Source organism: Glycine soja, chromosome 9 (genome assembly GCF_004193775.1).
Source record: "Glycine soja cultivar W05 chromosome 9, ASM419377v2, whole genome shotgun sequence".
Classification (NCBI taxonomy): Eukaryota; Viridiplantae; Streptophyta; class Magnoliopsida; order Fabales; family Fabaceae; genus Glycine; species Glycine soja.
The window spans coordinates 36274481-36344383 of record NC_041010.1 but is presented as its reverse complement, the minus strand read 5'-3'; the positions used below and the strand labels follow the sequence as shown (position 1 = coordinate 36344383).

The 69903-nt window shown below is 31.9% G+C and overlaps 6 protein-coding genes across 8 annotated transcripts in view; 4 read left to right on the top strand and 2 right to left on the bottom strand.

Annotated features, from left to right (window-relative positions):
* Positions 1-7727, top strand: part of LOC114368638 (CLP protease regulatory subunit CLPX1, mitochondrial-like) — a 9743-nt gene extending 2016 nt beyond the window's left edge. The window contains exons 3-16 of one of the 3 annotated variants that reach the window (XM_028325854.1): positions 96-193; positions 331-410; positions 724-774; positions 1710-1784; positions 1865-1942; positions 3070-3126; positions 3562-3632; positions 3750-3849; positions 4090-4194; positions 5144-5206; positions 5781-5903; positions 6021-6173; positions 6396-6495; positions 7406-7727. In XM_028325854.1, coding sequence (XP_028181655.1) covers positions 96-193; positions 331-410; positions 724-774; positions 1710-1784; positions 1865-1942; positions 3070-3126; positions 3562-3632; positions 3750-3849; positions 4090-4194; positions 5144-5206; positions 5781-5903; positions 6021-6173; positions 6396-6470 — 1129 coding nt within the window. In that variant the 3' untranslated portion in view covers positions 6471-6495; positions 7406-7727. Of the gene's footprint in view, positions 1-95; positions 194-330; positions 411-723; positions 775-1709; positions 1785-1864; positions 1943-3069; positions 3127-3561; positions 3633-3749; positions 3850-4089; positions 4195-5143; positions 5207-5780; positions 5904-6020; positions 6174-6395; positions 6824-7384 lie in introns of those variants that run through there. The other 2 variants (XM_028325855.1, XM_028325853.1) reach the window with 2 other exon arrangements.
* A 9144-nt stretch (positions 7728-16871) lies between these two features.
* Positions 16872-19469, bottom strand: LOC114368643. The gene is made up of 2 exons (XM_028325859.1): positions 19241-19469; positions 16872-17270 (listed from the first exon to the last, which is right to left on the bottom strand). Exons 1-2 carry the CDS (start codon positions 19423-19425, stop codon positions 17063-17065), a joined length of 393 nt encoding a protein of 130 aa, XP_028181660.1. The 5' UTR covers positions 19426-19469; the 3' UTR covers positions 16872-17062.
* Positions 19470-22300: 2831 nt separating this feature from the next.
* On the bottom strand, positions 22301-26440 carry LOC114368640 (APO protein 1, chloroplastic-like). Its single transcript, XM_028325856.1, has 5 exons — positions 26314-26440; positions 25332-25409; positions 25134-25204; positions 23581-23942; positions 22301-23471 (listed from the first exon to the last, which is right to left on the bottom strand). Exons 2-5 carry the CDS (start codon positions 25378-25380, stop codon positions 22637-22639), a joined length of 1317 nt encoding a protein of 438 aa, XP_028181657.1. The 5' UTR covers positions 25381-25409; positions 26314-26440; the 3' UTR covers positions 22301-22636.
* A 9993-nt stretch (positions 26441-36433) lies between these two features.
* Positions 36434-43985, top strand: LOC114368642 (keratin, type II cuticular Hb4-like). Its single transcript, XM_028325858.1, has 3 exons — positions 36434-36663; positions 42538-42712; positions 43714-43985. The coding sequence occupies exons 1-3, from the start codon at positions 36531-36533 to the stop codon at positions 43805-43807; spliced, it is 402 nt and encodes a 133-aa protein (XP_028181659.1). The 5' UTR covers positions 36434-36530; the 3' UTR covers positions 43808-43985.
* Positions 43986-44803: 818 nt separating this feature from the next.
* LOC114368641 (chlorophyll a-b binding protein CP26, chloroplastic-like) lies at positions 44804-47577 on the top strand. Its single transcript, XM_028325857.1, has 6 exons — positions 44804-45087; positions 45633-45717; positions 45845-45895; positions 45992-46112; positions 46539-46673; positions 47224-47577. Exons 1-6 carry the CDS (start codon positions 44865-44867, stop codon positions 47482-47484), a joined length of 876 nt encoding a protein of 291 aa, XP_028181658.1. The 5' UTR covers positions 44804-44864; the 3' UTR covers positions 47485-47577.
* A 15709-nt stretch (positions 47578-63286) lies between these two features.
* LOC114368637 (somatic embryogenesis receptor kinase 4-like) lies at positions 63287-67229 on the top strand. Its single transcript, XM_028325852.1, has 4 exons — positions 63287-63953; positions 64800-65060; positions 65197-66069; positions 66516-67229. Exons 1-4 carry the CDS (start codon positions 63518-63520, stop codon positions 66995-66997), a joined length of 2052 nt encoding a protein of 683 aa, XP_028181653.1. The 5' UTR covers positions 63287-63517; the 3' UTR covers positions 66998-67229.
* The last annotated feature ends 2674 nt before the right edge of the window (positions 67230-69903 follow it).

Below are 69903 nucleotides of genomic sequence, written 5' to 3'. Positions count from 1 at the left end.
TAAATATATGGGGTATTTACCCAAGTGTCAAAATCATAGTTTGTTCTTTCACATTATCTATTTGCTATGATTGAATTGGTGGATTTCAATACTAGGTCAGCCGCAGATTCAGGAGCTTCAGAAGTATTAGATGATGACGATAATGTGGAACTAGAAAAGAGTAATGTTCTCTTGATGGGTCCAACAGGGTCAGGTATGACATTCATTAAAACTAATTTATTTCCTTTTTTCTTATAAAAGAATTAGTTGCATCCACATTGCTTGCTCTTTTCATTTCAGTATCTGAAATTACAGCGTGCCTGTTATTCTAATCTAAATTTTATCGAATAGGGAAGACATTACTTGCTAAAACACTAGCTCGATTTGTGAATGTGCCGTTTGTCATTGCTGATGCAACAACCTTAACACAGGCAAGTATGAATTCATTGATGAGGTAATGTTAGAATTTGGAAAACAAAGAGTACAGCATAAAAAAGTTAAATGATGCAGATTTGTCCATTTTTCCATTGCCAAAGATTTGAATTTTTTTCTTATTTTAGAGATAAGAATGTATATGGTATGTTTGCTGGATGCAATCAACTTTTACTTTCAACTGAAAATTTGGGTATACAGTAGTAGTAACTAGTAAGTAGTAAATGTTTCTGGTTTGGTTTCATAGTTGGCTCACTTGTCCTTAGACAAAATTTTGTTGTTATTGACCTAAAAGAGGATTCTACTTTGCAGGCTGGTTATGTTGGAGAAGATGTCGAATCAATACTGTATAAACTACTTGTGGTATGTGTACTGTTCTGCACCATTCTGATGTTTGATTAAACTATCAATCCTTTCTCTTCTAGGAATGACCTTATTTATCAATTTTCAGTATCCTAGCAATTCTTTTCTTAGGTTTTTTGTTTTGTTATGCTCACTTATATTATACAGTTGATAATGAATGGAATTTCTCACAATAGAGAGTTTGTTACATTCAGGGAAGCTTCCTTGCTTTAGAAACTTAATTGAAAATGATAAAGGTCCGCCCAAATTCCTTAACAATTTATATTAGCTGTAGACAAGAAAAAATTAGATTAACCCCTCATTATTTTGTCTATATCTTTTTGACCCACACAATAACCACTAACTATTTACTTGTGTTGCCTAGTTAGAAAATTTCTAAATGGTTATATCCTCAGACATGATATAGGTTGTTATCTAGTGAGGTGCTTGTTATGGTGGATTTATTCCCTTGTGGGTGCTGTGGTAGAGTAGCATTCTGTCCTTCAATTTGAGCCACAATGAAAACAACGAGATATTAAAGTGAATTAGTTTAACTTGTTCATTTTTTATTTTACAAATTGCTCTCACGAAGATGTGTTGTCTAGTCTGTGTACAGTCCTAGAGTTAGTCATTTAAAAAAAAAATTAAGAATATATTTGTTAATATTTAAACTAATAAATAAAGGTTTGCAACATGTGCTGCTTTTATGGAGTCATAACATTTACTAAAACTACTAAAATTTCATGTAATCACAGAATACAATTATAAAAAAACAGTTAAAAAATTATTTAAACAAATAGAAAGGGTTCCTGACACGCATTGATGCATGTCAGTGAGGCAAGCCAGCGTTTGAATCTCCTCACCTACTGTTCTGTGCAAAGATTGTTCTTTTTATCTTGTTTGTAGTTGCACCTTCCTTCCATCTCATTGCTATACTGGTTATTTTTGCTATACAGGCAGCAGATTTCAATGTTGCAGCAGCTCAACAAGGAATAATTTACATTGATGAAGTTGACAAAATAACTAAGAAGGTTTCTTTTCCAATCTAATTGGATAAGTACATGCTTTCTTATCGACTATAGATTTTAATGTTATTGTTACATAATAACAGGCCGAGAGCTTAAATATCAGTCGGGATGTTTCTGGTGAGGGTGTTCAGCAGGCATTATTGAAAATGCTGGAAGGAACTGTAAGTAAAGGATCTAGAATGCAGTTGTTGCTAACTAGTTTATTGTATCTCATTTATACTGCAACTGTAATCTGTAATTTGACAAGCAATTGTAATTATATGTGCAAAGGGTATTTAAATGGTGATTGACTGATAGCAAATAACATTGATGCATTAGTGGTAATTTCAATTAGATTAAGAAAGTATAATATATTCTTTTGCATGTTGGGATCTGATTTTGAGGTTTCAAAGACAAACTTCTATTTATTCAGTCCGATGAAGCTGATATGCGGTATAATTCTCAGGCATTGAGGACTGAATAGTTGAAACCTGAAACATGAGGCATGATTTGAATTGACGAAATGTGATGGTCATAGGGTTTAGTAAGAGCAGACATGATTCCTTGGAGTGCAATATTCTTTTCTCTTACCATAAATTATGTGCTCACAATTTCTTCTTCCTAAGTAAAACAAATTAACAGTAATATAGCTCCTTTGTGCTGCTTCTAATTAATTGTATGCCAAAGATTGTGTTTTGGACTGTTGTTGAGGCAAAACAAAAGACCTGGTATTTCTAGACCAATTTCCAAGGAAAATGTGTATTTTTCACCAAGTAGTCCCTTTTTGAAGCTCAAGTGGAAAATGCCCATTTTATTTAAATCACCATCAAAGCTTCTTCTGCAGTATTAAACAAACATCAAATTATCATAGTATCCTTTTTGCGTGAGAACTCCATGGTTAAAGTAAAAGATATTAATAAATGAAAGGAAAAAGAATTCTGAAATTTGAATTATTTGAGTTTAGACCAAATTAGCTCCCTGAGCTTATGGTGAATTTTATTTGGTTCCATGATTCTAAATTCTGGAATGTATTTTCTGAAGCCTTCTTTAGCCACTGTTTTAAAGATTCACTTTAACATTAGATTTATTTATACTTCTTATTTGCAATATAAGATATAAGTTCTCTCATAATCCAGATTCCAGATCCTATAATTTTTTTTGCATCATCACCTTTCTGTGTTGTGGAATGTTTTCATACTTTTACTTATGCATTGATTATTTGTGTTGAATATTTTGAAGAGATAGGGGTTAAATTGGTTATCGTCATTCATACAGTATCCTAAACTTGGAATGATTTCTTATTGTCTAGATAGTAAATGTTCCTGAGAAAGGAGCTAGGAAGAATCCACGGGGGGATAACATTCAGGTATGTTGTTTTGGAAGAATAACATCTCGCCATTCCTTTTCATTTTGTTCATATGTGTACCAGTCAGACATTTTTTCTCATCATGTTTTTGTTTTCTATTGTCATGAACCCTGAAATACTTGTTTAGAATTTAGAAACACGTTTCTATCATTATGATTAATGTATATTTTTTTCTCATTAAAAAAGAATGAAAAAATGAGAATGGTGCACACCTTTGCACTAAAACCAACATAGATAGCTGGAGGAAATTACAAAGGAGAAAATGCCAAATGGAGAATTTTTTAAGAACTTTTGTATCCTCCTACCAAGTATTTTTCAATATCTGTCAATGTAGGCCAGCTTCAGTCACCTAGTGGCTACTACAGTTTAAATATAACTCTAGCAACACTTGTAATTTTTTCAATAATCTTCCATTTATTTATTTTTCTTATGCAGATGGACACAAAAAATATTCTTTTTATATGTGGTGGAGCATTTATTGATCTTGAAAAAACCATTTCGGAGAGGTAAAATGTTGGCCTTCGGCTTGCAAAAATATTTGCTCATAAATCACAGTTGGTTTACATATGTCTTGGTTTCTGTCGGAGTATTCACTAACTTGTACTATTTATCAAATAAACCAGACGACAAGATTCTTCTATTGGTTTTGGAGCCCCAGTTCGTGCAAATATGAGAGCTGTTGGAATAACAGATTCTGCAGTAACATCATCTTTACTTGAGTCAGTGAGTGTTGGCTCTTATTATCTGAAATATTAATCTCCTTTTTTATAATTGTAAGGCCAGATAGATAGATAGATGGATACTGTAAGCAATTGAAGATTGTAAATAATGCATTTAAGCTACCATGGTGGTGTGTGCTTTCTCAAATCTTCCAGCACCACATAAAGATACACTAGTGAGATAATGAATTGTTGCTGACAACTATCATAATTAGTCTAAAGAGTTGTGCTCAATACTTTTCAGGTGGAAAGCGCTGATCTTATTGCATATGGCCTCATACCAGAGTTTATTGGACGATTCCCCATTTTAGTCAGCTTGTCAGCTTTAACTGAAGACCAACTTACGATGGTATTCCTACCTCGTTTATTTTTGTCTTCAATCATATCATAATTTTTTCATGCTCTAAACAATTTAGTGTTCCAAGGACTGATTCTGCTTGCCTACTGCTTCTGATGATGATTGATTTTTGTACTGTCATTTCTAATGCTTTATACTTATAAAGACTGGAATCCATAAGTTTAGACTCCTAAAAGCTTTAAATCTTTGTTGTTCTCTCACCATATCAAGATTTTGTTATATATTTATTATTTATATATTTTTAATAATTTACTTCAATATTTTTATAAAGATAATAATCAAATTGATAAAGAAAAAGAAAATATAGTCATTTGGTCTTGCAAGTCATGGGTCATATATCAGGAAAAATAAATTGGAAATTTTATTGATTTTTTATGACTAGAATAGAAACCTATGATGTGGGTATAAAGTGTAATAAGAAAAGTTAACACACACACACATAATTTATATATATATTTCTTAAAAATGTATGCAAACTGGTTTTATTGTGTAATTGTAACGAAGATTGGAAGGTCATTAAAAGTAGGGTGTATCCCTGTTTTTGTTGACACTTCAATCTTCTCTTTTCAGTTATAGTAAAGAATGAAAATTGGAACATTTTTGGAAAGTAGAAAAGAGTATAAAAGAGAGGAATCACTTTTCTATTTAGTATATGTTACTTCATATGTAGAGTTTGAGTTTTTTTTTTTTTTTGCTTAGTGGACCCATAATTTGTTTAACATCAATTACTTTTAACAACTCAAGTGTAATTGGCATCAGTAATATCATCTGAAAATTTTCCCTTGTGCTGTTTGTAGCATGCTATATATGTTGGTTTAGATTTTAGACTTGCTGTCATGTGGAATACTTAATTTTGGCTGTTCGAAGAATAGTTATAGTTTTTACTTAATTTAGATCCTGAACAGATATATAGTCATATAACTGTTGTTGGTTTTTGCAGGTCCTCACTGAACCAAAAAATGCTCTTGGCAAGCAGTACAAGAAATTATTTAGCATGAACAATGTAAGCATCAGTGTGTGTGATAGAGTGCCTCACTCTGTATGTATGAATGTATGAGGTGTGAAAACCTGAACTCACGTGGCCACCATCGCAAACCAAACAAAATTTAGGCAAACCAAGATGCCAACTTCAAATTGGTTAAAGTGTGACTGATTTAATGATTGTTCATGGCAGACTATTCTAATAATGACTCACCAAATGTATCTTTTTAATCAGTTACTGTCTCCCTCTTCCTATTTTTTCAAGACTTCAAAGTATTCCTTAATCTCTTTTTTTTTTTCATCATTTGGTGTTGACTGTAGCCTGTCTCAGCCATTTTTGCCTTTCTACATTGGAACATGACATGGAAGCCTAATCAATTGCATGATTTCTGGGCCATTTGTTGTTGGTCTTTGCCAGGTCAAACTGGTCAACTTGTTCATGCCTTTTGCACAAATCATTCAAATTGTCCTGTGTGTGCATGCATGCGCGTGTATTCATTTGTTTAGTCTTTCTTTCAGTTAAGACTGCAAGTGAGTAGCTAGTAGGGTGGACAAAGTGAAGTCTATTTATCTCAAACTTTACCCTTACACTTCAGGTTAAGTTACACTTCACAGAGAATGCTCTAAGGCTGATAGCAAAAAAAGCGATGGCCAAAAATACTGGTGCCAGGGGTTTAAGAGCCCTACTGGAAAGCATTTTAACCGAAGCCATGTTTGAGGTATTGAACAGTTTGTTTATTCTTAAAATATCTAATTATCTATATCTATCTTCAAGTATCACAAACTATCACTCTCCTATTTTTTTTACTAACACATACCATGCTTATTTGCACCAGATTCCTGATATTAAGACAGGAAGTGACCGAGTTGATGCAGTTGTAATCGATGAAGAGTCAGTAGGATCACTAACTGCCCCTGGATGTGGAGGGAAAATTCTTCATGGAGATGGTGCTTTAAAGCAGTACCTCGCTAAGATGAAGGATTCAGCGGTATGATCTTACATTTGAACCTGTGCTGACTAATGCATTAGATTTATGTTTGAGGGTTAATTATTATTATATAGAAACTATCTACTTTTTAAGGTACCTAGTTGTAGCCCCTGCTAATATAATAGCATGCTTCATACAGGATATGTTTTTATCCATTTGCAGCATTATGAGCTATGAGGATATTGTATTGAGTTTTGGCTAATTTTGCTTAATCTTTTGCAGGTGAATGTAGACGTAGGTGAATCAGATTTACAAGAGGGGGATTTGGAGCTTTCATCAAGAGCCATTAGCTTGTGATATTACTACATCTACCATATTCGGGGTATAATTTATCATTGTCATTGTTATTTGTAAAAATCACATAAAAATTGCTGTAATTATCCCTTTGTATAACAGCATAGCTACTGGTCTAAGTTCACTGGATAGGAAAGAAATAATAGAAGATAAAGAAAGGAGTAGTGTAGCATTGCTAATTTAGGCAGCACATCATACAAAATTTCAATTATTTTTTAGGAAGTCTCACTGAAGACATTTTTTCCTTTGTACTAGATATTACTAGATTTCCACTGAGCAATTTACATATTATGGATTTATTGTAAGCAGTCTTATGCTGATTTCATCGACTTATATATTTTAACTCTTTCTTGTTTGATTGTGTTGAAAGTAAAAGAAAAAATGGCTTTAATGGAGCAAGCTAATTGAAATAATGATAGATGTAAACGTAATACTAAAGTGCATGAGAATACTACTTTGAGAGGTAAAAATACTGGTCTGACAATCTTTAAATAGATCCTTGGACTATTTTTTAACTTGGATTTCTAAATTTGTATTTGTTTTCTTACTTATGTCCCACCATTGACCTAATTAAGAAACAAACAAATTGGGGATCCATTAAATAAAATTGGAGACTTATTTATAAATTGTCAAATAATTAAGTACATGCAAGTTAATTTAACATTTTTTTTCTGACCTAAATTAATTTAACCTACATTCAATATAGGACTGATACTGAAATTCTGTTCATTGTCCGTCAATGAATATTAAATTAAAATAAAAATATATTTTTCATTCTCATAAAATATTTAAATTTATTTTTTATTCTTACAAAATATATATATATATATATATATATATATATATATATATATATATTTATTTATTTATTTTCCTACTCGTAATATTAAAATGTGTAATTTTTGAGTTGGTGTTAGACTTGTTTTAATCAAACCTAGATGGCTGGATTGTGCAACACGTGTGAAGATATCATCCCTCAGAATCCAACGTACCTTTCTCTCTCTGCCGCTTTCATTTTCCTTCTACTGCGCACTCCTCCGCCCTTCACCACGACGCCGCCGGGTCAGCTTAGGGACTTCTTCTCATCGCCATTGTCGAGGTTTTCATACTCTCTTTTTTTCTCTTCTTCCATCTCCCTTGAAAATCCTTTCTCATTTCCTCGAGAAACTTTCCAGATCCAAATGTAACCCGTAGTTAATCAATATCAGTGTCACTGACCACAAATGCGGTGTTGATCTGAAGCTTAGACAATTAATTTTTAATTCACTTTACTTTCTTATGATTATTTTGTCTCATTCATTCAATTTATGAATATTCGTTGATGCTGCAATTTTTTCCTCACAAATGATGGTTTGGATTTGGAACCCTGCATAACATTACGATGAAAAAATTGTTGGTTTGCAATTATTAACTTATGCATTTTTTTTATAATTTGTGACGGTTTAAACCCTTGAGATCAATCGTATTCTGTTTTTGTTTTTTTATGTAATTTGTGGAGCTTTTTTATATCAAAAGTTATATTTTAAAATTTATATTAAAAAAATATCACGTAATTTAGATTTAAAAAGTCACACATTTTAACTTTTAATTTTGAGAGTGAAAAAAAAAATGGACTGAATAAACTTTGAGTATTTTAGCCTTAAATTAACTTATTTTGAGCTACATTCTTGTTTGAAATTTCATTATTCAACAGCTAACATCATCCTACAGTTCATTGCAATGTGAAGTGCAACAAATATTTCATGTGCATGCTTATGATAAGGTGTAACCTTAAAAATCATCTTAACAAAAATGATTACTTTAACTAGGAACACGGTCAATGTTTCAATGCAATGACTTCGAGGGCTTTTTAATAAGATTACAGGAACAACTATAGTATCACTGGTAAAATCATTTTATCTTTATACCCAACACGTACCTAATACATGGCTTATTTAAGTCAGAGCATTGTTTAGATGAGCTTAACCTATGTATATTAATAATAATACAACAATAACAAAATCTTATATAAAAAAAAGGCTAATAAGGAAAACTTGACTACATTGTTTACATGCTGTTGATCGGATGGGCTAAAAATCAAAATTTTAGAGATGTTATTAACAATAATATATTATATTAATAATAATTTTATCGGTATGAAATATTAAAATATTTTCTCTCTCTCTATATATATTGAAAAATATTTTCATTATAATTTAAACTGACTAAAATAAAATGTCTTTTAATCTATTTTGTCTTTAGAGATAAAATCTGTCTACTATCTTTTTCTTATCTTTTCATTCCTATCTTTTGGGAAGATATTCTTTTACTATGTCAATATATTTTAACGGTTTTTATAGATAGTTTTAATGTTGTTGGCTTTTGCAAGTTGGAGAGTTTAGTTTTATTTTTATCCTTTGTAAGTTGTTGTAGCAAGTTGGAGACTTGGTCAATTTCGGTTCCATATCTTAACGTGATTGCTGCACTTTGAGGTTTTTTGCCTGTATATTTCTCTCTCTTCCATGAGCAATAGAACACACTTATAGAAAAATATCATTTTTCTATCTTTTTTTATAAAATTATATTATATTATTATAAATATATGTTTTGGAACATGATATTTTTTTGGTTTGAGATCTTTTCACTGCATTCGAGTGGATCAATGGATTGTCCTATATTAGGATAGAGTGCATGCATGCATTAATTCATCTTATCAGTGTAATGAAGATACTTTCTTTCTAAGGATAATGGTTGTGTGTTTTAACTCAAGTTTTTTTAAACTTTATAATTATTAAATTTTATGCTTTGTATTAATTTATTATTATAAACTACGTGTTATAATTCTATATGAGCTCATTCCACTATTATACTTATTGTTTATGACTTCCTAATTTAGTTATTTAACAATCGAGAGAAAATCTTATATTTTACTATAACGTGTATATTATTACTTTGGTTAAAAGATATATATATATATATATATATATATATATATATATATATATATATATATATATATATATATATATATATATATATGCGCGTTGAAAAATTTACTTGAGACTTGTAATTTCTTTAGACTTATAATTTTTTTGTTTGCATCTGTCATATTGAGGTATTATTATTTGATATATTACTGTTAGCATTTTTTCTTGTAGTATATATGCAATATCAAAGTTCTTTTTTATCACTCGGTTTCTATCATCAATATGGTGTTACAAAATTCTATCAATATATATTCTTTGAACACTTCAAAATATTATAATTTTTAAAAAAATGTGTGACTATTGCTCGATTTGATCAAAGGTTTTTAATAGTGAGGGCATGAATATTTATGTTCGTAGTTTTTGTGCAAGTTAGAATTAAACTTTCATACCTTTGTCATAATGAATTCCTCTTCCCTTGTGTTTCGTTATCTTATATGTGGTTTTCCTTATGCGATGCTACTGTAAGTTGATTTGAAATTGATTGAAGTTAAGTCTGAGTGTTGTATGACATACAATTATGCTACTTTAAGTTTTGAACATGTGTGCTAGTATCCTTGCAATGCACTTGCACATTAAATTAAGTTATTTTCATATTACTTAGGTGTATGTTTCTGTTAAACTCTCCCAGTGTTGGATATGGTCAGAATAGATTCTTTGCCTATGTTGAGCAACATAATGCTCTGAATGTCCTTCCAATTTGAAAATTTTGTTCTCCGTATCTATATTGATTAGTTATATTGTTATCAATCTCTAATTTTATAATGTATTGTTGTTTTATGTAGTAATGTGTTAAGTTACACTTCTAAAATATTGAACATCTTTATCATTCTAGAAAGAATTTGAAATATGGACGCATGTTTTCTTTACAAGAACAAATTGATCACAAGGTTGATTTTGTCACTGAGCATTTGCAAAATATTTAGATTTTTATATTATTGCCATATCTGTAGAATGGAAAACCATATTCATGGTTTCAATTGCAAAGGCTGACTGAGTATGTGTGGTTCAATATGTGATAAATTTAATAAATCTCTCGGATCCATCACTTACAAAAGAACAAACAACAGAAACTTATTTTCTTGTGATTGGTGATCACAAGAATGAACGGATAACAACAAAGTTGTTTGTCGATTAAAATATACCAAAATTATTATTTTTGTGGAATGATTCCGATTCTTATTCCTATAGTGAGGTATCCTATAAAATGTGACAATTATAAAAATGAGATATACATTTAATTTACTAAAAAAAGCTCATATATAATTTTAAATACCTTTTAATAAACCCAACAACAGTTGATTTTGGGGTTGGTAATCCATTAAAAATGTTTTTATTATATTATTTTATATTTTAAATTAATGGGGAATGGTTGGAAAATATTTTCATTATAATTTAAAATGAAAATAAAAAATAAAAGTCTTTTAATCCGTTTTATCTTAAGAGATAAAATCTGCCCAATATGTTTTCTTTATCTTTTCATTCCTATCTTTTAGGAAGATTACCTTTTATTGAGTCAATATATCTTAAGTGTTTTTATAAAGATTTTATGGTTATGTTTTAACGTTGCCAGCTTTTGTAAGTTGGATAGTTTAGTTTTATTTTTATCCATTGGAAGTTGTTGCAGCACGTTGGAGACTTGGTCAATTCCGGTTTCATATCTTATCTTAATGTGGCTATTGCACGTTGAGGTTTTTTCCTATATTTATCTCGATCTCTTCCATGAGCAATAGCATGAGATAGAAACAACAACATGTTCAACACACAAAATATCATTTGTTTATTTCTCCTTTGTTATAAAATTATATTATATTATTATAACTATATATTTTGGAGTATAGTGTTTTTTGTTCGAGATCCTTTTGCTATACTCAATTGGATAAACGGATTGTCATGTTTTGAGAGAGGGAGTCAAACCACTTATTTTCACTCACTTCATATTTGTTAACAAATGAAGTTCAACTTGACTCAAATTTATCTGGAGTTAAGGAGTCATAAACTACATTTGTCAATATATGTTTACTATTTTTATACTCTAAACACCCTTTTAACTTTTTAGAAATCTTCTTCATGATTTGCTACCACCTATGATGTGCAAAAGACTACTTCTATGACATTTTTCATCGCCCTGCACTGATTAGTCACAACAATCATCACTGGAACAACCATATGAAAAAATCTGTCTTTGGCAAATAACAAACCACATCCTAGTAGAATGAACCGTCCATGGTGATTAATCCCAACAAAAAGGGCAAAAGGCATGTCATGTTTATTAGTAAGGTAAGTTGTGTCAAATGAAACAATGTCCCCAAAATACTCACATGCAGCCATACTTCGTGCATCAGTCCAAAAAACATTTTTTACACAAAAGTCATCATCCATGTCAATGTCATAAAAGAAATCATTACTACATGCCTTCTTACATGCAAAGTATGTCAACGTTGCTTTTTTATCACCTTCTTTTCCTAATGAACATCTTTGTCTAGTCACAAAGTTTCTTACATCTCTCTCCACAAATGATAGATTGTCATAATCAATTGCATTACAGGCAAGAAAGCGAAAATTTTTGTTCAACCTTACATCGACTTCATCATTAATCTGAAATTTTCTTTGTGCGTGCATCTTAATGTTTTTATTACCCCGAAACAATTGAGATTTAGTAGGACTAAGGACATGAGAATGCTCATCAATAACAGATATAGTATACCACATGACTAAGGACATTGAATCTTTTGAGTTGGTTTTGACTTGACTCGGAAAATTTTGATGGAACAAAGTTTCCTTCGCGTGCACATGACTAAATAATGTATCTTATTTTTTCATTGGATTCTTTCTTTGAGTTATGTGTCTTTATACCAAACCCTTTACTAATACCATATTTCTTGTACGATGACTTAATGACTTCTGTTGTTTGAAAAGACATGCCAACAACAAGATAAATTTGATCAAACTATTTGGACAATGTGTCTCCCATATCAATTAAGATCTGATCTTGTTGGCGCAATCCTTATTCCTTTCCACTAACATTGGTAGAATGCTCAAGTTCAACCTCAAAGGTAATCCTTTCCATGATGCATACTAGTTGCCTATTAGTGACACTACACATGTTGATATAAGTTTAGTGAAAACAAATCAATAATCATTGAACACAAAACATGATGATATTCATTATGGAACATGATTAAAACAATGGAGATAAAATTATGCGCTATAGTAGTCACAATTCGTATACAAATTGTTAATCATGTACAAAACAATGTTAACCATCCTAGTTAATATAGTTAACCCAGTAACAGTACTAGTTTACAAATTAATATCATAACATTAGTAATCATTCTCAATAAGAGAGATAACCATGATACACACTTTGAATGTGTTAGCCATAGATAGTCTTGTTAACCATAGGGATTAATACAATTAGCAACTTTCAAATATTGTGAAACATTGAGCATTATGCATACAACCTTCATATTAACGATACAAGGTGCATCATGTGACATGATAAAGACAATGAAGATAAAATTATGTGTCATAGTAATCACAAATCATATATAATTTGTTAACTATGTACAAAATAATCTTAACCATCCTGATTAACATAATTAACCTAGTGACAATTCTAGTCTACAAATTAATATCATGACATCAATAACCATTCTCAATAAGAGATCTAACCATGATAGAAGAATTTCGTACCCCATTGCCCAGAGGCTCTTCGTTATGCGAAGGTATGGGGGAGGGATGTTGTACGCAGCCTTACCCTTGCATATGCAAAGAGGCTGTTTCCGGATTCGAACCCATGACCAACAAGTCACCAAGGCACAACTTTACCGCTGCATCAGGGCTCGCCCTCAACAAGTCACCAACAAGAGATCTAACCATGATACACACTTTAAATGTATTAGCCATAGATAGTCTAGTTAACCACTAGGATTAATACAATTAACAACTTTCAAATATTGTAAAACTTTAAGCATTACACCTATAACCTTTAGATTAACGATACAAGGTGCATCATGTGACATGATTAAGACAATGAGGATAAAATAAAATTATGCATTATAGTAATCACATATCGTGTACAAATTGTTAATCGTGTGCAAAACAATCTTAACTATCCTGGTTAACATAGTTAACCTAGTGACAATATTATTCTGCAAAATAATATCATGACATTAGTAGCCATTCACAATAAGAGAAGTAACCATTATATATAATTTCAATGAATTAGGCCTATATACTGAAGTTAACCATTGGGATTAATACAATTAACAACATTCAAATATTGTGAAACATTAAACATTATGCCCATAACCTTCAAATTAACAATCAAGGGTGTATTTATGACTTTAAAAGTAGTTCAATTATATTTAGGCACTTGTTCATCATACCAAAACAGAAATAACACACACACGAAGTAAAATCTACAATTTCATAATGAATGAATGAACCTAAACTATTTTTGGATTCTATAATTTCATCATGAATGAATGAACCTAATTCAAGCATGGCAAAGACATTGACTAGAAATCACACTCAAACATATGGCAAAATTTTTGAATTTCCTTTCAATACAATATTATTATTAGTTGCTTAACACTGGTGGTAAAAATGGTTAACTTTTTTGACTAATTGGTTAATAGGTTTATCTGATATGCGGCCTAATACCATTTGAAAGGACAAACCCTATAAGAATCAGAAGGAACAAATCACAGTGGTTAAGGTTCTCATATAAAATCAAAACTCAAATCCATACAACAAGCCCTATATCAAATTAGAGAAGAAATGCACATATGAGAGATAGACATACCTAACCTGAGAGAGATGAACCTCAACCAGTGATAGACACAAATGTGCAAGAATCACAACTCCCATGTGATAGAGAAACGTATCAATGTGCATGTGTGACTGAGACGAACTTCAATACAAATGTTTGCACGAGAGAGGGAGTCACTTACCAGCTATGCCATCGAAGACATGCGATGGTGACGAAGAAAAACCTCTGATGACAATGCTGGCAATTTTTGAGATAGACAATGGTGGCTTCGGAGAACGTCGACGATGACTTCGAAGAACTTGATGGCTTTGTAGAAACATGATAAAGAAATAATGTTTTAATATGAGAGAGGGTCTTTCTAATGTTTTAAAAAATAACAAATAATATTTTTTATAATTTTTAAAAAATGAATTGATTGATTAAAAAGTGTCACATAGGCAGTGGCTCATGGGTGGACGTTATTGTGTAGCGGTTCATTCATATATATATATATATATATATATATATATATATATATATATATATATATATATATATATTATGTGTGTGTTTATTTACTTACTTTTCCTTTCTTTCTAAATGATTCTGCAGTCCTTGGAAGTTGGTTGTTTTAGAAGGACCGCAAAATCTATGATCTTATATATATATATATATATATATATGAACCTTGTCGATCTTAAATTTGACATCATATTCATAATGCTCTTCTTCTCCAACCTTCCTTTGACGTACGAGAATTAATTAATTAAACTGAGAAGTCAGATCGTGGTGAAACTAAGGAATTGACCCACGGGGGTTTTCAGGGTGAAGAAAGTGGAGTTGTGTAAACAGATTCAGCTGGTGGAAGAGTGAATGGAGCCAGTTGATGGTTCAGTATTTGTAGTATATGTTGAGGAGAAAAAGGGTGGTGAAACTAACTCTGTTTCATGTGCATAAGGCCCAATGTCGTAGATGGAGTAAGGGCTATAGGCAGATACTATAACATCACCTGAGGATTATTGTTCATTAATTTGAAGGAGTTTCCGATGGAACAAATGATGCAAGAGACGAGGGAGGTGCAGGTGCAGCCAAAGGGAATGGAACAGTGCTAGCTGCTCGTGTTGATGTTGAAGGTATTCTTCTTTCGGGAGCAATCACTGCATCTCCAATGCGCTTTCGGTTTCTGCAGCAAGACATGTTTTTTTATTAACAGTGTGTGTGTGTGTGTGTGATGAAGTTGCTGGTGGCAATGAAGAGGAAAAAAGGAGGAGGAGGAGGACTCTTAATTAATTACTTCTCTAGTGACAAGTATATATAAATTAATGTTGAGCTGCTTCAGATGATGATCTAACAATTGATGATGACATCATTTATTAATTAGTTTTAGGACTCGTGAAGCTTAATTGCTAGCTGAAAGGACAACAACCATGCATCATGCTTCTTTTCTTTTCTTTTCTTTTCTTGTTTCCCATTTAATTTAATGTACGTGCTTAATTATGCATGCACAAGTTCAGATATATTAAACAGGTATTATAGTTAGGAGTATAGTACCTAGACAGAAATAAAAAACATAATACCATAGAGCATATATACAAGCTACAAGGGTTCAACTTATTCGGACAGAAAAAGAGGAAAAGACCGAGAAGGACAGAAAACAGAGAAATAATGTTACTGCATGAATAAATTAAAAGAGCAAGTGGATAGAAGTGGGAAGAGCTCTTTACCAAGGAACGTTGCAAGACAGCTTATGTTTAATTTCCTCTTCTCTTGCACCGGAAAATTTCTATGCACTTTAAGGTCTATGAAGAAATAAAAAGTAATCAATGCTCTTTACAAATTAAACAAACCCACCCCATACGATGACTTCACCAAGATACAATACTAAAATGGACCCTCCCCTCTATACCAACCAATAATCTTTCACTATTAAGCTATATATGTACGTCCAATAAATTAAACCACTACTGCACAAATTCTAGATAAATTAATGATGGTAAATCTTGTTTAATACTAGTAATTGTTTTCTTGTTTATGCTTATTAATTTAAGATTTTAAGATTATGAGTGAGCTTATTTAAATTTATTTCTTAAAAAAAGTACTTATTTTAATAAAATAGTATTTTTGATTTTTTTAGTGTGTTTGTTTAAACTGTTTAAAATAAATTTTTTTTTTATATATTTTAAAAAACAAATCTTAACTACTTATTAAAAAGAATACTTTTTTAAAATTGTTTTTCTTATGTTTAAACAAATCATATATTTGATATGAATTTAATTAATCATCTCAGTGACAGATTTTTGGACGGAAAAGTTAAAAGCCTTGTTTTTTAATATCTGCACACAGCCCAATCATCCCAATTCCCAAGAAAAATAAAACATGATTACTCATAATTTTGTTTGCCTTTGTAGCCAAACTTGTCTCTTCATCATCGATGTGAATTTGGTGTACGAAAAATCTGGAGAGGATCCCCTCGTGCACATATGACAGGTAGGTGGTGTACAAGTTTTGTAGTATTCATCTTTCTTTATTAATTTATAAAGGGTCACTTATTTAGGGTTTGATTGGATATTCTCCTTCAAGTTTCATCAGAGAAACAAGCATTCCAAAGCAATTTTTTTCTAAAAATATTTTCTTTTGTACCCAACTAGCACAGATAATGCAAAGAAACGAGTTAAGAGATGAGAGTTGCTCCCTCCACAATCATCTTAAACATAATGATCAGAGATTAATTCCAATAGGATCATTGTCAAAGGTACAATCTAATGGAAGTGAAAGGCTTTGGTATATCCTGCTATAGTGAGTAGTAATTACTTGATCATGTTCATACATGGCATCATTAGGCCACAACAACAGAAAAGGCTTATAAGTACACATCATTATTTTTTCAAGCTGTAGTGCTTCTTCACAGCTTCAATCACTTCCCAAGTAATGTTCATTCCTTTTGGGAAGACAACTAAATCACCACCCCCAATTTCAAAAGACCCAACAGACCCTTCAACAGTAACCCTCACTTTTCCCTCCAGCAGATACATAGTCTCTTCTTCTTTAAAGGACCATGGAATTTTGGCTGGACCACCTTCCCACCTGTTCAATGTTTAGTCCCATGTGTCAAAGATAGTATGAAATATAAAAGGATAGCATAGAACCAAAGCACTACAAAGCAAGCAAAACCAAGAAGAAAAGATATAAAGCTTCACAGATCATAAATGCAGGTTTTTATAGGATTAAAATGTGCTAGTCATTTCTCCATGCTGCCACCTTAAACTTATGAATAGATGCAACAATACCTTTCAAGCATTTTAATGTTGCATAGAATAACTACATACATGTATCTAAAGGGGGGAAATGCAATTATTTATATTCGCAGTATGCACCCTAAATTCTATGGATGACATAAAAATTCATGGTGTTACATTGAATGTCTTACTCCCATTGTTTATTGGAATGGTAGTAGTATAGTAGATGTGTGCTTCCTCTGATATTAGGCCTTAGTAGACAAGTCTCACCTATGAGAGAAAGGGGGATTTGGGAATGGCTATGATACCTTTAACTTTATAGCCTATGTCATGGCTTTGCTTGTGACAAAAGTAGGAAAAATTAAAGGGAATTTTTTGCATATTGTTTAACTATAAAGCCTGTTGCATGAAACTGCATTCCATATTATCATTCAGCATCAACTATAAAAGTGTACAATTTTCAAGGATAGAATTAAATATGAATCCTGTGACCCATAAATTCGCTTATCATAAATAAATAACCAAGATAAATTTTGAAAAACATTCTTGTATAGTAGAAAGTCATTCTGAATTCTGATACAAATGGAATGCCTTTACACTATATTTTTTGTTTCACCAACGCATATATGATAAAAAATGGATTTAAATATCACCATCATTACAATTGGTCACAATTTAGATCAATGTTACTCTCTTTATATGATTTAAATACATTCAATTGAAGACTTAAACATTATAAATATGATATGGTAATAATTTTTTTAACTCTTGTATTAAACAAGTGATGTCAATATTACAAAAAGTTCCACTTTCACAAGGAATCAAGATGTGTAATTTTTAAACTACATAGGTGTTTCTCTTTTTCCTTTCTCTACAAAACATAGGGAAACAGAACAGGAAAAACAATGAGAAGATAAACCACACAGATCTACCCTTTACCACCTTAAGATCAAAGCTGCACAAGAATGATGAGGTCCAAAAACACATCATTTTTTCAAGGAATCCAACACAGAGAAACCAGGGAAAGGTTGGACAGAAATTGCCCAGCAAGCTGAATTACAAGATAAACCTCCCAAGAACCCAGAAAGATACTAATGCTGATGCAGATTGATGGATTTATGAGGAAGCAACAAAGCACAAACAAATAGTACAATCATACAAATGGAAATAGGTAGGTAGGTAGGTTATTGTTGATCGGATTCCGCTCCTTTAAAGTGAGAAGATAAAGTTAAGTAGTATCAATCATTGATGAAAAATTCAATGGCCAATTTTCCCAGTGAGAAAATGGTATAATCATACAAAATAGCAATAGGTTTCTATCAATGTGAAAATGGTATAATCATACAAAATTGCAATAGGTTTCTATCAATGAGAAAATTAACAGTTGATATTCCAACATATTCATGATCTGTTATAAAATTACACAGACTATTAACTATTGGTTTTCTTATCAATGATTAAAATTATTTACTATATCTCAAATGAGAAGATCAGCAGTTAATATTCTAGCACACACATAAATTGTCGTGCATATATACATCGATGGTTGATTTTCTTATCAATTACTCAAATTACTTATTTTTACCTCTAAGTGAGTTGTTCACGTTAATGGAGCTAAATCCCACTACCTAACCCCTACAGTAGCTTCTGAGAAGCACAAACTGACATAAATAACCAAGACCCAAAATTTGTAATGCAGAAAATGTTGAAACTTTGAAGGAAACACGTCATGGGCAGAAGTGAAAAATCTCAATAACAAGATCATACTAGAAAAAAAAAACAAAAAAAAAAAGTGAAAAGAAAGAGAAAAAAAGTTACTTGGACCAAGTTGAGACTCCAAGCTCATTGAGCTTGGACTGAGGTGGGTTCTTCTCTATCTTCACTCCAAAGACCTCATAGGTTTTCATAGCAGTTTCCTTCTTTGGCATGAGTGCAACATACAAGAGGGATAGAAGCAGAGGAACGAAAACAAGCAGTGACAAACGTAGCACAGAGGGCTTCATTTACCAAAATTGTAGCTTGTGTTTCAACAGAAGTTGTGTAATGAGGACAAATAATTAAGTCCTTATCACGTTAGGGTATCCAAATTGGAAAAAAGATGTTGCCTTTTTTTAAAATAGTCATTTTTATTCTAGATATGTAATTTGTTGATAAATCTAACAAAATCTAAAATTTAATTTTTAAATGTGTAAAAAATACGATAAATATATATGGTCGTTAATTTTCATCCGTCACCATTAATAAAATAGATTGTCAGTATAGATTGTGACTAATTATTATTATTATTATTATTATTATTATTATTATTATTATTATTATTATTATTATTATTATTATTATGTGTTTGTAATTTATTACTCCTATTTGTTTAGTATTTATGTAATATATTTTTTAAATTACCTTTTAATATATATTTTTATTATTTTGATTTCCTTGTCAAATCTTAATTTTTGCTATTAAAAAAATTTCTATCTTATATCTTATAATTTTATTAAATTTCTACTAAATTTTTCACTTTTAATTTTTAAAATTATTTCATATCTCAATTCCAACTTAAGTATTCTTATATTTAGATTAAAAATAATATGTCGAGAGGTTTGAGTAAAAAAAAAATACAATCGATTGTGGGACCAAATTTATTTAATTATATATTTAAAAAAAATAATTTAATCAAATAATTTTTTATAAAAAAAAATCTCACAAAATTTAAATTAGATAAAGCTAAAGTGAAATTATAAGTCTTTTTCCTTAATCAATAAAATATACATAAAGAATCTCTTGGATAAACCTTATGTGTTTCTACTAGAGACAACACTTGTTATACATAATGAAATGAAAACAGTTACTAACAAATAAAGAACCCAAACAAATTTAAATAAAAAAAATATAATAATGTTCAAACTAATACAAATGTTAACTTCAAAACAAAAAAAAAAAACTAATAGAGAATTTATTCTCTACCTTTGGAATGTAGAGTTGTATTTCTCACTGATTTAGGGATTGCAGTGACCTTACATTCCATTTGACATATTCTGGCACAGTACGTAATAAAGATTAATAATTAATAGAAGAAAAAAATTCAAGAAATAAAATACTTTTATTTTTTAAAATACTAACTCAATTTTTTTATATCATAAAACTAAAAAAAATTATTTTATTTTGGAAAATAAGTAGTTATATTGATTAATTAAAAAACTAATTAACAATTTAATAGATGGATAAATAGATAGATAATCAAAGTATAAGAGTTCAAATCTTAAGTTGTATTTTACTATTTTTTTAATCTCTTTTTTCCTAGCTTCTCTCTTATGCAATTCATTATTAAGTTTGGATATATTTGTCACACTTTTTTTACTTTAGAGGACTAAATTTTGCATTTTCATCTTTTAGGGACACACTTGTCAGTGGAGTGGAAAGATGAAAAGTCAAAAAAATATTATGATAATTTGTTCATCTATGCCATGTAGGTTATTTTATTAAGAGTGACGAACGAAAGTTAACAGCCGGATATATTTGTCGCATTTTTTACACTTTCAGGGACTAAATTTGTATTTTCATCTTTCAGGAACAGAGCGAATTACACACTAAGGGACAAAAGTGGTTATTTACTTTACTTTTTTATTGCAAAAATATTTATAGACATTATAGCAAATGATATCACCCTGGACCAAGAAAGATATTAAAAAAAAGTTTAATGTCTATACTAACTATCAAAAAAAATTATACAATTATTTAATTATAATTTATTATATATGATAAGTTTATTAATTTTTAAAATAATTCAAATAATAATTTATGATTAAATTACACTCTCAAGACATAGCATCAAATTCTATTAAAAATTCTCACTATTAATTTTTTTAAATAAGACTTTTATTTTTAATAATTTAGACCAACTAAATAGAGTGAGACTCTAAATATATTTTTCTTTAGTAAATCTCTTCTAATACATATTTTATTGTTAGTTAAAATTTATTAATTATAAATTTATGAGTAAGACTTGTTAAATAAGAAATGACACTCATTTATATATATATAAAAAATGACACTCATAAACTTAAATAATTTTTAATAAACTCTAATTATTAATAAAGAGTACTCCTTCTTGTCTCGATTATAAAAAGAAAAAAAGACATATTTTACATTTATTAACAAAATTAGTTAATTTCATTAAAATGTCATTTTTAATTAAAAAACAAATATATTTCTTAAAATATTCTTCGTTGGAACTTGATACCAAATATAAAAAAGTTAATTATCTTATTAAATAAAATGTATTTTGAAAAGAATCTCATTAAATAAAATATATGTAACTGAAATTTACATATTTAAGACCGAAAAATAAGAGACTTTTTTGTTGCTTATAAAGGGAGAGAGTATGTTTTAAAAAATATATTATTTAATAAAAATATTATTATTTTTATTTTGTTAATAGAGTAAACAATATAGGTTAAGTTAATTTATAAATTCCTGAACTATTTAACAATATTTAATTAGAACCCCTGATTTTTTAAATTAAATCCTTCAACATGTATTTATTTTTTATTGGGTCCTTTTATCTTATTGTCGTTACGAAAAAATAAAGAATAAAATTAACAATACAACATTTATTAATAATATTTTTTAACATATACGAAAATAGAGACCCGGGAAACACGGGTCACTTTACTAGTTTGATAAAGAGAGGGAAACCCACTTGCAGCATGTTACATCATTAAGTCGTATGCTGCAGGAGAGAATTCTACTTCATGTTCAAAGAATGGGTTTCTTTTCTCAACCAAGAAAAGGTCACAACTGTTAGATTTTTCGAGAGGGCCATAGACTTTACAAGCCCTGCTACTAATTTATGGCTGAGTAGAATATGCAACCACTTAGCCATGTATAAAAAGTTCATTTGATTATATTATAATTGTGACATAAAATAAATTAACAGGTGCATTGATATTCCGACATAACTTTTCACTAGTTTAAGACATCATACAAACTGACGAACCAAAGTTGTGATAAAACCTACTTGCTATGCTATTGGCTTTATATACATGTACACTAACATTGGACATATGGGAAGCTAGCACCTAGTCTTTGAATCAGGCATGTCCTGTGGAAGATTGTCTTCAAGGCTTTCCCTTCTGGTAGATCATTGAATCTTCTCATGCTAGGATTATGCACGTACAGCAATAACACATGAACACAGCTGCATTTTGTCAAATTACATCACGCAATCATTCTTGCCTCCTCAGTGTCTGGAATTATAATGTCTAGCCTCATCATGGGCTTGTAATCTTCTGGTATCTGTGCACCAGCTTGCATGCACACTTCAACCACAGCCGGAGCCTTTCCGTAATATCTCCTCAGTGCAGATGCCAAGGGAGGCCCCCTAGGGTCTCTAACATGCCACACATAATTTGGAGGAAAAACTTCATCCACAGTAGCATCCTGCCAACCATGTTTCCCATCCCTCCACTGATGCTTAAACGCACCACAAAGCTTAGCATTGTGGCCCCATGGTCCCACGTGAACCTCAGTGCAATAACCGCAAGCTTTCACAGTGTACTTCCTCATCAACTTCTTGACACCCTTTTTCACAGTTTCATATGCACTCATTGTTTCTTGGGCAATTTTAGGTAAATCTGACAATGATGGTAGTGGAAATCGCTCAGAAGCTCTGTAAGTATCAAAATCATTGAGTGAAGAGGGGTCTGCAAAGCGCCATGGTTTAGGTTCCTCTAAATTTCCACCTCTGTCAATTACTCTCCTCCCTAATATCCGTATGGGGTTGGTCCTTCGGCGTGAAGGATATTCTGGGATATCTACACCGGCTTGAACGCATAGCTCAACAACAGCTGGAATCCGGTCATATTCAAATCGTGTATCATGCTTAATACGCCTACCAAAGGGGTCAAAAAGATGATAGGATTCAATAGGGACAAGTATATCATTGACCGAACCCTTTACCCATGCATGAGAACTACGACGCTGCCGACCATTAGTACCAGAACAATCCCGAATGTGGTGACCAGTTTGGGCTACATGAACTTCTGTGCATTCACTGCATTGATAAGAATATAACTCTTGTATCAGCCTTAAAAATAAATGAAACAAATGCAAAGCAACTGGGATATTCACAAAAACAATATATATATATATATATAATCTACCTACAGCCATGTACAGGAATGACATGCAAAAGCTGGGCAAGACCTTTAATCAAAAGCTTCCAAGCACCAAATACTTCATAGGCAACAGGAATTAGGTCTGGAACAAGCAATCCATTCTTCGGAGGCTCAAGCGGTTTCTCTATTCCCATGTGTGCAAGTTTTCTGTCCTCCCTGCCAGCCTGTTTGATTTCCTTAAAGGGAATAGGGTACGGCTTTTTCTTATTCTTTGGTAAAATTGGCGGTAAATCCTCATTTTGCTGCAAAGTTTTTCGTCTCCAGATAGTTCCTTTGGGCCTTCGACTGGCACAAACTAAAACTCCCGGCAATGTTGATCTTCCCTTGCAAAATTGTTGGCAGTTAAACTGCAACATAGACAAAGCTATAGTTTAAGTTTCAAGAAGAATGTTTGGAAAGATAAAACTTTGACAATATTATATTAAAAGACTTGGAGATTACTTTCTTCAATGTCAGACAAATGATAACAAACTCCCTTAGTAGTTTCTATGGCTAATCAGTTTCCATGGATTTCAAGAAAATTACATTCCATAAAATTGGAGAATTACTCAGTCAACTCTGATTCCTTTTTTTTCTTGCCCTATATGGCCTGTTTAATTGAACATCTGAATTTCTGAACCAGGTGTCAACAACCAACATTTGTGCTGATATAACATATTTGATTGATGCACCAACAATGGAGCTTGGTGCAATCTTGCCAACTAGAGTCACAAACATGCATCGGTTATGTACTACATCACATAAGTCAATCAGCCATGGGAGTAGATCAGTGACTTTGAATCACTACATTAGAAATAAATCATATTTTGTCAAAGGTTTATCCAGAAGAACTTCATTGCAACTTACTTGGAAGTTGGAACTAATAACATATTCAATTATCAATATGAAGTGTAACATAAGAGGAGCTAACCTTTTTATTCTCTATATGATATTGAAAAATGCATGGAGATTAATAGCTTTTGCACATACACAAGAGAGTATTACAATTCAATTTGCCTTTAAGTTAGCACTAGATGCAAGTGCAATTGAGGAACAACAAATTGCATTCAATAACTGGAAAAAGTTAAAACAAAAAGTGAAATACTGGGCCACCCTTGAAAGTTAAAAGTTGAAACAGTACAACAGGTATTCTGGGGCATTCTAACAGGAATAGCAATCAAGAGCTACATCATGAAGATAGTACAAAACAGTACTGCAGCTAATGCTCTAAAAACATCTCAAAAGTCTCTATATAACCTTAGAGATAAACAAACACCACCACAACAAAGCCAATCAATAAATTAAAGATGCAGTGTTAAGATTAGAGAATTCCAAAAGACATTGAGATCGAGATCCTTTTTCAGTCACACATTAGGAAAGTAATCCAATATCATTGGTTGACCAATATCAACAGATTAATTTAATGTGATGCTTATATTTCCTTTAGCAGTTTCTTCCCCCAAGCTTGTATACTGAATTTCATTAGAGCAATGAACCAATATGATGTTAGAAATATGTACAATATTCAATAAAATTAAATAGGAAAAAAGAAAATAAACCTTCAAACCAAGAGAATACGACTTAGAAGCTGATAGATGGGGCCAGATAAACTCCAAACTGGGGGAAACACCTGCAAATAAAAAATCACATTAAAACAAGATAGAGAGTTGTAGTTGTTCCCCTTGTTGAATGATATTACAGAATATTGTTAAAAGTAAAATATAATAAAAGAAAATTAAAAGAAAAGAGTAACTCACAGATATGAGAAGGATCCCATAATGCAGAAGAAAGTAGCAGCAGCCCCATGTATGTTTGTTCTATGTTCCTGTAGCTCACTGCAAAAAAGAACAAGAGAGGCACCGGAATCAAACAATGCTGTATTGGCAGCAATGAATCAACACAAGAGGAAAAGAGGGAAGAAGAATATAGATTTAGTTTTAGTGGAGCAACTCATGGTGACAGAGAAGATGAGAGCTAGGGTTTTGAAATTTTGTCTGAGCACAAAAACTGATTAGTGCTAATTCTCTGTTTCTTTTTAAACATTGAGCAACATATTTACACAAGTATTTGATCCATTTATACTATAATATCTCCTAGTTTCTTCCTTGTAGCCTATGTTTTCCTAAAATAAAAGCTTGTTTTACAAGATATAGATCATATTTGTAAGAGATTTAGTTAGTTATATTTCCACTTAGAAAATACATAGTCCAGAACAGAAATTCTGCCCACCTTCAATAGGCTACTAGTTGTGTATAGGAGAGGCAAATTTAAGCTAATCTTAAGGTGCCAACAACCATTCGAATAATTGGAGGTTCGCATTTTCTTTTATGGTCTATATGAAATTCTTGGGTTCTATATGAATATGATTCTCACCTTCACACTACTAACTTCTATTAAGAACTAATACATGGCATATACCAGGAATTCCACTAATCAGAGAACAACATTTGGAAACTAACTATTTTCCTCGCTGTAGCATTTTTACAAACACCTTGCAGGCTTATTTATACTTTGGCGATTTTATCTTCTTCCAGAACGTTCGCGCAGTGCTTCTGGAATTTTCGAGTTTAATCCTCAATAGAATAGTATACTCTGTAGTTTTACCTCACACGGTGCATGCAAAAACGCTACTACCGTTTCATAGTTCCAGTTAGTCATGGGTTACGAAGGAAAACGAAATTTATAGTAGAGAAAATGAAAGAAGCAATAATCCAAAGCTTGGTGGTTTAATAGCCTTACCTCAAGTCAGAACCTTTGAAGCGTTATTCTTCCTCCCATTAACTCTCTCGCTTAGTACTTAGTACGTTGTGGTGTTTTTAAGGGACCAAGACGTGCACGAAAAACAGAGCATATATGGCAGGTGATATTTATCTTTTTTTTTTTTTTTTCTGGTAAGAGTTTTTTTTTTGTGTACTTTATTTGGTGGAATTTACGAGTTTGTTTCGCTAATAAATTTAGTTTTATTAATTTAGAGAAATTTATTAGAAATGCTTTATTAAAAATAAATTTATTATTTACTATTTTTTCTATATTTTAGTACTTTTATTTACCGTCTAATTTAATATTATGTTAATTATTTTAAATTTTTTTAACACTACACTTTTTTAATAAATTTTTTAATCTTTAAGTAAAAACTATAAGATTTTAAATATAATTTAAAATCTAAATTTATAATTCTTACCTATAAAAAAATATGTATAGATATTTTCATATAAATTTCTATTTATCAGCTAATACAATAATTAATTTGATCAAATACTTCAATATTTTTTTTGTCAAAGAGGACTAGCTTGTTTGGTTAAGCAAGTGAATTATTGATTCTCACGTTTAAAAATAAATAAATAAATAAATTAACTTTTAACTTTTAATTAAAACTTATCTCTTCAATTTTCAACCGATTTAGCAGTTACTAATGCAAATTCCTCTGTTACTCGGAATGCTAATAACTAGCATTCATCACCAAAACTCTAATACTGGAGTATTAATATTCAATTTTTCGGCTACCAAATGCAATGTTGCCCAAAATTTATGCTAGTTTTTTTTATCGCCCTAAAGTTGTTTTTCTTAAGACTTAAACACCATATAGTATTTTTACATGTGTATATATATAATTCTCATTCATGTAGTAGAGTTTGTTTATAAATTGTTTTACTAACAAAGTTGAAGAATTAAGAAGTGAAGCACAAATTATTAAGAATAAATCTTAAATTTCCTTTATTTTGGTCTGCAAACAAGCACTGGCAGTATATTATCAGCACTATTCTCTGTTCAATTTAATCCAACTCTTATTGACATTTTCTGCACAACCACCATTCACTTGGTATTGGATTTTACAACAAGGTGTCTAATTAATGTGGTGTCATACCCCTCAGAAGCAATCAATCATCCAGTCTTTCTCTAACCCTCTCTTTCTGGCCAATTTCATGCCATCAATTCAATTTTCACCGTTTTAAAAGGCCAAAGCTCTAAGGATAATTGTCCACCCTTTCATTTACTAATCCATAATTGTGTCACTAATCAATGGGAAGAAATTTTCGAATGTGTTCTCCATTTTTAGTCATATTGTTTCTCTTGGTCAAGAATAGAAATTGGTACAAGTAACTACTTCTCTATTTCTTGGGCATCTGATGGATACTTAGTTCCCCCGAAAGTGCTCAATGAAAGACTCTTAAAAGGCATCCCTTTCAGTACACTCAGTTTTAGAGTCTTTATGAATTGAATGATATACAAATGTGGTTAAATTGAGTAATGAGGAAAGTGAGATTAAGTTTATTTCAAAGATTAATGGGCAGGTATATCCCTCGACCTCTTCTTTGACCAACAAAACTTCAGCAATCTTGATTATTCGTGCTGAAACTCTTCACTAAGGTTCTAATTACTTGTTTTATGGATATGAACTATAAACCAAGTTATCAAGTTGTTAGCAATTTTGGGTCATACATGTACATATCACATAATTGAATGAGTTATGATCATTATATTATTAGCCAAAATACTAGAGTGGTCTAATCAATATAAAATTATGACTAAGGGTATATATGTCATGAAAGACTTGTGTAGATACCATTAGTGATATTATAATTTGATGAGGGGTCAAATTATAATTATCAAATTTAGGTTATGGCCCCCATTTGTAGAGAGAAGCCATAGACTTACAGTTTGGTTTTTTTTTTCTATCCCCATCAGAAGAGAAAAATTCAAAGAAGAAAGAAGGCTCTCTACATTTGGAAGATCATAGAATCAATCTTATCCTCATCAACCTTTCATCATTTCATTATGGCTAATACAGGTACGCTTCCGCGATTAGTTTTCATCATGATTTTGAGTATGAGAACACAATGAGATTTTATTCATCTATATACAATAATTTCTCTCTACATGGATAGATAGAAAGCATGTGGTTAGGATTGATGATTGGCGGTTATAATCAAATTAGGTTGATTAAATTGAATCCCTACAATTGGTATAAGAGCCCCCATACTTGATTCATGTATGCTTTTGGAAATTTCATCCATTCAGGCTACTGACATATTCTAGATTTCAAATAAATTTAGATATTTTACATATTTTTGCTTGATCTTACCAATAATATCTAAATGCATTAAAGGTTACAGTGCATTATTAATATATATACATATAACTTTGTGCGTTCTTACTTTTAAAGGCCGCTGTAGTAAATTAAAATAACAATCATGCACATCTAAAATTTAAAATAAATAAATAAAGTTAAAATAATTTACTCTAGAAATGTGTTTAATTTTGAATTTGGTGCATCAATGTTTAAAATTTAGCTATCTTATATCATTTTAATTTTTTAGCATTTAAATGAGCTAACTAAATCAATATATCACCAAAGTGACTTCTCTTGTGTTTCACGAGAAATAATGTTAACGTGTGTGATTATTTATATGAATGGTGATTGGCCCAAAGGAAAGTTATCATTTAACTAATTTACTTACACACATGTGATGTTAACGTGCGATAAGTATGAGGTTTTGCATGTGAATGATAAGTCACATCAAAAGATGAGTTTGTTATTTGATATGTTTTTATTATCATTGTTTGAACATTACAACAAGAATATCACTAGCAATTAATACCATTGTCCAAAGACTTCATATTAATGGTGCACTAGATATCTTGAGATGGGATATACCATTATTTAAATGCATTGATGACTGTTGTGTGAGCTTATTGTATTATTTGTTTTAATCTTTTCAGTTGTTGCTTCTATATCTGCTAATCTAAATTCGGTTCCAGTTCTTAATAGTACAAATTTTAAGGACTGGAAATAGAACATGCAAATTGTTCTTGGTTGTATGGATCTAGACCTTACATTAAGGATTGAGAAACCCCCTTCTCCTATGGGATTCTTGTAGTTCTGAATAGAGGAAACTTCATGAGAAGTGGGATCACTTAAAGCGCATGAGTCTTATGATCATTAAGCGTGACATTCCTTAGGTCTTTAGGGACACTATTTCAAATGATATAACTAGTGCCAAAGAATTCCTTGCTGACATTGAAAAACGTTTTGCAAAAAGCGATAAGGCGGAAACAAGTACTCTTCTTCAGAACTTAATTTCCATGAAGTATAAAGGCAAAGAAAATGTCAGGGAATACATTATGGGAATGTCAAATATTGCTTCAAAATTAAGGGCACTAAAGCTTGAGCTATCAGAAGACTTGCTTATTCATTTAGTGCTAATTTCTCTACCTTTACAATTTAATCAATTTAAGATATCTTATAATTGTCAGAAGGAGAAATGGTCTCTTAATGAGTTCATTTCATACTATGTGCAAGAAGAGGAAAGACTGAAGTAAGAAAGGATTGAAAGTGTTCATGTTGTGAGTACCTCTAAAGACAAGGGCAGAAGAAAAAGAACTGAGGAGCCCAAGAATGAAGCTGCTAAAGGTCCAACACAAATCAAGGTGACAATTGTTTCTTTTGCTGGACATGTAAAGAAGAAATGTACCAAATATCATGCTTGGCGTGCAAAGAAAGGTATGTTTCTTACTTTGGTTTGTTCTGAGGTCAATTTAGCTTCAGTACCTATAAACACTTGATGGTTAGATTTTGGTGCCACTACTAACATCATTGTTTCAATAAAGGGTTGCCTAAGCTACCAGAAGCCAATTGATTTTGAAAGATGGATATATGTTGGAGATGGTAAATCGGTGGAAGTGGAAGCTATAGGGAACTTTAGATTATTATTATGTACTAATTTTTATTTGGATTTGAAAGACACTTTTGTTGTGCTGTCATTTAGACGGAATTTGGTTTCAGTTTCTTATTCAGACAAATTGGGTTATTTGTGTTCATTTGGAAACAATGTGTTTAGGTTGTCTTTCAATTCAGGTATTGTTGGAACTGGTTCACTCTTGGCTTATGATAATCTATATTTACTTAATACTGTAGTTTCCTATGTTGAATCCTTTAATGCGCAATTACGTGGTACTAAGCGTAGAATTGATAATACAAACTCATGAGCATTATGGCATAAGCGTTTAGGTCACATTTCTAAGAACAGAATTGAACGACTTGGGTCAAACGGAATCTTAGATTCCATTGATTTCACAAGCTTTGATGTTTGTATTGAATGCATTAAAGGTAAACTGACCAAAAGCAAGAAATTAGGTGTATATAGAGCTACAGACGTCTTGGAATTGATACATACGGACTTTTTTGAGCCATTTCATACACCTTCATGGGATGGTCAGCAATATTTTATATCATTCATAGACGACTACTCCAGATATGCATACTTGTTTCTTATACATGAAAAGTCACAAACTCTGGATGTGTTTAAAACATTTGAAGTTGAAGTTGAAAATTAACTCAACAAAAGAATCAAGAGTGTCATATCTGACCGTGGTGGTGAATATTATGGCAGATATGACGGTTCAGGTGAACAACGTCCGGGGCCTTTTGCCAGGTACCTAAAGGAATGTGGAATTGTCCCACAGTACACCATGTCAGGGTCACCTAACATGAATGGTGTGGCTAAAAGATGAAACAAAACTCTTAAGGATATGGTAAGAAGCAAGATTTGTCATTCTAACTTACTAGAGTCACTTTGGGGAGAAGCACTAAAGTCTACAGCTTACATTCTAAATAGAGTGCCAACCAAGGCAGTTGCCAAAACACCTTATGAGTTTTGGGTTGGACAAAAGCCTAGTCTAAAACATTTTCATGTATGGGGATGTCTAGCTGAGACAAGGCCTTATAAGCCAAATGAAAGGAAATTGGACTCTCAAACAGTGAGCAACTACTTTATTGGTTATTTTGAAAGATCCAGAGGCTATAAATTTTATGATCCCAAATTAAAGACAATTTTTGAGACGGGAACTACTACATTCTTTAAGGATATTGAGTTTGGGGGGAAGAATAAGGTTAGAGACCTTGTCTTAGAAGAAGAATCAGTAACAATTCCAGAATAGATTTGTACAATTGCTTTTGATAAATCAAATTTGGAATCTCTACAAGATATTGCTATTGAATCTCCCACTCAAGATAATTTGGTCGTTCATGAAGAGTAAACTCAAGATCCTCAAGAACCTATGCTTCATGAGCCAGTACCTTTGCGGAGATTTACAAGAGAAAGGAGAATTGTTATTCCAAATGATTATGTGGTATTTCTCCAGGAATATGAGGAAAATAATGGTATGATGGAAGATGACTCAGTCAACTTCCATCAAGCCATGCAAGATTCCAACTCAGAAAAATGGATTGAAGCAATGAATGAGGAGTATAAGCTCATGCAAGACAACAAGGTTTGGGAACTTGTCCCATTACCAGAAGGTGTGAAACCCATTGATTGAAAATGGATATTTAAGACCAAGTGGGATTCCAAAGGTAATGTGGAGAGGTATAAGGCTCGTCTTGTGGCGAAGGACTATACCCAAAATGAATGAATTTACTTTAAAGAGACTTTCTCTCCAATTTCATCGAAAAGACTCTTTTAGGACAATCATGGCTCTTGTTGCACAATATGATTTGGAGCTTCATCAAATGGATATCAAGACGACATTTCTCAATGACAACATTGATGAGATAATTTATATGGTGCAACCAGAAAACTTTGTGTCAGGAGACCCAAAGAATATGGTTTGCAAACTGACAAAATCCATTTACGGGCTAAAACAGGCATCTCGTCAATGGTACCACAAATTTCATCAAGTAATTCTCTCATTTCGTTTCGAGATGAATCTTGTTGATGATTGTGTGTATCACAAATTCAGTGGGAGCAAGTACATTTTCCTGGTCTTATATGTTGATGACATACTGCTTGCCACTAATGATATAGGCATGTTGCACGAAACCAAGAGATTTCTATCAAGAAACTTTGAAATGAAAGATCTTGGTGACGCCTCCTTTGTATTAGGAACTCAGATACACCGAGATCGATCTCAAGATATTATAGGATTATCACAAATGGGCTATATTGAAAAGGTACTTAAAAGGTTTGGCATGCAAGAGTGTAAATCCGGGGATACTCCAGTTGCTAAGGGAGACAAGTTCAGTCTCAAACAGTGCCCAAAAGGAAATTTGGAAATTCAAGAAATGCAAAAGATTTCCTATGCATAAGCTGTAGGGAGTTTGATGTATGCCCATGTACGCATCCGGATATAGCATACATAGTTGGGGTATTAGGCAGATATTTAAGCAATCTAGGAATGGATCATTGGAAAGCAACAAAAGAGTTATGAGGTATTTGAAGAGAACAAAGTATTATATGCTCACATACAAGAGATCAGATCAATTGGAGATCACTAGGTATTTTGACTCGGATTTTGCAGGATGCCTAGATAGTTTGAGATCGACTTCAGGTTACATTTTCATATTAGCTAGTGGTGTAGTTTCTTGGCGCAATTCCAAGCAAACCCTTACTACTTCATCCACTATGACGACAAAATTTGTGGTATGCTATGAGGCATTAAATCATGAAATATGGCTGGGAAATTTTGTCACAGGGCTGCAAATTGTGGAAGGAATTGAAATATCACTTAATTTATATTGTGACAATAAATAAGTTGTATTGTATTCTAACAACAATAAGAGTTCGACCAAGTCGAAACATATTGACATCAAGTTCCTAGTTATTAAGGAAAGGGTACAAAGTGGACAAATTTTCATAGAATACTTAGGGACAAACTCCATGATAGTAGATCCTCTTACTAAGGGACTTTCACCCAGGGTCTTTCATGAGCATGTTGCTCACATGGGTGTTTTAGAGTTCGAGGAATCTTTGGTTTAGTGGGAGTTAATCACTTTTATGTATTTTATGTTCTATGTTAGATTTTATGTATGCATACATTGACTTTTGAATATATTTGTTTATATATATATATATGTGTGTGTGTGTGTGTGTGTGTGTGTGTGTTTTATTATTCAGTTATTACACTTTGTACATTAAGGTTATTAAATGATCTCATTGAGGTAAAGTAAGACCAGTTGAAAATAGACCTGTACAGGCCACCTTCATGTGATTTTCATGCTACATATTTCATGATGAGTCTATGTCATTTGATTCTGTCAGCATTAGTGATCATTGATGAGTTTAGTTGTAATTGATACAATGAAAATTGTTTTGGTTCTACATGCGGATGTAATCAATGGACAAGATTTTGGAAATATGCTCAAGGCACGTAATGACAAATTTTGAGCTCATAAAGTCTAACACATTCATAATGATTGTAAGGATATAGGCCAATTCTGTAAATACCATTAGTGATATTATAATTTGATGAGAGGATAATTTATAATTATCAAATTTGAGATAACGGATGACAGTTACCGATGTAAGAGACTATGGACCCCATTCTTAGAGAGTAGTCACAAATTTACAATCTCACTATTCTTTTCTCTTTATCCCCATGAGAAGAAAAATGGTTTTCTATATCTTGATCCTCATCAACCTTTCATTATTTCATTATGGCTAATCCAGGTACGCTTCCGCATTTAATTCTCATCATGATTTTGAGTATGGAAACACAATGGACTTTTATTCATCTTTATGCAGTAATATCTCTCTACATGGATAGAAAACATGTGGTTAAGATTGATGATTGTCGATTAGAATCAAATTAGGTTGATTAAATTCAATCCTTACAAATGTATGTTAACAATTTATTGAATGCTAAATTTATTGAATGCTAAAGAGCAACAATCATTTCACGGTCTCAGCTATTTTTATGGGCAAATGAGAAAAATGGAACAAAGTATCGAGAGATAATAAGAAAAGGTAAACGAGAATAACACCTTTACCAACAAAAACTGAAATCTACTTCAAAGTTCTTATTTCATTCAACATTACAGCCATTTATTTGTTCATGAAAGTCCTATTTCATTCATTAGGAATTAGGAATATCCCTTGAAGGATTTATTCAAAGTTATAGTGCTTGTCAATAGCAACTGACATCCCAAGTGCAACTCATTCCTTTTGGAAACTCAACAAAATCACCAGCAGCAATTTCTACAGACTCAGTTGCCCCACTTGGGGTAACCTTCACTTTTCCTTCCAAGAGATAGCTGGTCTCTTTAGATTCATATGTCCATGGGAATTTGCTTGGAGGACAACCCCATCTGTTTTGCATCAGAATGTGAGTCATACATAGAGAAACAACTCATAAAAGAAAGAACAAACATGCACTTGAAGAAAATTTAGTTAAGAGTAGAAGCATTTATCTTGAAAGTTTAAGCCACTGTTTGTTCTGGCATTGGAACATCAAGTCATGCACTTTCCAATGGAAAATACATGCCAATGTAAGTTTATGGTTGAAATTATATTAGACAAACATCCTAACTACATTCAATAATTCAAAATAAATTCTACGAATATCTATTCTACCCAACATTAAAACAGATGACCCTAAATTCAATTAAAAATGAAATAGCCACATTCTAATAAGTGATACTAACATTTGAGTGCATCAGTGCAAGCAAGCAACTTAGAGTGAGCAACACATAAAGCAGACAGAAAGAATTTATATAATTAAAACAAAAATATTTACATTGTTCACAGGCATATTCACCAATCTTGATGAGTGATCTCAAATTTAAAATGCCATCCATGATAATGCTAAAGGTAATGAATTAATTCCAGGTATACATTGGGTCTCATTTGTTGAACCTCATCTCAACAGTATATTTTTTGTATCGAATATATACCCTTCACCAAGGGATTTTGAACATAGTATTTGACATTGTTTAGCAGATAATGGTCCTTCATTCAGTTGAATATCCCAAGACAACATGTTTGATACTTATTTCGTATCAGAACTTGCCTGCAGCCACCGTTATTAACATTAGCAATACCCCTATAAACCACAGCTAATAATGCAATAGAAAACTTACTAACAAGCAAATACCAACGACTTATCTTTTTGCCTACACAGAGAAAATTCATTGTGGAAAATTAGATGGTAATCAGAAATGGAGCCAAAGGTGCAATACTATTAAATATGTCACACTATCAATTCCATTACTGCACTAGAGTTAACCATCACAGAGTTAAAGGACACTCAAGTTAGCTTTGTAAAACTGATGAGGAATCAATTGATAAGTTCTGGTGTGTTTCTTTATGCTTATCGTGACTATAGGACACATCTGGACAACACAGTTAAGTAAAAAATTGTTGCTGCACTTTAATAATATAAAATGTTTTTACATTATGAATTAAAAATTTTTTAGGTCACATTATGAATTAATTAGAAATTGACATAAATGATAATTCAGTAAAAAAAAAACATAAATCATAAATTTGATTAATTTTATAACAATTACTTTTTTTCCAACTTTTATATAATTACTTTAAAAATCATATTTAATATAATTTTTATGCAATGTCTTTTAAAATTTCAATTCAGTACATCCCATTAAATTTCTCGTAAAATAAGTAGATTGACTTTTACTAAGAATTTAAAACACGATTTATTTTTCAGAATGCCATGTAATGATTATTAATCTCTTTTAATATTTCTCTCTTTTAATAATTTTTTAATAATTTAGCCTTCTTAATTTCGCTTTTTTATGTGAGAAATTTGGAAATTTTTTTTGAACACTTTGAAATTCATGATTCATATTGTCAATTACCTATCAAAAAGAATATATATCATCAATAATTATTATAATGAAAATAATCTCATTTAGTATTTTTTTAATGCTTTTATCCTCAATTATTATAAATCACTATAATATTTTATTTTAACTTCCAAAAACAATTATATCTTTTAAAACAAATTAGACACACCCAATTATGTATATTATAAACATATATAAGTAATTTTTAAGTTCAAACAAAAATTCTCTTTTTTTAGATTAGTTCACATAGTCGAAGAAGTATTCGTAATTGGTTGGCACAGTACAGTATTCTATTAATTTCATTTCACCTTTCTCTTCCTCTTTTCTCTTTTCCATCCCAGAGACAGTGACAGAAATAAATTGAAAACAGAGAAAGATGAACGGCGACGACGACAAGGGTTTGCTGTGGAAGCTCCCAGTGGTGAAGTCCGACCACTTTGGCAAGGTGGGCCCCGCCTTCGGCATCGGTGCCGGCTGCGGCCTCGGTTTCGGCCTTGGCCTTCTCGGAGGTTAATTCTTCAACCCTATGCTCTGTACCCTTCACTTGCTTCAATTTCGCATAGTTGTTAACTTTTTATGTGATGGTCCTATTTCGATTGGAAAAAACAATTTGGGAGATAACTCTTTTTAGATGAATCATTATGTGTCATAGACCTGTAGTTTCTTCTAGTATGTGAAAGTTTGTGTGCAAAAAGTTAGCTTTATCACTCCCTTCTTCAGAGAGGGGGGACTCAGAAGAAAAGGACTGTTTGGACTTTGGATTGAGAAATCGTTTTCTATTTCCAATTTTAGTTGCAATTTTTTGAAAACGAAAAATAATGTAAAAACAAAGTCTCGAGATTGAGGCCTGAGTATGTTGCTGTGTTGAATACTTGCGGGGGGGGGGACTTTGTCGCCCTTAATGATCTTAGTTGGCTTGAGTAGAATTATTTTCCTTCCAAGGAGGATATATGTGGTTAGTACTAAAAAAAATAAGGTGACAATTTTGTAAATAAAGATGAAAACAGAAATACTAATGGGGAGGTTGAGTTACTTACAATGTGGAAAACTCAGGTTTAAAACTTTGCGAAGTATCCACATTTAGTATCCAACAATGCCTTGAATAGGATTGCCTCCAAAGGAGAATACCTGTGAGGAAAAAAAATGTAAAGAGAAAACATTTTCGACCTTTATAGACCTTTATCTGTCATTGGAATTCAAGTTTGCAGTTAAAAGATTGAAATCTCAAAAACCTGTAGTGTTTATTTTTATATCTGGCTGTTGACAAATTAATGATGATGATGAAGGACTCTCTGGAGAGAGAAGTCTAAGTGATGAATTGGGAGACAAGGGAAGTGCTAACAAGGAATTGACGTTTTGATTTTGGAGATCCTGGCATTAAGTTCTTGAATGGGGATGACCACTTTTGGAAATCATTGGTGGGACTGGGACTTATAAATTATTCTTACCTATAAATGAATGAAAAGGGGGTTCTCCCCCAATTGCTCAGTTGGACATTATGATTGTTTTACTGTATGTTGGGCTTTTCCTCCCCTCCTGGACCAAAAGTGGACTGAATGTCAACCTTTAATGCATTACAAGTCATTGATAAACTACAGTTTATAACATTAAAAAATCCTCTTTTGATAGTCATATCTGTTAAATAGTTAAATTTCCCTAAGAGTGTGTTTGGATGAGACAATTTAAAATTCTAAAGAATTTCAAATGCTTCAATTTAAATTCTTTCATTTTCAAAATTGTGTTTGGATAAAGAAATTAAATTTCTTCATTTTCAAAATTTCGTATTTTGATAAAATAGTCAAATGCATTCTTTTTTAAAATTTATCTTTGAATAAAACAATTTTTTGAATAAAATAATTGTTTTTTCATTAATAAAGTCTATGTACTATTTTTCGAGTGTGGTATTCCAATAAATATGTACTATTTTAATCACTTTCAATTAAAAATATATTAATTCAACTATTTAAATCATTATTCCATTTACAGCCCACTACAAAGCTCTATAAGCTTACAGGGCAGAACTATTTAGTTGATAAAATGACATATATTAAATGTGATCTTAGAACCACCACAGCATAAAAAATATACAAATCAAAATTCACAAGGTTTTTTTGACAATAAAATCTGAGGTATGCATGTACAGTTTCACCTTGGAATGCTATTTAAAAGCCTACAAATAAAACTTGTTTTCTGCAAAAGTCATTGGCCAGGAATGCAATTACACAGAAAAACTTGGACTGAAGCAAAATCTAGTCACAAAATAAATCCAACTTCCAAAATTTCTGATTGCCTTTGCTTTAGCATAGGAATGCCTTCACATCTTTTCTGCAGAAGAAAACAGAATGTTAAGTGCTACACTGTTTTATCAGTTGAAATGTAATTGTAATTCAAGCTACAGGCTCCAATAAAAACTAGACTGTTTATAGTTTATTCACTTTTACTGCATGTACTTGCAATTCAAAGAGAAATATATTGATCGAAACTGGATCAGACAGAGAAAAAAAAAACATAACTTCTTTATTTATTGTGTTTAACTCTACAAAAATTCCCTCAATAATCCGAATTCAATGTCACCCATAATGACTGACTCTTCTTAACTCCTCTTCTTATTTATAGACAGTTACCGATCTACTAACATAAACCCACCCATAATGTGCCTAATAAGTTGCAGGCTATTTCCCCTTCTTTTTAACATAACTGTATTTCTTTGACTAACATAACTAATTACTAGCATGACTTACTGACCTATCATATATCCAATAAAAACACCAAGGTTTTCAAAATGTTCACATGAACCTAATTGCAGGATGAAGGCAAGAATCCGTTCTGGAACAGCAATGGGATGTGCATGAGTGAGCACTATAGAAAATATCATTGAATTGTGCACAATAAGCCAAAATTTCCCTGCAGTTTCATGCTTTGGTCTATTTACATTTATGAACTACATAACACAGGCAGAGCAACAGTGAGTCTCACATTCTCATGAATAAAATGACATTAGCATTGTCAGATTACAGAGTCAATCCAAAGAAACTGATCCTTGCCTAAAATTAAGATTGTATAACTACTTACACAAGTCAACCATAGCCACAAGCATTTCCTGAATAATGACACATCTATAGGAAGTATAAATTCAAATTATTCTTTGGATGATTTCCATTTTATCTTTGACTGAACCTAACATCAATTGCTTAGTCAAATGAGTGTATCTATCTCTTGTTTCATCACACAACTAATCCAAAGGATGCACCTTTATTACTATGTCTATTCCAACACACTGAACCATAGAGCATGGCAAGACATAATAAAGACAATGGAAAGTTACCTTCATTCCTGTGCTGAATGTTCTCATGATCATCTAAAGTCAATATTTTCTTCTTCAAAATTTCTATAGAATCTAACCTCATCATAATTATCCTTAACTTAAGCAAAATATTATAGAATCACCGACCCTGGATATCAATATGCTACTTGTTTAGGTTTCTCCTCTTCAAGTATGTGAAATGGAGTAAAGGAACTCCATAGCAGGAGGCATTAATTTCAGAAACAGTTGAAGAATAAGGATGGGAAGGATTTTAATATAATTTTGTCATAAAGGCTTTGATATGTTAAAAACTAGCCCAAACCAAATGTTTAAACTTTCTATATTGGAATAGTGGGGGCTTAATATTGGTTTTATATCTAGCTATCTACATTGGAATAGTGGTTGTTACTTGTCAGTATATCCAAAATCAAAATTCTCCTTGGTAGAATCAAGATTCAAGAAATCCAGAGTTTAGTACTCACAAAGCACAATATAACATTTACATTCACTAGAGAGGAATATAAAGTTATAAAAAAAGACTGGTATACAGAGATGACTTGCAGGGTGCAGAAAAGAATTTCACTGCACAGAAAACTTCACATTCTCCGAGTCCTTACCTACTCAAACTCTGTAATAATGCTGTCTAACTCCATCTATTTACAACCCCTCTTTCTCAATTTCTTTCCCATGATTTCAAAATTATAATAACCATTTTTCATGCACTGAAGTTGTTTCTACGCTTATACAAGCTAAAGCTTGCACTGGAAACTGTCAAAAGACAGCATGAAAACCTATTAGCCACCAGAACTACATTGATATCATAAACTCAATAGTACCAAGTCTATCAAGTCTTCTTATCTTCACATTGATGAACAATTTTTTCATAAAACTCATTCAATATCATCATTAAGCATAATCTGTCAATTATTTTTCTCTTCCTCTTTCATGCATATTCACAAACACATGGTGCTCACCACCAAGCTCAACCCCAAACAGAAATAAAAATTTCACACAGAAATAGAACCCAAGCCCTCTCCCACATCTCCAATAGTGGAAGAAAATTTATTTAAAATTCAGATCCAGATAACACGACAATGAGAACAAAGCATAAATCACAAGTTAACGAAATAAAAAAGAAACCCTAGATAATGGAGATGAGAAACCAACCTTGTATGAAGAGTGTGCAATCTGAATCAAGAGAGAATGAAGGTCGTAGCCCCCATGAGAGTGTGTGATCTGAACGAGGTTATAGCCACCGAGAGTGTGCGATTTGAGCGAAGGTTGTCTTGATTGTGAGAGAGTGAGAACGAGGGTCTCTAAGTCGTAAGGGAGAGTGTGTGGGTGGAGAGGAATGAGCTACAGCGAGTGAGGTGTAGGTCGAGAGTGACAAGCGAGACTGAGCGTAGAGAGGAGAGAGGGAGGACCGAGTTGCAGAAATTGAAATTCTCTCATTTTTGCGATAATTTCAATTTATTTGTTTTCTATTGATTAAAATTCCTTGTTAAAATAACATAAATTTAATTTCTCTTTGAATTATTTATCCAAACATGTAATTTCAACTTGAAGTATTTCAATTACATGGTTAAAATGAATTACTCTGTTAAAAGTCACCATCCTGAGAGTGTGTTTGGATGAGACAATTTAAAATTCTAAAGAATTTAAAATTCTGAGAATTTCAAATGCTTCAATTTAAATTCCTTCATTTTTTAAATTCTGTGCTTGGATAAAAAATTAAATTTCTTCTGCAAAACGACGTTGAGAAAACGACGAGGAGGCCCTCCTCCGGATCCCCGGCGCGATCCTCAACCTCATCGACAAGGACTACAGCGTTGAGCTGGCGTGCGGCGACTTCTCCGTGATCTGCCTCCGGCAGGGCGACAATGTTGTCGCCATGTACGCGCACGTCGTCGACGAGATCCAATGGCCGCTCGCGAAGGACGCCATCACCGTGAAAGTCGACGATTCGCACTACTTCTTCTCCTTCCGCATTTCCAAGGGTTCCGATCCCGACCAAGAGAGAAGATATGCTTAGCTACGGCTTAACGATCGCGTCGAAGGGGCAGGAGGAATTACTGAAGGAACTAGACGCGGTTTTGGAGAACTGCAATTGTTTCTCCGTGCAGAGTGTTTCGGAAAATGTGAAGAAGAAAGGGGAGGTGCTGGATGGTTCCGTGGCAAGGGAGGTTTCGCCGAAGGATTTGGAGTCGGGGAAGAAGAAGGAGATGATGGAGGGGCGGTGCGTGGCGTATTGGACGACGGTGAGCCGGTAAGAACTCTCGGCTCAGGGATTTGGAAGTTCAAGAGAGAAGAGAGAAACCATAGAGAGAGAAAAGTTCATGAGTGAGGAGTGCCTCTGTCCAGAAATTTTCAAATTCACTCTCTTGAAAATTGAATTTGAAATTCTATTATTTCAACTAACTAAAATCCCTTTTAAAATTTTAAAATTTTGAATTTCTTTTATTAAAATATCCAAACAGTTACTTTTAATAAAAAAGAATTTAATTCCCTATAAAAAAATACATTACCTAGTTAAATTACCTTATCCAAACACACTCTGAGAGAGTTGTGCAGGATTTTGGTAAATTTTGGTGCTCGATAGTTGGTTTGATCTTTATGGTATAAACCATACATTTACAGCCATGACAAGGAATCTCTAAATTATTTTGTTTAAGAAAAGACTTTGTTGAAGTCCTTACTCTGCTTTATGCCTTCTGACAAATCTTTGTTAACTTTTGACAAATGGTTGTTTATTCCTTTGTGGAATTGGTGAAAAACTGAAAATATTCCTAAAATCTAAAATGGTATAATAGTGAGATGTAGTGTGCTACTTTTGATCTTCTTGTCTTGACCTTGTTGTAGATTTCTCTTCTGTTTCTCTTCTGCATGGTTGTAAGCTTCTGGATGCCTTTTCCAATGCTGCTAACAATAATTGGGATCGTCCCTTGCTCAATAGTAGCAGGGAGATGTAGTTTATCCTGCTTAATGATCTGGTTCATGTTTTAATCTTCAAGTGTGAACATACTTCCTGCATCGTTTTATGCTTCATAGAATCTCACGCAAAATATTTGTTTGACTCCAGGAGTGGGTGTTGGCCCTGGAATTCCTGGATTCCAAGTTGGTTTTGGATTTGGTGCTGGATGTGGTGTTGGTTTAGGGTTTGGCTATGGTGTGGGGAAAGGAATTGCACAAGATGACAACAAGAGATACTCTAATGTTGGAAATCCTTTCCGTGGTTCTAGAAGCATCATTTCTGAGTAAGTAAATTGTCTAACTATCTGTATTTTTAAGTTTAATGCTCTTTTTAGTTTAGATATGCTCATTTGTCTCCACCCTTTTATGTTATTTCATTTTATTAGTTTGCCGAAATTTGGTCAAAACACTTTCTATTTTCTTTGATAACACTTTTTTTTATCGCTAAAAGAGATGAAATTCTTATATTTGATATATTTTAAAAAGATTTTATATGTATATTTGAATAGAGAAATGTAAAAAAGAAACACATAATATCACATAGAAAAAATGATTGTGACAAGACTTTGCCCTCTTAACACAATTGTCATTTCTTTAAACCTTTGTTTGTATAATTTTGTTTGATCAGTTAGCTGCCCAATGGTTGTGATTAGATTGACAGATTTATTAAATTTGAGACTACTAATTTTATATCGTGAAGATCGTGGTTTAGATGTGGCATTGAGAAATTTTATGGACTTGGTGATTTGATCTGATTGGAAAATAAAACATGACATGAAACTTTTGTGATAGATTACGTAATTAGAATACTGCAAACAGTTAACAACTTAGCATATCCTAGCCTGTTAACTGTTCTGACAGAAAACACCAGAACCTGAAAGTGAGTTTTAGGGAATTTTTAAATTAAGCAATAAGGTTTAGCTGCCACTTTTCACAAAGAATTTTGGTAATATGAAAAGCTTGCAACCTTGCTGCTCAAGGATTATGAATTCTTCAGGTTCATTGCTTCACATGAGTTCATTGATTTGACATTATGCTTCAAAAAAAATATCTTGGTTGATATACATGATGGTACGCCTCAGTCCACACCACTTTTATGAAAGATAACACGGTCAGTGTGTGGTTATAATGGGCTCTATTCACTATTCTTCAGATATTCCGTAACTGCAAAGATCTTATTTGTATGAAAGATTTTTATACATCTGAAATTTGTCTGTGGCTACTGGCTAGTTTTCCAATTTCATCTCATTTTTAACGTCATTTGGATATTTCATATTATTTTCAGGGATGATATTACTGCACTTGTGGACGACCTTGTCATTAATACTAAAAAGCTTATCAAGGCAACATCAAAAGAAATTGACAAGTGGAGAAGATAATTGAAGAGACCATTTTAAGTACAGTTGTATAAAGAAAAAGCTCTGTCAATATTTTCCATTATTTATATTAAATCAAGGCAAACTCAGCTTATTCAGACTCGTAACAGTATACATGAGATACTAAATTGTCATGTTAATACATAGCGGGGGCTGTTATTTGGCCTTAATTGAAGTTCAACTCCACAATCGTTTAACTGCGGTACGAATTGTCTGAATGCCATAAATGAAATTCACAGGTTATGATTTTTTTTTAAAAAATCATGTAATTTAATTAGTAATTAATTGATTTTGCCAATGACTCATTGATCCAGTGTCTTAAACTGAATTGATAACTGATTTAAGTATCAGGGATGAATCGTCTATCATCAAAGTTAGAGAAAGTCTTTAACATTGTTTGAGGGGTAGGGCGTGCTTTAACTTTTAACAAACTGTGAAATACTTTCAAATACTTTAGTAAATCAAAAAGTGAATTCTTTCATGGAATAACATCCACAATGGTACTTCAACCATCTAGAAAAGACCTTGTGGCTTGTGCGGTGGCACCAAATTCAAATGTGGAGCTGCAATGGTTGCGGAAGATATACAAACTTTGTGTATTTCTAAATTATTCGTTTGTGAAGTTTGGTGGCCCATATGTATGACTTGTTGAAATTCTTCTTTCACAACACAAATCCACATCCACTCATAGTATGGTCCCAAAAGAAAACAATTTTTTTTCACTCTTACAGTAACTCATGTGAGTGCTACTACAAATATGCGGTAGCCATTACTTGTACTGAAAATGGTTGATGGAAAAAAGTCCAAGAGGTTGGAGGATAAAACATGTTATCCAAAAGCAAGCAATCTTCCAGCTCATGAGATACCATCATCATAGAGTAACCAATCAAATCCTTGCATTGGATTACAAAATTCTCACGTAGACCAATCAAAGTCCATGTTGATGAATCTGACGTGGCACGTCCACATCCACCAGAACCATGCATATAGTAATCTCCATTCTCTTACTCCTCCATCCTTCGTCCAGCTAGCACCACATTCACCTGAGGCTTCCAAAGCAATGGCTTCCCTTGCAGCATCCACTGCTGCTGCTTCCCTTGGCATGTCAGAAATGCTTGGAAACCCCATCAACTTCAGTGGTGCCACAAGGCCAGCTCCATCTGCTTCTAGTCCTGCCTCCTTCAAGACTGTGGCTCTTTTCTCCAAAAAGAAGGCTACACCAACACCTCCAAAAAAAGCTGCTGCTGCTGCTCCTGCCAATGATGAGCTTGCCAAGTGGTATGGTAAGTCCCCCAAGTTATGTTTGTTTCAACTGTTGTGTAACTTATGTTAATTCAACTTGTGTTCTCTGGACAATGTAATTGAAGGAAGACAACTAATAGGGTGTTTGGAGATATCAGGTTGGTTGGGTGGTTAAGAAATAAGAGAAGGAGGGAAAGGTCGTGGGTTAACATTTGTTGATAAAAAAACAAAAACAAACTAATGGGGTGTATGGTTTCGAGAGATTATTATATGGTCCAAGACCATGGTAGTCCTGACTAATCTTCACCTGATATGTAATTGAGTATTATTAACTTTTTTCTCATAAATAAAAAATCTCAGTTATATGTCACGTGAAAATTGGTCAAGACCATGAACATACAATGGTCTGAGACTATATAATAATTTCTCTTTTGGTTTCACATCCATTGTTCCTTCAACATTGATCCATCTTAAAGTTACTCTCAATAGCTTTCACCTTAATAAGTGTTGGACATGGGCTTGACGAAGTTCCTAACAGGCACTAACTAGTTGTTAAACTTATTTGGTTCCATTAATTTTTTGGCAGGTCCTGACAGAAGGATCTTCTTGCCTGAGGGTCTCTTGGACCGATCCGAAATCCCAGAGTACTTGACCGGAGAAGTCCCTGGAGAGTATGTGGATTCTCCTCTCTTATAGTCCACTTTTAATTCACATTAACATGCTAGTCATTAAACAAACAATGTTTGTGAAGTTTTTTGGTTCTTGTTTTACTTAATTTGGTAATGTGTGTCCATGCAGCTATGGTTATGACCCATTTGGTCTTAGCAAGAAGCCAGAAGACTTTGCCAAGTATGCCAAACACTCACAATTTAGATATCTATGTATGTGCTATGTTACATTAGCTGTGCTCTAATGTTGGGTTGGTTGGTTGATGGTCTAATGTAGATATCAGGCATTTGAGTTGATTCATGCCAGATGGGCAATGCTTGGTGCTGCTGGATTCATCATTCCTGAGGCCTTCAACAAATATGGAGCAAACTGTGGTCCAGAAGCTGTTTGGTTCAAGGTTTGCAAGCTTTATAAATTATAACATCAAGAAATGTGACTGTGTCTTGTTCACTAATACATTATTTTTTTTATGGCACTCAACGAATGAAATTCAATATATCTCACAACTACAAGTACTAATGCAAGACTCTTCAGTTTATCTTATATAAGTAAAACATTAGTGTAAATGACCATTCTGGTGCAAATACAATATAGACTTGAGAGAATGTTTCTTTCCCTTTTATTTTACCCATCTCATCTTCAAATTTTTAGTGTTCATTGTTAACCATGTCTTAAACTAATCCTGATAATTGCGCAAATAATCTGTTTTTATTTTCACTAGAGTTACTTACTCTCAACCTTTCAATTTAGCACATAACAATCTATTTTGTGAGTGTAATCTTTACATTAAGCGAAGTTAATTTTCTTTATGGAATTGATGCAGACTGGAGCTCTGCTTCTTGATGGGGGTACGCTGAACTACTTTGGGAAACCCATCCCCATCAATCTTATTGTGGCTGTCATTGCTGAGATTGTTCTTGTGGGAGGTGCAGAGTACTACAGAATTATTAATGGCCTGGTATGTAAATTTCTCAATTTTAATATTTATTTGTAGTCATTGTCAATACATTTTTTCTCAACATAAGAAATATTATTACAAAAAAAAGGTATTATTTATTCCACTGAACCTTCCATATTTCTGAATGAAGTGAATTAGTCCATTCACATCAGGACTGTGTTCATAAATTTGAAAGAATTTGTAAAAAAAAATGTTAAGTGTGTGTTTGGATAAACATTAGCAAACTTAAATTTTCGATGATCTTGATTTTTTTAAATTGATACTTGGCTAAAATTGAGTTTGAAGCAGAGTTATGTTTAGAAACTTAATAATAAAAGAAAGTTTGTAGTAAAGCTCGGCATAAAATTCTCATGCCAACACAAAAGCTACATTTTTTTGGCGGTTAGTTAAATGTCTTTTAACAAACTTGATTATAGTAAACATCTAAACATATTTTTTTCCACAGAATCCCTTTGACACTTTCAAAAGCAAGTTTGTGGAGCATGAGCACTCCTTCGAACACGCACTTACTCATTTGATTTACTAATTGTGACCTATTTATTTTGAACAGAACTTCGAAGACAAACTTCATCCAGGTGGTCCATTTGACCCATTGGGGCTTGCAAATGATCCAGACCAAGCTGCACTGCTAAAGGTGAAGGAAATTAAGAATGGCAGACTTGCTATGTTTGCCATGCTTGGTTTCTACTTCCAAGCATATGTCACCGGAGAAGGTCCTGTTGAGAACCTAGCAAAACATCTCAGTGACCCTTTTGGCAACAACTTGCTCACTGTCATTGCCGGGTCTGCTGAGAGAGCTCCAACTCTCTAAATCATTCATCTTCATGTTTTTCTCCAATCTTAATGTACAATACATATCACTGAGATATTATTAAGGCATTTTGCTTTGTTCCTTGGAACTCAATTCTTGAATTTCTTCCAATTTTTTTGTGTCTAATTAAATAAATTCATACCACAAAGCACTAAAGGGAAACAAATTCTTAGTTTCAAACTTAAAACTTATAGTGCTGGAGTTTTTTCAACTGCGGCATAGCCTATGAGGTTATCTGAATCTGTTTGAATGCCATGATAGTTCATAGTTCAACTGGATTTTTTCACAGACAAGATGTTGAAGGATCCCTGCAGTATAACTTTACTAATATTTTGGACTAAATCGCAGTTATATTAGTCAATGATTGGCCTTAAAAGGTTGTAGATCAATCGATGTATATCTAAGTTAATACTTGATATATGCATCATTTAACATTAACAAAAGATAATCACAAGTTGACAAAGCAAAACTTTTTTAAACAAGGAAATGATATAGTCAAGAGCATTAACTTCACAACACGTAAAATTCGCAAATAAATACTATATACAGTTGTGCTAAGAATTAATGGCAAAAACATGTGGAAGTTCTAGCTAGTTAATTCCCAAGAATCTGATGTAAGCTAATCAAAAGGGAGGAGCGAGATGATTTTCATGTGTAGTTTATTAATTGAGTTTCATCCTTCAACCCAAATATTGGTGATATTAAGCAAAATCACGGTTGAAGCTCGTTTAGTGCATGCATGACAAGGAGCTCTCATTACGTACATGCTAATTCTGATATGCAAAGTTCAAAAACTTGAGTATTTGGTATTATCAATCTCTAGAGTGCAATGCAATCATGAGAAGGCATTATCTCCAGAATGTTATATGATACACAACTAGAAATGGGACTGGATCGATAATGATAAACATGAACATGAGAATAATACACACATGAAAGGATAATGCAACTTACAAGAAGGGCTTCAATAAAACTGAAACTTCGAACTTTTGTTTACATTTGCAGAAATTGTTTTGCATGAGTTTTCAACGGAGCATACGTATTTTGCCTCTGCCTTGGATGAACGGAGGGATGCCTTATTTTATGCAACCAAATGATTCTTTGAGTTCATACACACCAAGGATTCTTTCCATCCTCTATTAGTTTTTACCTCCCAGGCCATTGCCAAGCTTCATGCACAAGCACAATCCCCACAATGACAGCATTTTATATAGGTTTAATTGCACATTTTATCACCAACTATCTGTCGTAATTTTGTAAATTTTATTATCATCTTAGTAACAAAAACCACGTCATTTTGTAAAAATTAAAATTTTGAGTGGTTAAATTCACAAAATGATGAATGGTAATATGTGCAATTGATCCATTTATATATTATGCCAAAATCTCTTTTTTGTGTGTTTATTAAATTATCTATTTTAATTTTATATAAGTAATTAAAATTTATCTTTAGTTCTGGACCTTTATCTAGAAATAAGGCTGGCCCGTAATACGTAAGTTGCTTTTGGAACTGAGTATAGGCTCAAAGAATGTAATAACATACAAGGGGTGATTCTACTTATATTGAAAACTAATTTCTATTTCCAAAAAAAAAGGGAGGTGAAGGGAATAAAAGGAGGGAGATAATAGAAATATCCTATGTAAGGCTGAGTATTTGCTGGGCCGTGCAGGAGCTACTTTTCTGTTTTACATTGGGATGTTATTGTCTGCACTTTCCATGTTACTTGCCAAGTAATATGGGAAGTGCAAGAAGCAATTCGAGGAGTGCAGAAAGTAATTGCCTTTCCATTGTAGCGTTTTGTTGTACGGCCTTCTAGTTTTGGGCCTACTTTTCTTTATTCCCATACTTCTCTCTCTGGTCTGTCAACACTCCTAGAAAAACTAAATGGTTCGTATTTATCACAGCATTTAAGATGGGAAATAGAGTTGCTGTAATGAAATGGATGTTCGTTTACTTGGGATTGTCTAAATTAATTTTGAGAAAATAATGTTTTTTTAATTCTTTTGAGACTAAAAAAAAGTAAAGCATCATTTTTGTTATGAATGAAAAGATGAATTTGTTATGAAAACAAAAAATTGAGAACAAAATGAAGTTTTTTCTTATTTTATTAATAGAGAAACAGAACTTATATACATGTGATAACATACATTATGTTATTAATAGAATAATAGAAAAATACTACTTAAAGGTTGATAGCTAACCCTCTAATTAACCAACTAATATTAGATCACATACAATAATCTTCCCCTTGGTCTAATGCTTAATTAGAATCAGTAATATTCAATAAGTGTAAACAATAGTTGAACTTCTCATAGCATAAAGCCTTTGTGAGCATGTATGCAACTTTCTCATTTGTAGATATCTTCTCAATAGCAATAGCTTCACTCTTGATCATATCTCGAATGAAGTGATACTTGATATCCACATGCTTTGCTCTGTCATGATACACTTGGTTTTTGCTCAAACTTACTGCACTTTGACTGTCACAATAAATTATAGTGATTTTTAACTCTTTCACTTGGAGTAGTTCTAAAACCAAGCCTCTTAACCACAGTGCTTCCGTTACAGCTTCACTAGTTCCTATGTATTCAACTTCAATAGTGGATAAGGCTACTACTGACTGCAAATTAGTCTTCCAACTGACTAAGTTTTCAAACACCTTGAAAGCATAGTCATAGCGGACTTTCTAGTATCCCTTCAATAATAGGAACTTCACCTCGATTACATCAATGGTCCCAAATATGTTCCTCAAAACCCATTTAGTAGCCTCCCAATTCCTCTTGCCTGGATTTACCATAAATCTGCTTACCACACTCATAGAGTATGACATATCTGTCATGCAACACACCATGGAGTACATGATACTTCCAACAGCACTAGCATATGGCACTTTCTGCATATAGGTTATATCTTCATCAGACTTTGGTTCCTGTTCCTTAGACAACTTAAAATGTTGTGCTAGGACAATGGTAACTAACTTTACTCCCTTTAAATTGAATCTTTCCAAGACCCTTTTGAGGTAATCTACCTGAGATAGGTACAACACTTTTTCCTTCCTATTCCTGGTTATTTCTATACCAAGGATTTTCTTAGCATATCCAAGATTTTTCATCTCAAACTCTAAATTCAACAATCTCTTAACTCTAGCAATTTCAATCGTGCTTTGGCTGGCTAGTAACATATCATCAACAAAGAGAAACAAGTAAATTGGTTTCTCATTCTTATGACATTTCCAGTACACACAACAGTCATAAGCACTCCTAGAGAACCCATTTTAATCATGTAATCATCAAAGCGCCTATACCACATCCTAGGAGATCATTTAAGACCATATAAGGATCGATTAACCAAACATACATTCTGTTCATCACCCTTTTTGACAAAACCAGTAGGTTGCTTCATATAAATGGTAGCATTCAGCTTCCCATGCAAAAAGGTTGTTTTGGTATCCATCTGCTCAAGCTCCATATCTAAACGAGCTACCATAGCAAGAAAAACTCTTATTAAACTATGCTTTACCACAGGTGAGAAGATTTCTACAAAATCTACTTCTTCCTTTTAAGTAAACCCATGGGCTATTAGCCTAGCTTTGAACCTTGCACTTTGAACTCCTTCAACACCTCTTTTCCTCTTGAATAGCCATCTGTATCCAACAATTGACTGCCCTTTAGGACAATCCATAAGTATCCAAGTTTGATTCCTTTCTAGAGAAGCCATTTCTTCTTCCATAGCTTTAATCCATTTTGAATTGTCCTTGTTGCTTATGGCCTCATCATAGGACTGAGGTTCCTCCTAATCTTTAATCTTTTTCCAACTATTAAAGCATAGGAGATCAAATTTGCATGACCATATCTTTCAGGAGGTTTGATTGTCCTTTTTCCCCTGTCTCTAGCCAAACAATAATCCTGAGTTGCTTCTTCATTTGCTTGTCCAAATGCAGGAACAAACTTGCATCTTGTCATTACTAATTCCTCATGAGTCTGAGTAGTCACAGTGTCACACTCTCTTCAGACTTCACCTGAACCTATGAACTCTGACTTTTGGCAAACTTGAATGGCATAATTAAATTTGTCATTTGTGGTTCATTAAAGACTACATCTCTGCTAATGATGCACTTCTTATGTCCAGGTTCCAAACACCATAGCTTGTATCCCTTCACTCCTTGTGAATAGCTTATGAAGAAACACTTCAAGGCCCTTGGTTCCAACTTATCCTATTTTAGATGAGCATAACCAATATAGCCAAATGTCTTTAGTTCACTGTAATCAGCTTTCATGCCACTCCAAGCTTCATGTAGGGTTTTAAAACCTATGACAATTGATGGGCTTCTGCTTATGCAGTAGACAACAGTGCTTACAGCCTCTGCCCAGAAGGACTTGGGCAGACCAACATTATTCAACATACACTTAACTCTTTCAAGTATGGTTATGTTGAACCTCTCCACCAAGCCATTTTGTTGTGGTGTCCCTCTCATAATTAAGTGCTTAGTAATACCATTCTGTTTGCATAAGGTTTTAAACCTTTCATCACAAAATTCAAGTTCATTATTTGTCCTTAATTTCTTCACCTTTCTTCCTATTTGAGTCTCAACTAAAATTTTCCATTCTTCAAACACCTTGAAAGTAAACCCAAACCTTTATGGAGAAGCCATCTACTACGGATAGAAAATACCTCGCCCCTCCATGTGATTCAGTTCTTGATGGTCCCCATAGATCTGCATGCATATAATCAAGAGCTACATTGCTGGAATGATTGTTGGTGGGAAGTTTCTGCCTCTTTGCCTTGCCTAGCACATAATACCTACAAAACTTCAGTGGCTCAATCTTACCTTGCCCAAAAACTTCTTGTTTTGCTAACTCTTCCAGCCCTTTATGACTGATATGTGCCAATCTGTGGTGTCATAACTTTGTGTTATCATCAGTTACAACATTTGTAGAATTAGCAACAATTGTTTGTTTAATCAAGGAATATAATCCATTCTTCCTTACTCCTCTCATGATCAAATTCTTTCCCTTATAAATTTCAAGGCTACCACGATCACACTTGTAGCCACAACCCTCCTTGTCCAATGTGTCTAAGGAGATCAGATTTATCTTCAATTCTAGAACATGTCTCACTTCTTCCAGCACCCTCTCTATTCCATTGTGCATTCTGATTCTTAATGAACCAATCCCAATAACCTTACAAGACTTATTATTTCCTAGGAGTACAATACCACTATCTATTTGCTTGTAATTTTCAAACCAACCTATATTGGGGCACATATGGAATGAGCATCTTGAATCCAAGATCCATTCCTTTTGAGAATCCTCCTCTGATACAACAAGAACCTCTGCATTGTCATATCCTTCTTGAGCCACAACCACATCTGCATTGTGCTTGTTCCACTCATTGAACCTTGACTTGCTTGGGCAGTCTTTCTTGAAGTGTCACTCTTTGTCACAAAGGAAACATTTCTTCTTATTTTTAAACTAGCCTTCCCATACAACATCGTATCAACAAAATGCTCAAATCGCTTGGGAAGAGAACTCAATAGAATCATGGTTTGATCTTCATCATCTATCTTTACGTCAATGTTCTTAAGGTCCAAGATGATCCTATTAAAATCGTCCATATGTTTCTTCAAGGGCTTGTTGTCCTCCATCAACAAAGCGTACAAGGGTTTCTTGAGATATAATCTGTTTGTCAAAGACTTCTTCAAGTACAAATCCTCTAGCTTATCCCAAACTGCCTTGACAGAATTTTCTTCAGTCACTTCTCGAAGCACTTCATCTCCAAGACTAAGCACGATTGCACTATGAGCCCTCTTTGTCACATCTGTGTGTCTCTTCTTTTCTATCTTTGTGATTGCTTCCTCTAAAAGTGTTGCATCCAAGCCTTGATGAATGAGCAATGCATTCATCTTCACCCACCATATACTGAAATCATCTATTCCACCAACGAATTTTTCGATCTCCATTCTTGCGAGAGCCATGGTTTTCTCCTTTCTTTTCCTTAGGATCTCAACTCAATTTTGATAACACTTGTTATGAATGAAGAAGATGAATTTGTTGTGAAAACAAAAAAATTGGAAACAAGATGGAGCTTTTTTATTTTATTAACAAAAAAACATAACTTATATACATATGATATCATGTCTTTTGTTATTAACAAAATAACAGAAAAATAACTATCTAAAGTTGTCAGTTAACTCCCTAACTAACCAATTAATATTAGACCACATATAATAATTTTCTTAAAATAAGTTAATTTAAAGATGCACACCATGTTCCTTGGTGAAGTTTTTTTCCCCATGGAATAACTGCTTAGTGAAGTTGGGGCTCGCCCCTCCTAAACCAATTAAATAATTCTAACTTTTTATTTTTAATTTCTATTTACTAAGACATAGGAGTTAGTGAGAGACAAGAAAACATTTTGCATGCATGAAATATGTAAATTACTGATTAAACATAGGAGTATCTCGGTTTGTTTTAAAGCTGTTTTTATTGAGTTTAGCTAGTATGGGCTTGCATTATAAACTAGTCTAATAATAAAGAACTACTTTTTCTTAGCATGGTATTCAATTAGTTAAACCTTATAAGGAAAAAGGGATAAAGTTAGTCTTAATTAACATTTTTTTACATAAGTTTGATACTTGGGGTCCATCGCCATCATTTACAGCTTTATGCTTGGAATCTTGGTTTTTTTTCCCTTTGAAAATTTTCTTTTTCACCCTTTTCTTATAGTGCTATATATCAACGACAGCCTAAGCTTTTTGCATATCCTATCAAAAAGAGATGCTCTTCACGTTGATGTTGACCCAATAATAGCATCCTAAAAGACTCCATTTGTTTAAGTGGCATGCACAAACTACACATGCAAAGGCACTTCACAATTCACATAGTGGACAAAGGAAAACTTCCAAGAATCTTTCTCCAATTAAGACAACTCTAGATCATGCAATTTGTCACACTTCAACGTGGCCAATCCACCACAAGTGAATTGCATGAGAGGTGATCTTCATTTTTCACTTGGTTTCTATAGTGACGCAAAGTTACCTTTGAATTATAAATCAAAGGAATAGACAAAAAAATGATATAGTAGATGTCAGCATAATGTTGGTACCATCATATTTAATTAATTTACATGTTTGTTCCTTCCCTTTTATGTTGGTAGTTGCTCCATTGCTACCCAACAGAAACGAGAGAAGGACGGGAAATAATTTTTAGCCACATAATTTCAAAGTCAGATCAAAGTTTTTTTTTTTTTTTTTATGGTTATAGTAGTAGTTTTCATTATTATGGGGTCGCCTAAGTTGGTTTGAAAGAAGATTATAGAAGCTAGATATTTTTATTTCTTTTAAACTATAACAAAAAAAGTGTTATGGTTGAGAAGGATGCTGTTATGCTTCTAATCAAAGTAGTTGTTAATTCAATGAAGTTTTTTTCCAAATAATGCACAGTTGCCTGAGATCCTATTCCTAGCATGCCATGGAAAGTGTGTGAAAAAGTGATACATGGCATTTTGTTCATAAAAGAAAGGGATACCTCTTGTATCTACAGAGCATAAAAAAATAGCAATAATTTGGAGTAAATATTGTACATCCATTTTTTTTTAGAATATATCTTCTCAACCTTAAAAAGTAAAGCTATATTAATAATTCATTTCCTTTACGCCTAGTCAGTGGCATATTTCTCTTTCATGGATTAGGCACATAATTTATAAAAAAATCATCTACAATTTGACCCACATGTGACCCTTCTGATTGACTTTGTTTGGTTCTGATCGTGCACAAAGCATCTTAGTCTCATTTTTTAAGATGTAAATTTAACTTATTGTCATGTTATCAATGCAACATTTATGTTTATGTTTATTTTCTCTTTTTTTTTCTAATAATATAAACATTTTGTTATTGAAGAAAATAAATTATGTTTTTATTTTTTTAATTAGAATTTCCATTTTTTTTATAATTATGTATATGATTTTTCACAAGAAAAAAATCAGGTTAAAATATATTTTTAATATCTATACATGACATTCAGTTTTAATTTGGTCATTATATAAAATAAAATTAAGTTTCAATTTCTTATCTCGTATATTCAATTTTTTTATACTTGTATATGCAATTAATCCTTTCTAATTTTAACTTTGTTATTCGTTACTATTAGTATATCACTGTTATAACTCATGAAGTACAGGGAATGTACTTAAAAATGATTGTCACGCGTAGGATAAAAAATATTAAACTTTACATGCAATACTTATTTTAAATTTGATCTTCATATTTACATATCAATCTCAAAGTACTATAATGAAAACGATTAAAAAATATTATATATAAAGATTAAATTTAAAAGTTCACATAATAATCATATTTAAAAAATGGTTACATATTTTAGCCGTGAACAAGTTGAGCGGATAAATTATTTCATATTTAAATTTATTTGATAGTAGTAGCTTTTGAAAACTATTTAAAATTATCATCTCTTTTTATAGTGCTTGGAATAAAAAATTAAAATATGTCTAAACTATTTTTATTTTTCAGATTTCTATTATTTCTATTATTCTTTGTCTAAATACGACATAACTATTATTTTAAAAATTGACCATGATCCGTTAGTATTATAATTACAATTTATCTTCCTTTTAAAGAAATGACTTGAATAAGTCAAATAAACTCATAAACTTAAATAATATAAATGGATTCTTATTATTATGTGTGTTAAACATATATCTATACCTATATCAAACACTTTATGAATATTTTGAATGTCTTATATTAAATTTTATAACTTTTTCATAATTTTATTTTTGTTTTCCAATATAAATAATTAAAAGCATTACAATTAAATACATTGTAATATTTCATAATATTTATAATGATTCATTATTTATTTTCAAAGCATTATATTATTCATGGTCATTTAAAAATAGTTATTATCTTTTGGATTCAAATCTGATAGATCGAAAAAATGTGGTTAGATTGAAAAATTTCACTTAAATTTTTTTAGTATAGTTTAGTCATCAACAAAAATATTTCACACCTATAATATAATAACCTTAAATATTGTTCTATTTTAATTAAAGAATTTTTATTTTTTTTTAACTTCATATATTATGTTTTTAATTATGCTATGTTTTATAATTTTTAAAATTTTGACGAAAAATAAATAAACTTTATCATATCTCCATGCAGGAGCGGATGCACATTGTCTGCTATAAGTAATTTTTACTTAAATATATTAAATAATTATTTCTTTGCCCCATAAAAAATAGATATTGCTCCCATAATTTGTTTAAAATAAAAGAATGTAAAAAATAAAAATAAAATAAATTGATACTAATTTTATCTATTTTATCCTTTTAAATTCATAGAATTTTAGGTATTTTGATTTTTTCTATTATATGACTATGTATTTTGTAAAAATTTATAATATTTTTGTCTATAAAAATATAAATTATTTTTTCCCACTAAAAAAATTTATTGATCTGCCTGTGTCTCCATGTTTGTGTGTATTATATCAATATCTTTTTGCTGACTTTAATATATAACAGTATAAACTTATTAAATATACTTCAGTATTTTTTCTATGAATAATTGATCCTTTTTTTCTCATTAGAAACAAACTTCTAATTCAAATGCAACTAAATCGTTTGAGTTCACACACCTGAAGTGCGAAAAATTTTCTACATTTTCTTTATTATTATTTTTTACCTCCTAGCCATTGCGAAGGTTTCATGCACAAGCACAATCCCAACAACACTCAACTATTACCAATGGTCTAATTTGGATAGGGCGTGGCTAGGATTCCAAGCTATAGCAAATCCAAGGCCTCAAAAGCAGCATCGTGCAATATTTATATATTATGCCAAAACCACACTTTTGGGTGGTTATTAAAACTAATCTTTAGTTAACCAAGGCACTAAAGCATGGTTGCCTCTATAATATGTACATCTTACTAGATAGACATTCACGTTATGCTCCAATCTCCAAAATGGCTAATATTTGTTATTAGGGAATCTGTGCTTCTTCTGCACAAGGACAAAGTAGAAAGGTACAAGACCAATTGTGAATAAATTTAATGGTAATGACATCGAAGTACTTTATCTATCTTCTTTTAGTACAATCCTTCCATATTCTTCTAAGTCTTAACCAAATGTTAGTTGCATCATGGACTTATGGTCTTGTCTTACAAGTTGGATTGTTGTGCTTCTTTCACCCGATTAAGGATCATATTAAGTTCCATGACCATTTACCTTGTCAGATTAATCATAGCTTTCATAACTCATATGATCAAATCAATAAACAATGCCACCATTATTATTCCGGTGATTTTTTTCCCTTTTATAACGCCCATTTCTTGAATTATTTTTATGTCTGATCATTGATCAATAAATTGTGCATTGTCGTGGTTCAAATCTCTTTGGCATCTTTTCTACTACGTGCTATGTTTCAAATTAAGTATTCCAACAAAATTGTCGGTTATCTACACCACAAAAGTATTTCGTGTTTGTCTCAATTTATATTATTATTTTTATTTGGTTTCGAAATAACTATAGTGTGGCCAATTATTTTAGACCATGCTGCCAATTATTTTGGTCCACGGATATTTTAACTTTTATTACTATTTGGACGAAATGGAAACAATTTAATTATTTAAATTATTCAAATCAAGGAATCTTCCATCGCAATTAATCCAATATTGTGGAGAACATGGTGGAAGGTGCTAATAGAAAATAACAACTTAATCAAAAAAATGTAATCACGATTTTTTGATTGTAATGACAAAATGAATGAAAGAGAACATAGTGTGCAAGCAAGGACTGTGAAGTGGGAAGGGGTGTCAGCAACCTCTCAAACAGCACAAATGGGGAGACCCAAAAAAACAGAAAAAAGTACTTTGTGAAAACCGACTTTTCAGGTTTTCATGGCTTTAAAATATTAATTTCATTTGAATTCCAGCTATAAGCAACGGCCATCACCATGAAACCAAACTGTTATTACTAATATTAATTCATGTTTTATTATTATTTTTTAAAAATCATTACAATATATTCATCTCTTTTTTGGTTGAATCACTCTAATTAAAGTTTTTGACTTTTCATTGAAGCCTCGATATATGTGTCTAAGTTTCATTCTTTAAATCAATTATAATTATGAGATTAATTTTTTCCAAAAATATATTTTATTATAAATTCAATGTATGTTATCAATTGAATAAAATTGAATTACCTTACATTCAATCGAGCAAGAAAAAGAGTCTTAGTGACATTCTCTTTTATCATCTCTTTTTGGATATTTTCTATGTGATTAATTATAATTTATTAAAAATCATTAATTTTGATAAATTTTGTTTCTCAATTAATATTTCTCTTTTGATTTATATTGAATGAGAAGAAAAAATTATCAAAATTAATAATTTTCAATAAATTATAATCTATCAATAGAGAATGTGAGAAAGAATAAATGTCGTTAATACTTCTCATGTTAAATTTAATGAAAGAAGCTAAATGTTTGCAATGTGACAAAATAAAATTTGAATTTCTATTAGAAAAATACAATATTTAATGTCTATTTTCTGAACAAAGCTATTTTCAAAAAAAAATATTTATAGAAAAAATGACATTTCAAAAGAATTACTAGTATTTAATTAAATTAATATATGTTTAATGCGAAATAAAATGTTGTATAGAAATAAGTATGTGAGGATTATTTGTGTTTTTATCCTCTGGTTGTTAATTAACTTGAATTTTGAACGAATGACATGGAAGGCGTGTTTGAGCTTACCATAAATCCGAGAACAGAGGATTGTTGCCTAGTTTGAATTTGAAAGTGTTGATTATACGAGGGAATCTATGCCCACGCCAAGAAGATTTCTCCACGTGCCTGATTGGCGCGTGTTTCTCATGCTCTACCCGACCCAGTGACCCACGTGACAAACGTAACCCGATTATCCGAGTGGAGCCCACACAAATAAATTGACTCAATTGATTTTCTTCACTGATATTATTGCTATGTTGCACCGTCTCTTAAAATAAATGAAATTCGATCAAAAAAAGGAGTTTTATTTAATTAATTGCTCTATCTTACATACATTGATTAACGAAAAAACATATTAAAAATTATTATGTAAAAAATACAGAAAACTTTCCAGTATTTAATTTTAAATATTGGAATTATTTATAAAACATTTAACACACCAAAAGACCAAAACTTAAACATTTTATGTATAGAATAAAAAATTAGTTTCGAAAATAGCCTTTAAAGTGCTTTTCTTGGACAAAAAGTAATCTTAGAAGAAGTTCTGTGCCCAATCAGAACTGAACTAAGCTCGATAATATAAATTATATAATCCTTGTTTGACCAATTTTGAAAATTAAAGTTGTCATATTATTACGTTTTGCCTAATTTTTTTATTCAGCAGATGTCAATAATATTTAAATCTTTTATATTGATGAACACTTTTAAAATATAATCATATAACTTTTTCGTATTCATATAATTTTTTTAATACGTATAATAAAATGTAGTTTATTTTTATATTTTAAAATTTTTATAACTTGATGATCATATAAAAAAGAATTTGCATATATTTTGTCAAAATATTAAATGGACTATGACTAGGTTAAATACAAAAAATAAATCAAACTAAAAAAAAATACTAAATTAAGTTTTTTGGTGTTCACTAAATATTTTTTTTATTAGAAAAATGATACGTGACATTAAGTATAGGTATGATAATAAGATGTAAAAAAAAAAGAGAAAAAAAAATAGTAGTATCAGTTTAAGTATCATTACTCTTTTTAGCATTAAATGAGGTTTAACTAAGCAAAAGATGCAAAACATGACTCATAACGTACTTGAAAAAAGAATGTAATTCCTGGATACAATTGCAAGCTGTATGTCACCTCGCAATCTCACTATAATGAGGTGATAAAGTTAGAGTGTCAGTACCAAAAAAATAATAAATGAAGTGAGATAAATCATAATCGAAATGTCGAATAATATAAATATAATAATGCTAAGAAATAATGTGTTTCTGGTAATACTCGATGTTTTCATGTTTTGGTAGTTTTTTACTTTCATACTGACCAATTTATGGTAATTCGTTTTAACTGGGAAAATTTTCGATTTCATTATTTATGAACAAAAAAAATTATATGTTACTGAAGCATAGTTTTCAAGTAAATATTAATATTATTATTAATTCATATTCATATTTAATATAATTGAGTGAAAATTCCCGTAATAAATTAATAATGATTAATAGAATTTTAAAATATAATGGAAAAGTAGCTGGAAATATGATAGCATTGTCTAAATATATAACTTGCCGTTTTACGCAAAAACAATGATAGTTTTTGGCAACAATAACTCTGAAATGATTCTTTTCTTTGGCATGCTATTTGGTATTAATAGAGTTTATTCACACTATACTATGATCAGCATACTATACAAGGCCTTGGTCTTATGATGCATTACAATTCATTCTAGTGTTTTATGTATTATTTGGAAAATCTAAATTGGTGTATAAGTGTATTTTTTTAGTGTGTAAATGTCTTTGATTCGTGATGTATTATTCTATGCAAATAAGGAAAACAAAAACTAATGCACCACCGTTTTAGAAATTAGGTTAAATTGTAATTTTGATTCATCTAATTTTTTAAATTCATGTTGGTTTTTTCAATTTTTAATTATAATATTTAGTTCTCCTAATTTTTTCTCCTAATTTTATAAAATGATAATTTTAATCTTCTTGATAAATTATTAACTAATAATTATGATTAATAAAGATATTAAATTAATCATAAATTAAACAAAAATTATCAATCATTAAAAAACCTTTAATAAAAAACTATTAATCATAATGTTGAGTTACCTACAACAATGAGGTGAAAAAGATGTTTACATAGAAGAGAAAAAGAGAAAAAACACAATGTTGTGGAGAATTGAGATTATTAATAATTTTTATTAATTTTTTTAATAATAATGATTTTAATTAATTTATAATTAATTTAATAACTTAATTAATTGGAAATATTTGTTAATAATCTATTACAATTTATAAAATTAGAGGATTGAATATTACAATTAAAATTAAAAGAAACTAAAATTTATGAATTTGACAAATATGGAAACAAAATTAAAATTTAGCCTAAAAATTAAATTCAATATAAAATTAGTAAATTTTTCATTTCATGGTATAATCGGTTCGGATACTTATATCTGTACTCAAACTAAAATGAAGTACATTATAAGGGATAATTAGACCATTTGAAGTTTGAACTGAAGTTTGGTGTACAATTTAAACCATTGTAATATATATATATATATATTGAATTTCAAATAAAAATATTTTAGACAAACTTTAAAAGGTTAAACATTTTAAAGCAAATGAAATACCACTTCCGACAATTTTATTTTTAATACTTCAAATTATTTTTAAACCAGCTAAACCATAAAAGAAAGGGATGTTTTGTCACAACAAAAAAGAAAAAAACAAAAGAAAGAAAGGTTCAAAATATATTTTTCTCTCAAAACAAAAATTCAGAAATGTCCAAACAAACTCAACAGATGAGCGCTGATTGGACTTTTTCAAACAATTTGATATTTTCAACTTCTCACATCATTAAATTTAATATGTTCGAAGTTCAAACACCTTTAAAAAAAAATATGTTCAAACAATTAGTAAGTCACATTTCTTAGCATGATACAATCTCTGTATATTGATTTTGGTTATCATAGTGCTGCCGCACAATCTAGCATGGCAAACAAACACAGTGACCCTATCTTACTTTTTCAGCACACCAAAAATAAAAGTCTCACTTTTTGGAGTTCAGTCCCAAGGAATGAAGATGATTAGGTGAACTATACAGCAATATCAGAGGACAAATGTCATGTTCATGTCTTCTGTCTGAATACATACTACTTTGAACTTGGACTTGGAGTACCCCAAATGCAACTATGAAAGTGCATCATAAGCAATGCAACACTGCTTCTGACTCCCTTTCTTACAGTTTCATTATTAGCTTTTCTTTATTATTGTTATTATTATTATTTGAAATTAAAATCAGAACTAGAATTTATTAATATTGTTCAACTAAAATAATCTTTTCTTATTGATAAATATTAATTATTAATTTATCAATTTTCATTAATTGAAATGATTGAAATCATAATATTTTTTTACTACCTAATCAATCTTATATTTTCTAAATAAAAATCACTTTTGAAATCCAAGATAAAAGTTTTATATATAGTTATTTTGTTGATAACTTATTTTTATAACAGTATATTCAAACATAAATTATTGTATTTAAAATTGGTTTTAGCGGAAAATAATAGTATTAAAAATCAGTTTTACAAATGTTGCCAATTTATTACACATTTAAACTCTATTAAACACTTGAAAATGAGGTAAAATTACTCAGTTGATTTTTAAATTATTTAAAACATTTAAAATAAGGCTTTAAATTATTTTTTTAATATATCCCGAAAATAAAAAAAAATGTTATTAAAATTATTTTATGACAATTTAATATTGTTAGAAAATAATAATTTGTAAGAATTTTAAAAAAACTTTAAAACTCAATTAAAAATATGATTAACAATCGAATTAAGAAAATTATATGATTAAGCATGCAATTAAAAAATTAACTCTAAGAAATTAATTAAAAAATCTCAAATAATTCAACAATCAACCGAATAATTTAACCTAAAAATTAATAACTCATTTAATCTCTATTTAAATTAATCAGAAACTGAAAATTAAACAATAGTAGTATTAAAAGTTACTACTACTGTTATCTATTATTATTTTCTGTTCTCTCTTTAGTTTCTGACTTGTCCTCTTCCTGCATCTTTGGTCACTTCCACCACCTCCTCTCTCTTCTTGGCTTGGTAGAGAGAAAATAAAAAAAAAACACAAAGCTAAACACAAACACTACTGTTACAGAATCTAGTAAAACAGTCTCCAGAAACACAAACCTGAGTTAAGAAAAACAACAAACAACTGAGCTTTTGATTGAATTTTTAACCATTCTCATCTGAACATGGCTTGTTCAGTGCATCTCCTTCTTCTTCTTACTTCACTTCTGGCTTTGTTCTTTAACCCAACATGTGTCTATGGCAATGATGAGCTTAGAACACTTTTGGACTTGAAATCTAGTTTGGATCCAGAAGGGCACTTTCTGTCCTCATGGACTATTGATGGCACCCCATGTGGTGGTTCCTTTGAGGGAGTGGCTTGCAATGAGAAGGGTCAAGTGGCAAATGTGTCTTTGCAGGGAAAAGGACTCTCTGGGAAGCTCTCACCAGCCATTGCTGGACTCAAGCACTTGACAGGACTCTACTTGCACTACAACTCTTTGTATGGAGAGATTCCAAGGGAACTTGCTAACTTGACTGAGCTTAGTGACTTGTATTTGAATGTGAATCACTTGTCTGGTGAAATCCCACCTGAGATTGGCATGATGGAGAGTCTGCAAGGTATGATGATTCTGTTTTTTGTGGAAAGATTGAAACTTTCGGTGTCTGCTGCTTGATTTGGGTTCTTGTGGTCCTTTTTTAAAGCCTTTTGTGTTCATTTACATGTTGGGTTGTTGTGGGTTTTGCTGAAAGATTTGAGCTTGGTTTTGTTTATTTGCTGTGCCATTAAGTTTTGTTTTTCTTTGATTGAATTCTTTTGTCCTTTTTTTCTTCTCCATTTAATTGGTTGGTTCTATTGCACTGCGATATTCCAAAATAGTTAACGTGAAGGAAAAAAGGAATTTTGGTTTTGAATGCTTTTGCACTATATGGTTATGGACATGTTTTTAGAGAAATCTCCTTTAGAGACGCTTTATGCTATTGTAAAGACCATTTTGGACAAACTGATTTCTTCTGGTTTAATTGCAAGAGGTAGGTGTGAACTTTTTTTTGAAGAGAAGAGGTAGGTGTGAACTGTGAACAAGGCAATGAAAGAGGAATAGTATTATTAACCTCCTGTCCCAGTTTCTAAACTCTATTTAATGTTTTTATTTTCTTGAAATCTCATACTTTTTTCCTGGATAAATGAAGGGTTTAATTCAATGAATGCCATTTTAAATTCCAGCACTTTATAATTGTTCATGAAATAAATCTGAACATATTACTGTTGACAACAACCACATTTCACTTTAGTGACTGTTACTGATCTTTTCCCTGTATTAGTATTTGTTCCTTAGAACAGAAGTTGCAACCCAAGATTTGATTTTTTTTTCCTAATGTTTTCTTTGTTTTTTCATAAAAATAATGTTTTGACTGGTGGTTCGAATCTGGGAGTGTGCTGATTTGCAATTTTTACTTTCTATGCAGTTTTGCAGCTTTGTTATAATCAGTTAACAGGAAGCATCCCTACACAGCTTAGTGATTTGAAAAAGCTCAGTGTCCTTGCTCTTCAGTCAAACCAGTTTGCTGGAGCTATCCCTGCTAGTCTAGGTGATTTGGGAATGTTGATGAGGCTAGATTTGAGCTCTAATAATCTCTTTGGTTCCATTCCCACTAAACTCGCTGATCTTCCTTTGCTGCAAGTTCTGGATGTTCACAACAATACTCTCTCTGGGAATGTACCTCCTGGTAATAATGATGCTACTCCTTTCATTTTATTTTATTGCTTCTGTCCATTTCTTCATTGATATGTTTTTTTTTTTTTTTATCATTGGAAACGATCAAACTAAAATAAGTTTATTTTGCTTTCCTTCGTTTAATGAAGCTCTGAAGAGACTAGAAGAAGGATTTGTGTTTGAACATAATGTGGGGTTATGTGGAGTTGGGTTTTCATCCTTGAAAGCTTGCACTGCTTCAGATCATGCCAATCTCACTCGACCGGAACCTTATGGAGCTGGGGTTGGTGGTCTTTCTAGAGATATCCCAGAAACTGCTAATGTAAAGTTGCCTTGCAATACAACTCAGTGCCGAAATCCATCAAGATCCAAACAAGCGGCATCTATTACAGTTGGCATTGTTCTGGTTACAATTGCTGTATCAGCAATTGGTATTTTTACCTTCACTATGTATCGTCGGCGGAAACAAAAGCTTGGAAGCACGTTTGATATCTCTGAAGGTCGTCTAAGTACAGATCAAGCCAAGAGTATATACAGGAAAAATGGATCTCCTTTGGTCAGCCTTGAGTACTCTAATGGATGGGACCCTTTGGCTGATGGCAAGAATGTCAATGGGGATAGGCAAGACATGTTCCAGAGTTTCCGGTTCAACTTGGAAGAAGTGGAGTCAGCTACTCAATATTTCTCGGAACTGAATTTGTTGGGGAAAAGCAACTTCAGTGCAACGTATAAAGGAGTTCTAAGAGATGGATCTGTTGTTGCTGTCAAGAGTATTAGTAAAACTAGTTGCAAATCGGATGAGGCTGAATTTTTGAAGGGATTGAACATCTTGACCTCACTGAGGAATGAGAATTTAGTGAGGCTGAGAGGATTCTGTTGTTCAAGGGGACGAGGTGAATGCTTCCTGGTTTACGATTTTGTTTCTAATGGAAATCTGTCATGCTACCTTGACGTGAAGGAAGGTGATGGAGAAGTCCTTGAATGGTCAACTAGAGTTTCTATTGTGAAAGGGATTGCTAAAGGTTACTCTTCTATCATACCCTTTATTAAAATGATTTACTTTCTGATAGTTTGATACTTCAGCAATCAGCATCTTTTAAATATTCTGAGATATAAAGTATACACCAACAGCATGCTATTGCTAAGAAAAGGCAGTGGTTGGTGAATAACTGAGAGCATCTCTTTTCTCACTGTTACTCATGGATGCTTCAAGAGATGCCAACACCACTTACATAGTATATATATATTATATTATTTTTGTTACACATTATATTTTATTCTATTTCTATCTATAGATAAACATATTCTTGGTTTCTTTTTTTTATTGCTGGCTTAATGACAAACCTCTTGCCTAATTGTAGATTAAATTTCCTTCAACATTGCTGTGATCAATTTGCATTCATTTGAATTCATATTCTCATGGTTTCCAATCTTCATGTGCATACTGAAACCTTGTTTTCTTAACCAGGTATAGCATATTTACATGCATACAAAGCAAAGAAACAAGCTCTTGTTCACCAAAACATCTCAGCTGAGAAAGTGCTCATTGATCAGCGATACAACCCATTGCTTTCAGATTCTGGCTTGTACAAGCTTCTCACCAATGACATCGTCTTCTCTGCACTAAAGGGTAGTGCAGCAAAGGGCTACCTAGCTCCAGAATACACCACTACTGGGCGGTTCACAGAGAAAAGTGACGTTTATGCGTTTGGGGTGCTTCTTTTCCAGATCCTCACGGGGAAGCAGAAGATCACAAGCGCAATGCGCCTTGCTGCTGAGTCCTTCAAGTTCCCAGAATTTATTGATCCGAACTTGCATGGCAAGTTCTTTGAATACGAGGCGGCCAAACTAGCGAGAATGGCCTTACTTTGCTCCCATGAGTCTCCATTTGAGAGGCCAAGCATGGAAGCCATTGTTCAAGAACTGGGAAATTGTAGTAGCTGTCTTTGATTTGAATTTTACTTTAATTACTTTAACCATCAACACCACACCAGTTTTCTAGAATTTGGCCACTGGCTCATATGGTCATGGTGGTGGTGACCTTTTAAGGTGTGACATTTTCCTGTGTCCTTAACTAAGGACCAGCTTTTATGTGAATGAATGTGAATGTTTTGGACATTAAGGTTGTAGCCTAGGTAAGGGAATTTTATTTTTATTTTATTCGTTTCAGCTATTTGTTTTCTTTAATAACTTGTCATTGTGTTTTTTCTTTTTCTTTTGGCTTGCGTGGTTAAATCATAAATGCCCCCCTTATTTTATAATTCATCCCTTTCCAACCAAACCATGGACCAAAAGTAAAAGCAATTTCTTCATCATCAATAGAAAGGCTCGTCATGAATGCAATGAATCAAATTCCCTAGTGCTACAATACTTTTTTTTTTTGGTTACTATTAGCACTTCGTAAAGCTCCCATTCCTCTTTTAGGTTGTGGAATGCTGATTCGAGATGATTACTTTGGGGGCTTGTTCACTTTGTAGTGTTGCTTTTTAATGTTGGGGCTTAGCCATTTCTTTTCTCTAGTATGATATTAAAAGGAATTGAGGCTGGCAAAGACTTGTGCCATTCTAATGAACTTTAATGTTTATAAAGAGTATTAAACGGAGTAATTTAAACAAGACTTACGCTTAAAATAAGTAAATCTCTTTCCAATTATTGAAGTCTAGAAAAGTGTTTCTGTAGCATTTTTATTTTCACTAGATTTGCTGATGTTAGTTATCAAGCCTACCCGCAAACATTGAGGGTCATTCATAGGTGTTGGTCTGCTGGATCCAACTCACAAAAATGCTGTGAAGGTTCATAATTATAAGTTCCTTTTTGGTACACATGTAACTTAAACAATTGATTTTTGGAGACCCCATGCTGGTAAAAGCATGTCTTGGCGAATTGTTTAGATTGGTAAAACTGGAATAAAGTCTTGTCATTCTTATGGTTATGGAGTCTCTCTCTCAAAAAATTATTATGGGATCTCACTTATTCACGTCACTCACTTCTAATCCTCTATGTACATTAGTAGATACATTTGATTTACCCCTCTAAATTATTATTATTATCTTACTTCTTACTTTGGACAAAAATAAATCTAGAGATAAGTCGTTAGTTCAAGTGTTATTATACTCAGATCCTTTAAGCAAGATTTCGATTCGAGTCTTCTATATGAAAAAAAATATGATTATGATTTAGAAGGTGAGAATCCCACTAAAAATGACTAAATAAGTTGTTCAACAAAAATTAGTTATCAAAAAAATCGATAAATACTCTTACTAATAACATAGTTATAAAAAAAATATTCTAGAGACAACAACTTCAATAGTCACTGGACTGGCAATGAATAATAAAGAAACAGAACGGCAACAGTAGGCTAAAGTAAAACGCAACATGTTAGTATTCACTATCACTCGGTGAAAATTAAGGGGTGGCCACCCCTGGTGAAAATTATGTATATTCAGTTTGGTGACGCAAGGAGATGAATATTCAGGGACCATTTTTGCAATGTAGTTTTGACGAAAGAGGAATTTGACATTTTTGACGAAAATCATGCATGGCCATTCATTTACCATTTTGGTACATTTCGTGCAAAATCAGTTTCATACTGTTAATTGTTAAACAATTTTCTCAATAAAGTTATCTATTAGTATGATTCATAATATTGTTACTGTAAATTCATAATGTTTATATTAACCATTTAATACTCCGAAGGAGTTGGTCAAATGAAGCAAGATAAATAAGGTCTCACATTTGACATTTTGTATGTTTAAACCTTCACTCATCTCTTTAGGATGGAGTAAATGTAAATCCTCTATAAATACTTCAGAGTTTGAAAACTTTTCCAATCTTGAGCTAGGACACCCTCTAAAATTTTAACACAGAAAAATTAGCAATTTAATTTCTAATACTTAGACAAAGATTAAGCAACTGATAAAAAAAAAGACAAAGATTATGCACACAGAAATAAAATTAACACCTAGTTATTAACATATGTCACATTTTATATAAAAAAATAAAAATAGAGAATTTTTCAAGGCCCATCTTTGTCCCCTTAAATCCAACCGAATATATTTGCTTCCTTGATAGATTGATTGTGCTTCATATCTTAGAGAATCAGATATTGATTTTGTTTCTTCTCTTTCTTTTGAGTATCTATGGGAACAGGAGGTTTTGGCATATGATAGGATTTGAATGTGCTTCCAACAAGTTGAGTAAGAAACATGGAGGCACAATAGAAGACACCTGAGCTGTGCCCTCTTTTGGTTTTCCATCAATATAGATTGGGTCGTTGGACTTACAGGCTTGTAATTGTAGGATCTTTGAAGGGTGGTGCTCGGGTGCACCCAGAAGTATTGTAGGTGCACCCAGCATTTCTCTTTTTTTTTTTTCCAATTTTGTCCTTCACACTTTTTCCATAAGATCTTATGGAAGACTCTTTCGTAAGATCCTACGGAGGAGGCTTGAGGCTTCTTCCGTAAGTGTCAATAGTGGCCCAAGCAAGACTCGAACCTCTGACTTTCACGTTATTAGCATAATGCTTTAACCAACTGAGCTAATGAGCCAATTACATTACAAAATAAATAATGTTGTTATACACAACATTAAAATTTCTAATATATATTTAATGTGTATGTAAATTTAAATAATAAATTTTGTTACAATTAATTTTGATATAAATCATACAAATTATTTAATCCATATATTTTTTTTAAAATAAAAAATATTTACTATTATTTTGTAATAATAAAAAAAATTAATGCACAAATGAGTAATTTAAAATATTAGTAATTAAAAAAAATAAAAATTTAAGGAATTAAAAAAAAAAACAAAATACCAATATATATTATATTGGTTTTTTGGTTTTTTTTAAT

What these genes read in the sequence shown, in the direction of transcription:
- LOC114368643 (XM_028325859.1), bottom strand. Translation starts at nt 19,425, where the DNA reads ATGAAGCCCTCTGTGCTACGTTTGTCACTGCTTGTTTTCGTTCCTCTG. An exon ending in GGAGTCTCAACTTGGTCCAA is followed by an intron (nt 17,271 to 19,240) that starts GTAACTTTTTTT and finishes AACATTGAACAG; the next exon opens with GTGGGAAGGTGGTCCAGCCA.
- LOC114368640 (XM_028325856.1), bottom strand. Translation starts at nt 25,380, where the DNA reads ATGGGGCTGCTGCTACTTTCTTCTGCATTATGGGATCCTTCTCATATC. An exon ending in CGTATTCTCTTGGTTTGAAG is followed by an intron (nt 23,943 to 25,133) that starts GTTTATTTTCTT and finishes TCTATGTTGCAG; the next exon opens with TTTAACTGCCAACAATTTTG. An exon ending in ATTCCTGTACATGGCTGTAG is followed by an intron (nt 23,472 to 23,580) that starts GTAGATTATATA and finishes TTATCAATGCAG; the next exon opens with TGAATGCACAGAAGTTCATG.
- LOC114368642 (XM_028325858.1), top strand. Translation starts at nt 36,531, where the DNA reads ATGAACGGCGACGACGACAAGGGTTTGCTGTGGAAGCTCCCAGTGGTG. An exon ending in CGGCCTTGGCCTTCTCGGAG is followed by an intron (nt 36,664 to 42,537) that starts GTTAATTCTTCA and finishes GTTTGACTCCAG; the next exon opens with GAGTGGGTGTTGGCCCTGGA. An exon ending in TCTAGAAGCATCATTTCTGA is followed by an intron (nt 42,713 to 43,713) that starts GTAAGTAAATTG and finishes TATTATTTTCAG; the next exon opens with GGATGATATTACTGCACTTG.
- LOC114368641 (XM_028325857.1), top strand. Translation starts at nt 44,865, where the DNA reads ATGGCTTCCCTTGCAGCATCCACTGCTGCTGCTTCCCTTGGCATGTCA. An exon ending in ACCGGAGAAGTCCCTGGAGA is followed by an intron (nt 45,718 to 45,844) that starts GTATGTGGATTC and finishes GTGTCCATGCAG; the next exon opens with CTATGGTTATGACCCATTTG. An exon ending in ACAGAATTATTAATGGCCTG is followed by an intron (nt 46,674 to 47,223) that starts GTATGTAAATTT and finishes TATTTTGAACAG; the next exon opens with AACTTCGAAGACAAACTTCA.
- LOC114368637 (XM_028325852.1), top strand. Translation starts at nt 63,518, where the DNA reads ATGGCTTGTTCAGTGCATCTCCTTCTTCTTCTTACTTCACTTCTGGCT. An exon ending in CTCTGGGAATGTACCTCCTG is followed by an intron (nt 65,061 to 65,196) that starts GTAATAATGATG and finishes CGTTTAATGAAG; the next exon opens with CTCTGAAGAGACTAGAAGAA. An exon ending in TGTGAAAGGGATTGCTAAAG is followed by an intron (nt 66,070 to 66,515) that starts GTTACTCTTCTA and finishes TTTCTTAACCAG; the next exon opens with GTATAGCATATTTACATGCA.